General features: G+C 44.1%; 2 protein-coding genes across 2 annotated transcripts; both read left to right on the top strand.

Annotated features, from left to right (window-relative positions):
• Nucleotides 1–10,390: 10,390 nt before the first annotated feature.
• LOC121005795 (gastrula zinc finger protein XlCGF26.1-like) lies at nt 10,391–13,015 on the top strand. Its single transcript, XM_040438559.1, has 2 exons — nt 10,391–10,397; nt 10,502–13,015. The coding sequence occupies exons 1-2, from the start codon at nt 10,391–10,393 to the stop codon at nt 12,466–12,468; spliced, it is 1,974 nt and encodes a 657-aa protein (XP_040294493.1). The 3' UTR covers nt 12,469–13,015.
• A 20,833-nt stretch (nt 13,016–33,848) lies between these two features.
• LOC121005794 (zinc finger protein 260-like) lies at nt 33,849–67,984 on the top strand. The gene is made up of 3 exons (XM_040438558.1): nt 33,849–33,961; nt 42,729–42,781; nt 65,809–67,984. Exons 1-3 carry the CDS (start codon nt 33,849–33,851, stop codon nt 67,689–67,691), a joined length of 2,049 nt encoding a protein of 682 aa, XP_040294492.1. The 3' UTR covers nt 67,692–67,984.
• Nucleotides 67,985–72,089: the final 4,105 nt, after the last annotated feature.

Below are 72,089 nucleotides of genomic sequence, written 5' to 3'. Positions count from 1 at the left end.
GCTAAGGTGACACTAATACTATTATACACTGCGTGCAGAATTATTAGGCAAATGAGTATTTTGACCACATCATCCTCTTTATGCATGTTGTCTTACTCCAAGCTGTATAGGCTCGAAAGCCTACTACCAATTAAGCATATTAGGTGATGTGCATCTCTGTAATGAGAAGGGGTGTGGTCTAATGACATCAACACCCTATATCAGGTGTGCATAATTATTAGGCAACTTCCTTTCCTTTGGCAAAATGGGTCAAAAGAAGGACTTGACAGGCTCAGAAAAGTCAAAAATAGTGAGATATCTTGCAGAGGGATGCAGCACTCTTAAAATTGCAAAGCTTCTGAAGCGTGATCATCGAACAATCAAGCGTTTCATTCAAAATAGTCAACAGGGTCGCAAGAAGCGTGTGGAAAAACCAAGGCGCAAAATAACTGCCCATGAACTGAGAAAAGTCAAGCGTGCAGCTGCCAAGATGCCACTTGCCACCAGTTTGGCCATATTTCAGAGCTGCAACATCACTGGAGTGCCCAAAAGCACAAGGTGTGCAATACTCAGAGACATGGCCAAGGTAAGAAAGGCTGAAAGACGACCACCACTGAACAAGACACACAAGCTGAAACGTCACGACTGGGCCAAGAAATATTTCAAGACTGATTTTTCTAAGGTTTTATGGACTGATGAAATGAGAGTGAGTCTTGATGGGCCAGATGGATGGGCCCGTGGCTGGATTGGTAAAGGGCAGAGAGCTCCAGTCCGACTCAGACGCCAGCAAGGTGGAGGTGGAGTACTGGTTTGGGCTGGTATCATCAAAGATGAGCTTGTGGGGCCTTTTCGGGTTGAGAATGGAGTCAAGCTCAACTCCCAGTCCTACTGCCAGTTTCTGGAAGACACCTTCTTCAAGCAGTGGTACAGGAAGAAGTCTGCATCCTTCAAGAAAAACATGATTTTCATGCAGGACAATGCTCCATCACACGCGTCCAAGTACTCCACAGCGTGGCTGGCAAGAAAGGGTATAAAAGAAGAAAATCTAATGACATGGCCTCCTTGTTCACCTGATCTGAACCCCATTGAGAACCTGTGGTCCATTATCAAATGTGAGATTTACAAGGAGGGAAAACAGTACACCTCTCTGAACAGTGTCTGGGAGGCTGTGGTTGCTGCTGCACGCAATGTTGATGGTGAACAGATCAAAACACTGACAGAATCCATGGATGGCAGGCTTTTGAGTGTCCTTGCAAAGAAAGGTGGCTATATTGGTCACTGATTTGTTTTTGTTTTGTTTTTGAATGTCAGAAATGTATATTTGTGAATGTTGAGATGTTATATTGGTTTCACTGGTAAAAATAAATAATTGAAATGGGTATATATTTGTTTTTTGTTAAGTTGCCTAATAATTATGCACAGTAATAGTCACCTGCACACACAGATATCCCCCTAAAATAGCTAAAACTAAAAACAAACGAAAAACTACTTCCAAAAATATTCAGCTTTGATATTAATGAGTTTTTTGGGTTCATTGAGAACATGGTTGTTGTTCAATAATAAAATTAATCCTCAAAAATACAACTTGCCTAATAATTCTGCACTCCCTGTAGATCTGACTGTGATCAGTTCTGATCACTTACAGATACTATAAAAGTACAAATGCTGATTAGCGATACGCTAATCAGCGAATAAGTGACTACGGTGCGGTGGGCTGGGCACTAACTACCTAACCAAGGGACCTAAACTATCCTAAAACTATCAGTCAATACAAGTGAAAAAAAAAAAGTGACAGTTTACACTGATCACTTTTTTCCCTTTCACTAGGTGATTGACAGGGGGCGATCAAGGGGTTAATGGGGGTGATGGAGGGTGATCTGGGGGCTAAGTGTGGTGTTGGTGGGTACTCACAGTGATGTCTGCTCCTCTGCTGGAACCAACCGACCAAAAGGACCAGCAGAGAAGCCATTTAACACCTTATATTTATAAATATAAGGTGTTAGATGGCTTCTGATTCGATTTTTTAAAAATCAGCAACCTGCCAGCGACGATCATCTGACCGAAATCTCGCGTCTCGCGAGAGGTCGCGTATATGCGTCCAGGAGGAATGAATCGACCACCTCCAGGACGCGTCGGTGCGTTCGGCGGTCCGGAGGCGGTTAACAAAAGGGCAAGCAAAAATAAAATGAACACTTTTCCCACAGTAGTACCATAGTTTATGCAATTTCCTAAAGTCTCTACTACCAGAACAGAAAGAAACCTGACCCAGCTGCATGGGTTCCTCCCCTACCCCAGAGTTACCTGTAACATCACCCTGGGAAGCAGTAGAGACGAAACCACTCACAGAAGGGATCCCTTGCGCGGAGGGAGCCCTACACCTCTCTCTAATATGTATATCTAACCGTACTGCCAAAGACATTGCATTCTCCAAAGAATCTGGGTACTCATGAAAAGCAAGGGCATCTTTCAATCTCATAACCCCTGACAAAACTGACTACGTAACACGGGGTCATTCCACTCTGACTCGGTAGCCCATCTCCTAAACTCAACGCAGTAAGCCTCTGCAGTATGTTCACCCTGTAATAAATTACGTAATTTCGATTCCGCCATCGAGACCCGATCTGGGTCATAGTAGATTAATCCCAGGGCCTCAAAAAATTCCTCCACTGACCGGAGGGCCCGAGAACCGGGCGACAGAGAAAAGGCCCAGGATAGCGCGTCCCTTTTAAGCAGAGAAATGATTATACCTATCCTCTGACTTTCATCACCTGACGACGAAGGACGCAGCCGAAAATACAATTTGCATGACTCTCTTAAACGGATAAAGTCATCCTTTCCCCCTGCAAATCTATCAGGAAGAGTGACTTTAGGCTCCCCACAAATTTGACCTGCACCTGATGCCAGAGCATTCTGACACCGTGTGACCGAATTACGCAGATCCGCAACCTCTAGGGATAATCCCTGCATGCGGTCATCTAACGCATCAATTGACGCCATCACAAAACCGCTGAGTAATGACAGTCAAAGTATTGGCGGGTTATAATGTCACGGCGGACAGAATCTCAGATACACAGATAAACCAAGCAATAAGTTTCTAGGCGAGAAGCTGGGGAAAGGTCACCTCCTAGCGAATCCCTGACATCTCTCCCTACACTGCTAAGCCCACATTCAGACCCTTAAGGTGGGAATAATGTGTCCTCGTGCCTGGGCTGAAAATACCCTAGAATCCCTCAGATGGTGAAAGGGGAATAGGGGCAGCCTGCTCCCTCAGAACCTGGAGGGGACAGACGTAACACAAACAGCCTAGACAGCAAACAACTAAAACAGAAACCAAACTTATCTTATCTGAGCCGGAACAGACAATCCTTCCTTCCTTGCTTCCAAGGCCAGACTGATTTCAATAACCTGCACGAAACACTGGGATTAAGTATGATTTAAACCAAAGACCCCACCGAGTGCACCTGAAGGGAGGCGGATCTAGCACGACTCCAAAACAAAACAAAAAACTAAACATGTGCTGCTATTCTGGCCGACCTCCGCACATAGTCAGAGCAGGGCATGACATTACCCTGACCTAGAGTTAAAGGTGTTAGAGGCTCAGGGAGATGCACCGGATTCTTGTCCCTCTGGGAAACTGCTTGTGCCATCGGAATTGCATCACAAGGTGTTTGAGGAACATCACTGTATGGTTCTTATGGGACACCCTGGGGGTAGATCCACTGCCGACCTCATTTCTCATAGATTCTGGTGGCCAGGGTTGCGTAAATGTGTTGAGGACTATGTGTCTGTAGTACCTGGAGCACGTGCTAAGGTGACACATACTCTGCCTTCCGGATCTCTACTTCCGTTGCCCATACCGTCCAGACCATGGACTCACTTATCCATGGATTTTATCACTGATCTACCTAATTCTTCAGGAAAGACAGTTATTCTGGTGGTAGTTGATCGCTTTAGTAAAATGGTGCACTTTATAGCGTTGCCGGGCCTACTTAATGCTAAAACACTTGCACAAGTGTTTGTTGACAACATCGTGAAACTCCATGGCATTCCCTCTGATGTGGTCTCAGATCGTGGGACTCAGTTTGTGTCCAGATTCTGGAAAGCGTTCTGTACTCGACTGGGGGTACAACTGTCCTTTTTTTTGGCTTTTCATCCTCAGTCGAACTGACAGATGGACACACTAATCAAAGTCTGAAGACTTACTTGAGATGTTTTGTCTCTGAGAACCAGGAGGAATGGCCTTCGTTTTTGTCTTTGGCAGAGTTTGCCATAAACAATCGTAGACAGGAGTCCACTGGTAAGTCGCAGTTTTTTGGGGCATATGGGTTTCACTCGCAGTTTGGCACATTTTCTGGTTCTGAAACTTCTGGTATCCCTGAGGAGGAATGTTTTTCGTCATCATTGTCATCTATATGGCGGAAAATTCAAAATAACTTGATGAATATGGGCAACAAGTATAAACGTGAGGCTGACAGGAAACGTATGAATGGTCCGGACCGAAGAGTGGGTGATTGTGTGGCTGTCCACAAGAAACATTACGTTGAAGGTACCTTCTTGGAAGTTGGGTCCAAGGTTTATTGGTCCATATAAGATCACTGCTATTATTAATCCTGTAGCTTTTCGTCTTGAACTTCCTCAGGTCCTGAAAATTTATAATGTGTTTCATAAATCTTTGTTGAAGAGATATGTTGAACCTTTGGAGTAGGGATCGACCGATTATCGGAGTTACCGATATTATTGGCTGATATTCAAAGTTATCGGCATCTAACCTTGCCGATAATGCGTCCAGCGCGCTATCGCAGAACATGAGCGCGCTGCTGTCAGCGTGCTCATGTTCCCTCAGCAGCTCAGGGGAGAAGGAGTCACTCTCTCCCTCCCCCTGTGCCGCGCTGCCAATGAGGAGAGACTGGAGGAGGAGGGGCGGGCACACTGCGCCACCAATGATAATTAACATCTAATACAAATACAGGAGGCGGTGCCAAGCCTATATGACAGGAAACTGCAATCAGCGGCAGTTAACCCCTCAGGTGCCATCATGCCTAGTGCCTACTGTACAAGCCTGTGGGGGCAGTGCTATAATCTGGGGTTGCTGCAGTTGGTCAGGTCTAGGTTCAGCTACAGTATGTGCTCCAAAAATGAGGTCAGCTGACTACCTGAACATACTGAATGACCAGGTTATTCCATCAATGGATTTGTTCTTCCCTGATTGCACGGGCATATTCCATGATGACAATGCCAGGATTCATCGGGCTCAAATTGTGAAAGAGTGGTTCAGGGAGCATGGGACATCATTTTCACACATGGATTGGCCACCACAGTGTCCAGACCTTAACCCCATTGAGAATCTTTGGGATGTGCTGGAGAAGGCTTTGTGCAGCAGTCAGACTCTATCATCATCAATGCAAGATCTTGGTGACAAATTAATGCAACACTGGATGGAAATAAATCTTGTGACATTGCAGAAGCTTATCGAAACAATGCCACAGCGAACGCGTGCCGTAATCAAAGCTAAAGGCTTTTGTTTGGTGGCGACTTTTTTTTTGGACAGGCAGTGTATTTTACCTTTATTTATGAAAAATCCCAAATTTACCAAAAATTTTGAAAAATTCCCAATTTTAAAAATTTCTATTTCTCTGCTTTTAAAACAGAAAGTGATACCTCATAAAATATTTATTACTTAACATTTCTCATATGTCTACTTTATGTTTGCATCATTTTGTAAATGTCATTTTATTTTTTGGGGACGTTTAGAAGGCTTAGAATTTTAGAAGCAATTCTAAAAAAATTTAAGAAAATTTCCCAAACCCACTTTTTAAGGACCAGTTCAGGTCTGAAGTCACTTTGTGGGGCTTACATATTAGAAACCCCCCATAAATGACCCCATAGTAGAAACTACACCCCTGAAGTTACTCAAAACTGATTTTACAAACTTTGTTAACCCTTTAGGCGTTCCACAAGAATTAAAGAAAAATGGATATAAAATGTCTAAATTTCGCTTTTTTGGCAGATTTTCCATTTTAATCCATTTTTGTTCTCTAAAACATCGAGGGTTAACAGCCAAACTAAACTCAACATTTATTACCCTGATTCTGAGGTTTACATAAACACTCCACATGTGGTCGTAAACTGATGTAAGGGCGCATGGCAGGGCGCAGAAGAAAAGGAGCGCCGCATGGTTTTTGAAAGGCAGATTTTGCTGGACTGGTTTTTAGACACCATGTCCCATTTGAAGCCCCTCTAATGCACCCCTAACAGTAGAAACTCCCAAAAGTGACCCCATTTTGTAAACTTGGGGATAAGGTGACAGTTTTATTGGTACTATTTTGATATCTTCTGATATGATTTTTAATCGCTCTATATTAAGTTTTTTGTGAGGCAAGGTAACAAAAAAATAACTGTTTTGGCACTGTTTTTTATTTTTTGTTTTTTACAACGTTCATCTGACAGGTTAGATCATGTGCTATTTTTATAGAGCAGGTTGTTAAGGACGCGGTGATATCAAATATGTCTACTTTCATGTTAGGTGACAAAAAATAGCTTTTTGGCACTGTTTTTATTTTAGTTTTTTTACAGTGTTCACCTAAGGGCTTTGGACATGTGATGTTTTCATAGAGTTGGTTGTTACGGACGGGGCGATACCTAATATGTATACTTATTTTTTTTATTTCACTTTACCACAATAATAGCATTTTTGAAACAAAAAAAATCATGTTTTAGTGTCTCCAGAGTCTGGGAGCTATAGTTTTTTATTTTTTGGGCAATTGTCTTAGGTAGGGGCTAATATTTTGCGGGATGAGGTGACAGTTTTATTGTTACCGTTTTGGGAGGCATACACCTTTTTGATCGCACTTTTTGTGATGTAAGGTGCCAAAAATGGCTTTTTTTGACCGTTTTTTTTTTTTACGGTGGGTATCGGATGGGCTGGATCATGTGATATATTTATAGAGCCGGTCGTTACAGACACGGCGACACCTAATGGGTGCGCTTTTTCCTTTTTTTTCTACAGTTTTTTCTATTAGTAATACACTAACAGGTTGCCTAGGAGACCGGGCCTGGGACTGGATCTCCTCGGCCTCCATAAAAGGCAGGTCCCGATGCCATGCAAGGCATCGGGCTGGCTTCTCACCCATCGGGTCCCTGCCACAGCAGAGTGGGGACACGATGGGCTCACTCGCCGCAAGCAACTTCTATGTTGCAGTCAGCACTGACCGCAGCATAGAAGGGGTTAATCCGCCGGCATCAGCTTTTACACCGATGCCGGCAGATACAGCAAGGGCCTGGTAATGGTACCTAAAAATGCATCAAGTCACTTGCCGCCATGATGTACTTTTATGTCATGTGTCGGGAAGGGGTTAACACACACTTTTTTAACTCAATATAAAATACAATTTTCTGGAGCTTCATACACAAACTTAGTACCTCGCACACATTGCCTTTGGTATCTCTTAATATTATTATTATTTATTATTAAAGCGCCATTCATTCCATTGCGCTGTACATATGAGAAGAGGTATACATACATAATACAGACAATTGCACTAATCATAAACCAGACGAGTTACAAACTGGTACAGAAGGAGAGAGGGCCTGCAATCTACATGGTATGGGAGAAGGACACAGTAGGTGCGGGTAAAGTTGGTCATGGCGGTATAGAGGCAGCAGGGTCACTGATTGTAGGCTTGTCTGAAGAGGTGGGTTTTCAGGTTTATTTTGAAGGATTCCACTGTAGGTGAGACTCTGATATGTTGGGGTAGCGAGTTCCAGAATATGGTGGATGCACGGGAGAAATCTTGGAGTCGATTGTGGGAAGAGGCGATAAGAGGAGAGGAGAGAAGGAGGTCTTGTGAGGATCAGAGAGTGCATATGGGGATGTATCGGAAAAGTAGCTCAGAGATGTAGGGAGAGGACAGGTTATGGACGGCCTTGTATGTATTTGTAAGTACTTTGAAGTGAATTCGCTGGGCAATGGGGAGCCAGTGAAGGGATTGGCAGAGGAGTAATAGGGTGAGAGGTGGATTAGTCGGGCAGCAGAGTTGAGGATAGATTGGAGGGGTGCGAGAGTGCTAGATGGAAGGCCACAGAGGAGAGTGTTGCAGTAGTCTAGGCGGGAGATGATGAGGGCATGTGCAAGCATTTTCACAGATTCAAAGTTAAGGAAAGCGTGGATGCGGGAGATGTTTTTGAGTTGGAGGCGCAGGTGGTGTAAAGGGCTTGGATGTGCGGTCGGAAGGAAAGGGCAGAATCCAAGGTCACTCCAAGGCAGCGGACTTGGTTGACCGGGGAGAGTGTGCAGCCATTGATCGTGATAGATATGTCTGTTGGGGGGTTGAGCAAGATGGGGGAAAGATTATGAATTCTGTTTTATCCATGTTAAGTTTTAGAAACCGAAAGGCGAAGAAGGATGATATAGAAGATAGACATTGTGGGATTCTTGATAGTAAGGTGGTGATGTCTGGACAAGAGAGGTAGATTTTTGTGTCGTCAGCATAAGAGTGATACTGAAAGCCATGGGACTCTATGAGCTGTCCCAGGCCAAAAGTGTAGATAGAGCCTTGCGGGACACCAACAGAGAGGGAATGAGACGAGGAGGTGGTGCGGGAGTGGGAGACGCTAAACGTCCGGTCTGTGAGGTATGATGTGATCCAGGAGAGGGCCAGGTCAGTGATGCCAAGAGATTAGAGCGTTTGCAACAGAAGAGAGTGGTCAACAGTGTTGAAGGCAGAGGACAGGTCAAGGAGAAGGAGGACAGAGTATTGTTTCTTGGTTTTGGCTGTTAGTAGGTCATTGGCGACTTTGTTAAGGGCAGTCTCAGTTGAGTGGTGGGGTCGGAAGCCAGATTGTAGGCGGTCAAAAAGGGAGCAGGAGAGGTGAGAGGACAGTTCAGAATGGACCTGTTGTTCAAGTAGCTTTGAGGCATACGGAAGAAGTGATAAGGGGCGATAACTGGACAAAGAAGATGGGTCAAGTGAAGGCTTTTTGAGGATGGGTGTAATGGTAACATGTTTAAAAGCAGAGGGGAAGACACCAGAGGTTAGTGAGAGGTTGAAGAGATGAGTTAGGGCTGGGATAAACACTGTAGTGAGGTTAGGGATGAGGTGGGATGCGATTGGGTCAAGTGCACAGGTGGTCAGATGAGATCTGGAGAGTAGAGTGGAGAGTTTTTTTTCTGTAATGGTGGAGAAGCGGGTTTTGGGAGAAGAGGACCGAGCAGTTGTGTAGAGGGTCTGTGGGGACTGTGTAGTGAAGTTTTCTCTGAGGTTAACTATCTTTTGTTTGAAGTATTTGGCAAAGTCCTCAGCTGAGAAGACAGAAGAGGGTGGGGGCGCTGGGGGGTGGAGAAGGGAGTTAAAAGTGTTAAAAAGTTGTTTGGGGCTGTGGGACAGGGAAGACATGAGAGATGAGAAGTAGGCCTGTTTTGCATCAGCGAGTGAGGATTTGAATATGAGGAGGGATTGCTTGTATGCAGTGAAATGATCTTTAGAATGGTATTTATTCCATCGCCGCTCAGCAGCCCTGGAAGCTTGTCTGAGTTTTTTGGTCAGGTTGGTGTGCCAGGGTTGTCTGTTAATTTTTGCGGGTTTTGTTGTGTGTGAGGGGGGCAACATTGTCCAGAGCTGTACTTATTGTGGTGTTATATAGGGTGGTGGCGGCATCTGGGTCTTGGAGGGAACAGATGGTAGAGAGTGGGAGAAGAGAGTCAGAAAGCAAGCGAAAGTCGAGATATTTAAGGTTCCTGCGGTGGTGTGCTAGTGTGCAGACATTGTACTCGCTATTAGACATTCCTATGTCGTGACGTCACTCCACTCACAGCTGCGGTCCCCGCTGTCTCCCTTCATACAAGTACCCAGCTTTCCATATTATGTAGCTGCTTGTTCTCTCTCTCAGCAAACAGAGTTCCTACGGGTTCTGCCACAGTAATTCTTGCATGTACATTACAAACACCTTAAACTTCCGCAAAACATTTTCTCCCGAGAGAAAGGGACTGTCTGATAACCTATTCTCTCTTTCTGGAAAGGGACTTCAGACACTTTAATAACAGCCTAAGAAATGGCTAATTCTCATCATTGCTTACACCATTGGCACGTCATCAAACTCTTTCTCTCTTTTCCTTTTATTCTTGAGGCTTTGTTACATCAATACAAATTCCATCTACTAATATGACCATGTAGGTCAATATTAATAGGAACGCCATCTATTTAACGTGACGGGGACTCTTACCTGTCATCAATCACTGGTGGTAAAACCATCTATTCAACGAGACCGGGACTCCTATATGTCGTCAGTCTTTGATAGGAATACTCTATTTTATCTCTATTTTATCCCTATTCGGAAGTCCCTTATTTACCCACAGACAGTCAATAGCATCTGTTTTTATCACTATTTTAGTCAATTAAAACTTGAATTCTTCTCCATGACTGGTAAGTTCTTTAGACTTTGTTTTATATAGAAATGTTATAAAATATCAATAGTACTTTATGGTTATATTATTCATGAATAATAAAATGTCTTGTGTTCTTGGCAGATGACTGTACCAGGAACTCAGAGGAACATCTGATATCTTCTGATTTTAAAGTAGAGGTTTGTGGTATCACACAAGATACATATAAAGAACATGCGAATATCCAAGATATATCCTCATCTATTCACAAGAAAAATGTATCATCTGATCCTTTTAAACAGGTCCAATCTTCTAAATCGTCACAGACTATAACACAAAATAAAAGTCACATAAAAATCACAAAGTCACAAAGTAGTGAAAGTCAAACAGCTCACTTAAGAGAGAAGCCATTTTTATGTGTAGAATGTGGAAAATGTTATAGTTATGAATTGGAACTTGTTACACATCAGAGAATTCACACAGGGGAGAAGCCATATTCATGTTCAGAATGTGGGAAATGTTTCGCTAGAAAACCGAATCTTGTTAAACATAAGAGAGTTCACACAGGGGAGAAGCCATATTCATGTTCAGAATGTGGAAAATGCTTTGCTGAAAAACAACATCTGGTTAGACATCAAATAACTCATACAGGGGAGAAGCCATTTTCATGTTCAGAATGTGGGAGATATTATAGATATAAACAGGAACTTGTTAGACATCAAAGAATGCACACAGGGGAGAAGCCATTCTCATGTTCAGAATGTGGGAAATGTTTTGCTTTAAAAAAATATCTTATTACACATCAAAGAAATCACAAAGGGGAGAAGCCATTTTCATGTTCAGAATGTGGAAAATGCTTTGCTGGAAAACAATATCTGACTAGACATCAAATAACTCATACAGGGGAGAAGCCATTTTCATGTTCAGAATGTGGGAGATATTATAGATATGAACGGGAACTTGTTAGACATCAAAGAATGCACACAGGGGAGAAGCCATTCTCATGTTCAGAATGTGGGAAATGTTTTGCTTTAAAAAAATATCTTGTTGCACATCAAAAAATTCACACAGGGGAGAAGCCATTTTCATGTTCAGAATGTGAAAAATGCTTTGCTGGAAAGCAACATCTGGTTAGACATCAAAGAACTCATACAGGGGAGAAGCCATTTTCATGTTCAGAATGTGGGAGATATTATAGATATGAACAGGAACTTGTTAGACATCAAAGAATGCACACAGGGGAGAAGCCATTTTCATGTTCAGAATGTGGGAAATGTTTTAGTGATAAATCCGCTCTTGTTACACATCAGAGAAGTCACACAGGGGAGAAGCCGTTTTCATGTTTAGAATGTGGAAAATCTTTTCGTGACAAATCATCTCTTGTTACTCATCGGAGAATTCACACAGGGGAGAAGCCATTTTCATGTTCAGAATGTGGGAAATGCTTTAGTGATAAATCAGCTCTTGTTACACATCAGAGAATTCACACAGGGGAGAAGCCATTTTCATGTTCAGAATGTGGAAAATGTTTTAGTGATAGAACAGCTTTCTTTATACATCAGAGAATTCACACAGGGGAGAAGCCATTTTTATGTTCAGAATGTGGGAAATGTTTTAGTGATAAATCCGCTCTTGTTACACATCAGAGAATTCACACAGGGGAGAAGGCGTTTTCATGTTCAGAATGTGGAAAATCTTTTCGTGAGAAATCATCTCTTGTTACTCATCGGAGAATTCACACAGGGGAGAAGCCATTTTCATGTTCAGAATGTGGGAAATGCTTTAGTGATAAATCAGCTCTTGTTGTACATCAGAGAATTCACACAGGGGAGAAGCCATTTTCATGTTCAGAATGTGGGAAATGTTTTCAGCAAAAATCATCTCTTGTTAAACATCAGAGAATTCACACAGGGGAAAAGCCATTTTCATGTTCAGAATGTGGGAAATGTTTTCAGCAAAAATCATCTCTTGTTAAACATCAGAGAATTCACACAGGGGAAAAGCCATTTTCATGTTCAGAATGTGGGAAATGTTTTCAGCAAAAATCATCTCTTGTTACACATCAGAAAACTCACATAGGAGAGAAGCCATCTTCATGTTCAGCCCGTTAGTGACTTTCCATACATGTTTTTACAGCAGTCAATAACTGGCTTTAATCTAACAGAATACTCCTTTTGACATTGCTGCATCAGAATGAAATAGCACTGATGGGCAGTAAAATGGGACCTTGCTTTCAGCTACCAAATGTATATGGGTGCATAGAGCAATGATCTCCTGTATTGAATGAGTGCCGGTGATCAACAATAAAATATGGGTAAAGGTGTCCTTTTTTTTTCTAAATCTTAAAAATCTTTAATCACCTTTATCTCCTATTTATGTCTTGAGGAGATAAAGAATCAGAAGAGAAGGCCTCCTAATAGTCTTCTCTATAGGAGCAGTACTGAGAGGCTATAAGACAATCACAAATTGAAATATTGTGTACTGGAAATAAATACAGATGGGAGTATATAGCAGCATGTGATAGTATATTTCATTAATTGGAAATCAGTTTTTTAGATAAACCCTTGTAACAAACATGAGGATCAGATGAGGAAATGTCTCTTCTCTGTTTTCGTGTCTCATAACTTGTTACCAATGACTACTAAAGTTTTTCTTTTATAATGTATGTCCTTGTGTTTGGGCCTCTTTCTTCATTCTTTAGATCCCACCATGGATCCCAGACTTTGTGGAATTTGTTAGATGTCCTTTTATAGGTGATCATTGTACTAACTCTATAAAGGAGTTGTGTACTTTGGCCTTTTTTTTTGGCAAACCCCCTTCCATGTGAAGGGAAGTTTTTTTTACCTGCTTCCTGGCTCCGGCTCCCTGCTCCTTCTCTCACTGGCCTCGGCTGCGTTGCTGCTCCCCTTGCATCATATGAAGTGGTCAAGCTTTTAACCCTCTTCATCTGCAGCGACAACAAAAGATATTGATGCAAACTGAGGTCCTGCACCTCCCGCCTTCAAGACTCCACTGAGCAAGGCTAGGAGAAGTCATTTACATGTTCAGAATGTGGGAAATCTTGTTAGACATCAGAGAAGTCACACAGGGGAGAAGCTAAATTCATTCATACATTCTTGAAAAACGATTGTACAATTGTATGTGTTTACCACCTAAATTAAGTACAATATATGATGAAAAACTCATACAAAGAAGAAGACACAAATGCAATGGCACTCTGCAACCAGCATTCTGCCCTGCCTCTATGCTGGATGAGGCATTGGTGTACATTTTGGCCAAAGTGTAATAAGCCACTCACCACGTCAAGGTCGCCTCTATGGAGTGGTCCCTAACACTAGTTCCTACCTGTTTGTGGGCCATGACAGCCACACAAAGTCCAGGGAATGCAGGTGCAGCATGTACGCCAAGCACACTCTGCTTTTAACCCCGTCCGGTGCCATTACAGCTTTCATCGGATCCAGGGATGCAAGTACCAACATACATGCTGAGCCCACTATATACTTCTCCTGGAGCCAAATGGCTACTGGTAGGTGCTATGCAGACTCAGTTTTATACTGACTTTAAAACCAGCCTACAGGACAGATTGACTGGTCAGGTGTGCATGACTGCATGGAGATTGCCACGCCTCCAATATATACTACAAAGAAAAAATGTGGGGGATTCAATCAGCACAACCCTATATGTAGGTGCACATTGCTATGGCGAAATACATATACAAAGAAGAAGACACAAATGCAATGGCACTCTGCAACCAGCATTCTGCCCTGCCTCTATGCTGGATGAGGCATTGGTGTACATTTTGGCCAAAGTGTAATAAGCCACTCACCACGTCAAGGTCGCCTCTATGGAGTGGTCCCTAACACTAGTTCCTACCTGTTTGTGGGCCATGACAGCCACACAAAGTCCAGGGAATGCAGGTGCAGCATGTACGCCAAGCACACTCTGCTTTTAACCCCGTCCGGTGCCATTACAGCTTTCATCGGATCAAGGGATGCAAGTACCAACATACATGCTGAGCCCACTATATACTTCTCCTGGAGCCAAATGGCTACTGGTAGGTGCTATGCAGACTCGGTTTTATACTGACTTTAAAACCAGCCTACAGGACAGATTGACTGGTCAGGTGTACATGACTGCATGGAGATCGCCATGCCTCCAATATATACTACAAAGAAAAAATGTGGGGGATTCAATCAGCACAACCCTATATGTAGGTGCACATTGCTATGGCGAAATACATATACAAAGAAGAAGACACAAATGCAATGGCACTCTGCAACCAGCATTCTGCCCTGCCTCTATGCTGGATGAGGCATTGGTGTACATTTTGGCCAAAGTGTAATAAGCCACTCACCACGTCAAGGTCGCCTCTATGGAGTGGTCCCTAACACTAGTTCCTACCTGTTTGTGGGCCATGACAGCCACACAAAGTCCAGGGAATGCAGGTGCAGCATGTACGCCAAGCACACTCTGCTTTTAACCCCGTCCGGTGCCATTACAGCTTTCATCGGATCCAGGGATGCAAGTACCAACATACATGCTGAGCCCACTATATACTTCTCCTGGAGCCAAATGGCTACTGGTAGGTGCTATGCAGACTCAGTTTTATACTGACTTTAAAACCAGCCTACAGGACAGATAGACTGGTCAGGTGTGCATGACTGCATGGAGATCGCCACGCCTCCAAAATATACTACAAAGAAAAAATGTGGGGGATTCAATCAGCACAACCCTATATGTAGGTGCACATTGCTATGGCGAAATACATGCTGCACCTGCATTCCCTGGACTTTGTGTGGCTGTCATGGCCCACAAACAGGTAGGAACTAGTGTTAGGGACCACTCCATAGAGGCGACCTTGACGTGATGAGTGGCTTATTACACTTTGGCCAAAATGTACACCAATGCCTCATCCAGCATAGAGGCAGGGCAGAATGCTGGTTGCAGAGTGCCATTGCATTTGTGTCTTCTTCTTTGTATATGTGTTTCGCCATAGCAATGTGCACCTACATATAGGGTTGTGCTGATTGAATCCCCCATATGATGAAAAACATTGTCAGAATTACTTGGATGTGCAAAACCATTACAGATTTGTTATTCTCTGCTAAAGTGACCAAAAAGGCTTGGTCACTAAGGGGTTAGAATGTGGGAATGTTTTACAGATAAATCATACCTCATTCATCAGAGAATTCACATAGGGGAGAAGCCATTCTCATGTTCGGAATGTGGGAAATGTTTTATCCAGAGATCAGATCTTTTTAGACATCAAATAAATCACGCTGGGAAGAAACCATTTACTCAGATGTTGACATTACAGAATTCACACAGAGGAGAAGCCATGTTCCTGTTCAGGATGAGGGAAATGTTTTACTCAGAAGTCATCTTGTTGACCATCATAATACATGGTGGGAAAAGCTATTTTCATTTTTTTGCTATTGTGAAATAGAACAATTAAAGATAGAAAAATACATGCAAAGTAAAGCCACATGTCATACAAGAGAGAGAGAAAGCAAGATAGAGCACAGATTGATAATTACACCTGATAGAGTACAGATAACACCAAGTATCAATCACTTCAATACAATATTTAATGTAAAATTTTATAAGTACATCTTAATAACATGATAAATTAGATAATGAGCATTTAGGTCAATCAGTGAACATAATTTTGTGTTGATGAAACTAAATAGTATTACATTGGGCCTCAGATTAAATGGCTGCCTCAAGGAAGTCTGTTTGTCACGGTGGGGAGTGGAGAAAAACCCCCACCGTATAATATCAGGTATAAAGGGGAAGCAGCTAGGCCAGGACGCCGGAATCAGGGAGCAGGTCACCTCCTGAAGCATCCCTAACTCCTCACCATATGAGCGGACCTGGATGGTAGGACGGCTCATACCAGGATACCTTTGGTCCTGAGTCTGATAATCGCTCACAAAGGAGCAGCAAATAAAAAACAAAGTGTAGCAGCACAGCAAGAAAGCGATAAATACCGTCCCTTGATGGGCTGGTGCCAGCCGTGTTGGAAGTCAGTCCTGAACTCCCCCAGTTATAGATGCATTTGTACAGAAAACCGCAGCACTCTCCAGCCTTGTATTTCCAAAGGTTTATTCACCAGCAAAAGTGTGACGTTTCGACCTGTGTGGTCTTTTTCAAGGCTTGAAAAAGACCACACAGGTCGAAACGTCGCACTTTTGCTGGTGAATAAACCTTTGGAAATACAAGGCTGGAGAGTGCTGCGGTTTTCTGTACAAATGCATCACAACGGAGCAGGGGAGAGACGACCTGTTCTTCCCAGACACGATGAACAGGAGTCTCAAATGGCCTAGCAGCAGGGAAAGAAAAAGACCATATGCAGCAACAGAGTCGGCAGGTAAGAACACCAGAAACACACTTACCTGCCACAGCCACCAAGACTGGAAACTGTGCATAAGTACAGGTGCCCACACACCAAATAGGATTCCATACAAACAACTCCACACACAGGTATCCAGCACTCCTGATACTGCCTGGGCCCCATACAGCAAAGTGCACGGCAGCCCCAGGCAGCACTGCATACAGACTTATGGTTCACCCCTCCGGGAAACCAACCCCCTTCCGGAGGGAAAACACACACAGGGAAACATCTTGCACACATGTAGGGACAAACACCAACAACATCCCAGACATGTAACAACAAACAAGATGTAAAACAAACCCTGAACATAAACCCACACCAAACAACAAGTGAGATTGGGTACATAGAGGATACAAGGGAGACAAAGGAATGACATTGCAGATGACATTGATGTCCTACAAGGTGGCCCTCAAGTACTGGGCAGATAGAACACCCTGGACTGGAGCAGAGCTCTAGCACCAATGACAGCTGAAGTACAACTGACTCCAGCTAGGAAGCCACAAGAGATAAAAGCCAAGTGACCACACCCAGTCAGGGAGTTAACCCTTACAGCACCAGACAGAGGGGGGCTACAACTTAAAGGGGAAGTGCACACACCAGCCAACACGTTGCCAACGGCAACTGCAAGTGTGGCAAAAGTGTCACGGCGCACACAGCAAAGGCCGTGACACTGCTTTACGTTTATCACCAGAAAAGTATATATAGGCAGTGATGATCATGTCAAGGATCTCCGAGGACAGAAACTGCATATGTTTTCTGAAACTTGTAGTGTGGTGTTTTTGTCCCACCCAAACCCCCATATATGTGCACATCCACATTAGAACATAGAGCACAGTCATCACTAACCCTTTATGTTCCTCTCTAGAAAGACAGATAGTACACCTAAGATACAAATGTCAGATTGCTGAAAAACTCGCCCTGCAGTTATGTTTAGGACAGATATGTAAATGATTACAGATGAGATGATTACACACTGGGTCTGAGGGTTAAGAGGGTGAAGAGGTGCTTCTGCTCTATAAAAAAGCTCTCAGTGGTCACTTTTGAGTAGTGTACCTCTTTATGACCGATCATTGACAATTAGTCCTGCCTCTACAATGCGCTCTAAGATATTTTACTAATTTCTAAGATTTTCAGAGGGGGGGCATCATTGGAATGAGAGAAGCAGGATGTTCATTTCAACAAATTGCCTGCCAGCTAGTCTGGTCTGGCCTCGCTGTTAGGTGGTATTGTAAGCACACACACATATGGAGAACAGGCTCCGGAGGCCCACAAATTCCACCAGTAGAGAGAATCGTTTAGGCCTCATGCACACGACCGTGCCTTCTGCAATTTGTCCCATTGTAGAAATGCCTATTTTTGTCCGCAAAACAGACAAGAATAGGACATGCTATATTTTTTTAGCGGGGCCACGGAACGGTGCAACGGATGCGGACAGCACACGGAGTGCTGTGTCCGTATCTTTTGCGGCCCCATTGAAGTTAATGGGTCCGCAAAAAAAATGCAGCTCGGATGCGGACCACAAAAAATGAGGCCTTAGTCTGCCAACAAGCACGAGTAGCTCCCACAGCATTGTTCTTTACCATCCAGACATAGGCATCCCCTTCATTACACACCCATGTCTCTGCCAGGACATTTCTAGAAGCCTAGCAGAAGAAAATTTGCTGTCATGGTGCCCATTACATATCCTGCTATTGACAGTCAGCCACCATCGCCTTCCTTTGCAGTGATGACATGAAAGGGAATCCTGGATTGCTATGACCTGGAACCGTATTAACTTTAGCAACAAATTAACATTCTGTTTGGGATCCTATGACGGTCAGGTTCGAGTATGGAGGACTGGTGGTGAGTGCCACATCCGATTTATAGTGATTCGCGACATATTAATTCGTAATTAATCAGATTACTTGGCTAACTTTGGCGAAGTTGCTGAATCAAATTTTGCAAAACTTCGCTCTCTAGTTTTAAGCTATTAGCAGCCCCTGAATATCATTTTCTTAAACAAAACCTTGTAATAAACCTGAGGAGCAGATAGGGGAACGGCCTGTTCACTGTGTCTCAAAACTTGTTATAAATCATTAATTAACATTTTCTTTTATAATGTATATCCATTCTTTAGCTGTCACAATAATGCCTTAGAACCATGAAGCCACCATGGATTCCTGACTATATGGAATTTGTCAGAACACGTTCTGTTTTTAAAAATAGGTTTATAGGTGATAATTGTTTAAATATATTAAGCCACTGAGCAAGGCTCGGAAGTCTCCAGTCCATCCATCTCATCACTATCGTTCTATATGCTAGGAAAGGAATCTCACATAGCCATATACATATACATAACAGGCACACCCAGGGGCATAGCTAAAGGCTCATGGGCCCTGGTGCAAGAGTTCAGCTTGGGCCCCAACCCAACGCAGGTGCACCTAGCTTTTCTGCTGCCCAAGGCAAATATTGAAATCCCCCCCCTTCCCTCCAGTCCTACTGTTAAAGGGGTTTTCCTCTTTTCACTACTGATGACCTATCCTCAGGATAGGTCATCAATATCATATCAGCCAGGGTCCTCCGGCACCCCAGACGATCAGCTATTTGAAGAGATGGTAGCGCTCATATGAGAGCTACTTTTTCTGTTCTGTTCACCTGCTCGCCGTAGCATTTGCAGTAATGAGCATGTAAACAGAGCAGAGAAGGCAGCACTCATACTAAAAAAAAACTGGACAACCCTTTTAACTCCTTAAGGACCCGGCTCATTTTCACCTTCAGGACCAGGCCATCTTTTGCAAATCTGACCAGTGTCACTTTATGTGGTGATAACTTTAAAACGCTTTGACTTATCCAGGCCATTCTGAGATTGTTTTTTCGTCACATATTGTACTTCATGACACTGGTAAAATGGAGTCCAAAAAATTCATTTTTATTTATTAAAAAAAAACAAATTTGCCAAAAATTTGCAAATTTCCAAGTTTCAATTTCTCTACTTCCATAATACATATTAATAAATTTTTTCGTCACATATTGTACTTCATGACACTGGTAAAATGGAGTCTAAAAAAATTATTTTTATTTATAAAAAAAAACAAATTAATGGTAAATAGATATACAATTTAAAAATTTCACATTCAAATTTTTTTTTCCAGTTACAAAGCAAGGGTTAACAGCCAAACAAAACTCATTATTTATGGCCCTGATTCTGTAGTTTAAGGAAACCCCCCATATGTGGTTGTAAACTACTGTACGGGCACACAGCAGGGCGCAGAAGAAAAAGAATGCCATACGGTTTTGGAAGGCAGATTTTGCTGGACTGTTTTTTTTTTACACCATGTCCCATTTGAAGTCCCCCTGATGCACCCCTAGAGTAGAAATTCCATAAAAGTGACCCCCATCTAAGAAACTACACCCCTCAAGGTATTCAAAACTGATTTTACAAATGTCGTTAACCCTTTAGGTGTTCCACAAGAATTAATGGAAAATAGAGATACAATTTCAAAATTTCACTTTTTTGGCAGATTTTCCATTTAATATTTTTTTTCCAGTTACAAAGCAAGGGTTAATAGCCAAACAAAACTCAATATTTATGGCCCTAATTCTGTAGTTTACAGAAACACCCCATATGTGGTCGTAAACTGCTGTACGGGCACGCGGCAGGGCGCAGAAGGAAAGGGATGCCATATGGTTTTTGGAAGGCAGATTTTGCTGGACTGTTTTTTTTTGACACCATGTCCCATTTGAAGCCCCCCTGATGCACCCCTAGAGTAGAAACTCCATAAAAGTGACCCCATCTAAGAAACTACACCCCTTAAGGTATTCAAAACAGATTTTACAAACGTCGTTAACCCTTTAGGTGTTCCACAAGAATTAATGGTAAATAGAGATACAATTTCAAAATTTCACTTTTTTGGCAGATTTTCCACTTTAATATTTATTTTCCAGTTACAAAGCAAGGGTTAACAGCCAAACAAAACTCAATATTTATGACCCTGATTCTGTAGTTTAAAGAAACACCCCATATGTGGTCGTAAACTGCTGTACGGGCACACGGCAAGGCGCAGAAGGAAAAGAATGCCATACGGTTTTGGAAGGCAGATTTTTGCTGGACTGTTTTTTTTTTACATTAGCCCCCCTGATGCGCCCCTAGAGTAGAAAATCCAAAAAATTGACCCCATTTTAGAAACTACTGGATAGGGTGGCAGTATTGTTGGTACTAGTTTAGGGTACATATGATTTTTGGTTGCTCTATATTACACTTTTTGTGAGGCAAGGTAACAAGAAATAGCTGTTTTGGCACCATTTTTTGTTGTTGTTGTTTACAACTCAGAATATGGAGACACTAAAATATAATTTTTTTTGTTTTAAAAAAGCTGTTATTGTGTAAAACTTACATAAATAAAAAAAAGTATACATATTAGGTATCGCCGCGTCTGTATCGACCGGCTCTATAAAAATATCACATGACCTAACCCCTCAGATGAACATCGTAAAAAAGAAAAAAGAAAAACTGTGCTAAATAAACCATTTTTTGTCACCTTACATCACAAAAAGTGTAATAGCAAGCGATCAAAAAGTCACATGCACCCCAAAATAGTGCAAATAAAACTGTCATCTCATCCCGCAAAAATCATACCCTACCTAAGGTAATCACCCAAAAACTGAAAAAATTACGGCTCTCAGACTATGGAAACACTAAAACATGATTTTTTTTGCTTCAAAAATAAAATCATTGTGTAAAACTTACATAAATAAAAAATAGTATACATATTAGGTATCGCCGTGTCCGTATCAACCGGCTCTATAAAATATCACATGACCTAACCCCTTAGATGAACACCGTAAAAAATTTAAAATAAAAAACTGTGCTAAATAAACAATTTTTTGTCACCTTACATCACAAAAAGTGTAATAGCAAGCGATCAAAAAGTCACACGCACCCCAAAATAGTGCCAATAAAACCGTCATCTCATCCCGCAAAAATGATACCCTACCCAAGGTAATCGCCCAAAAACTGAAAAAATTATGGCTCTCAGACTATGGTAACACAAAAAAAAAATTTTTTTGCTTAAAAAAAGAAATCATTGTGTAAAACTTACATAAATAAAAAAATTAGGTATCGCCGCATCCGTGACAACCTGGTCTATAAAAATATCACATGATCTAACCTGTCAGATGAATGTTGTAAATAACAAAAAATATAAACGGTGCCAAAACAGCTATTTCTTGTTATCTTGAAAATCATATGTTATCTATAAAAATCATATGTATCCTAAACTAGCACCAACAATACTGCCACCCTATCGTGTAGATTCTGAAATGGGGCCACTTTTTTGGAGTTTCTACTTTAGGGTTGCATCAGGGGGCTTCAAATGGGACATGGTGTCAAAAAAACCAGTCCAGCAAAATCTGCCTTCCAAAAACCGTATGGCATTCCTTTTCTTCTGCGCCCTGCCGTGTGCCCGTACAGTAGTTTACGACCACATATGGGGTGTTTCTGTAAACTACAGAATCAGGGCCATAAATATTGAGTTTTGTTTGGCTGTTAACCCTTGCTTTGTAAAAGTAAAAAAAAATATTAAAATGGAAAATCTGCCAAAAAAGTGAAATTTTTTAATTGTATCTCAATTTTCCATTAATTCTTGTGGAACACCTAAAGGGTTAACGACGTTTGTAAAATCAGTTTTGAATACCTTGAGGGGTGTAGTTTCTTACATGGGGTCACTTTTATGGAGTTTCTACTCTAGGGGTGCATCAGGGGGGCTTCAAATGGGACATGGTGTCAAAAAACCAGTCCAGCAAAATCTGCCTTCCAAAAACCGTATGGCATTCCTCTCCTTCTGGGCCCTGCCGCGTGCCCGTACAGCAGTTTACGACCACATATGGGGTGTTTCTGTAAACTACAGAATTAGGGCCATAAATATTGAGTTTTGTTTGGCTGTTAACCCTTGCTTTGTAACTGAAAAAAAATTATTAAAATGGAAAATATGCCAAAAAAGTGAAATTTTGAAATTGTATCTCTATTTTCCATTAATTCTTGTGGAACACCTAAAGGGTTAAAAAAAGTTTAGAAAATCAGTTTTGAATACCTTGAGGGCTGTAGTTTATAGAATGGGGTCATTTTTCGGTGGTTTCTATTATGTAAGCCTCGCAAAGTGACTTCAGACCTGAACTGGTCCCTAAAAATTGGGTTTTTGAAAATTTCTGAAAAATTTCAAGATTTGCTTCTAAACTTCTAAGCCTTGTAACATCCCCAAAAAATAAAATATCATTCCAAAAATGATCCAAACATGAAGTAGACATATGGGGAATGTAAAGTAATAACTATTTTTGGAGGTATTACTATGTATTATAGAAGTAGAGAAATTGAAACTTGGAAATTTGCAATGTTTTACAAATCTTTGGTAAATTTGATATTTTTGTATAAATAAAAATTATTTTTTTTAACTTTACATTTTACCAGTGTCATGAAGTACAATATGTGACGAAAAAACAATCTCAGAATGGCCTGGATAAGTCAAAGCGTTTTAAAGTTATCAGCACTTAAAGTGACACTGGTCAGATTTGCAAAAAATGGCCAAGTCTAGAAGGTGAAATAGGGCCGAGTCCTTAAGGGGTTAAGGACTCGGCAAACATGGCGTACCGGTACGTCCTCAGTCCTTAAGGAGTTAATTGATGCGCGCCACCTCCTTTCATTCAATGCTTAAACTTTAAAAAGTTGTCCCACATTTACGCTTTAATACTTTGTCCCATATTTCCGCTCTATCATTTTTAATTTGAAACAATTAATCCTCCCTTGGATGTGGTCTCCCTTTCTCACGCTCCCTCTCCGGCGTGGAACCCTGATTCGCCGATAACCGTGATCATCATGGTAGGCTCAGAAAAGAACATCGAAAGTTGATAGAGAAGATATCCAAATGGATGGTGGACGTCACAGGGACGTGCGATCAGGCAGAAGTTAGCTAGAGTCAGCAAAGCGGCAGCAGGGCCTCTCCTGGCTAACGTTTACAAATCAAAAATACCCCAGTGACATTCCCTATAATTTTTTATTAATCATTCCAATAAAAGGGCATCTTAAGAGTCCTGTATTGTTATTTATCGTCACTACCTCCCCGAGTCGGGAGTGGTTAATTGCCGCGCGCCCCCTCCTTAACTTGGAAGCTTATGCTTCAATACTTTGTCCCACATTTCTGCTCGATTACATTTAATTTCATCCATTGACCTCCCTTGCATGTGGTATTCTTTTCTCAGGCTCCCTCTCCCGCCTGGAACCCTGATTCCCCGCCACCCGGGATCACCATATTAGGCGCATAAAAGAACATCGAAAGTTGATAGAGCAGATATCAAATTGGATCGTGAAGATCACAGGGACGTGCGACATGGTGGTGCAGTAAGTGTGCCCACGCCTAAAACGAACTGACTGACAGGGGTCAGCCCCTGCAACTTCTGGGTCTCCAAATTGGGCACATGGCCTGAGCTTGCCCTTTACCCCTTGGAGGTGCTGGCCTGCCCTGCAGCCAGTGTATTGTCTTAACGTGTGTTTAGCACGACTGGAGGGGGTTATCACAGGTAATATTTCACAATGTTTTGGGGTGTACACTAATTTAAAAAAATATAAAAAAATGTAAAACCAAAAAGCAGTATAAGCTAACTCCTCCTCCTCCTCCTCCACATCCACCGCTTTCTCAACCTCCTACTCCATATAGACCTCATCCTCCTAGATCAAGATTATTATTTTTTATTTTTACATATTTTATGTTATTTAAAGTCATTTCTCTATCCACATTTGTTTGAAGAGCACTTGCCATGCTCTTAACCACATTTTGATGCCATTTGCAGCCCTCTAGCCCTTTCCATGACATTTTTACAGCCATTTTAGTGCTCAAAAGTTCGGGACCCCATTGACTTCAATGGGGTTCGGGTTCGGGTCAAGTTCGGGTCCCGAATTTGAACTTTTTTGTGAAGTTCGGCCAAACCCGTCGAACCTGAACATCCAGGTGTCCGCTCAACTCTACTCAGGAGCTATGTGCGATTCAGCATATTTTATAATACTAAGCCAAGCCTCTAACTCCGCCTAATGCACATCCATAGATGTCCAATCCCACCCCACCCCTTTAGTGTCCCCACACAGTAGAAATGCCGAAACTGTTCCATGGTCCCGGGACTGAGTCGCCGGATCTGGGACGGTTGGGAGCGATGTTATCTATTATATGCTCATAAGAAAACATAGTCACATGGTCATGACATCATCACAGGTCCTTTACCTGCTCCAGCAGTACAGCCTGGAGCCTGACTCCTCCCACACATGATCACATGGCGATGACATCATGAAAAGGCCTTTAGCACACTAGTTTCTTTCCTCCCCGATACATGCAGTGTCCAGCGGTGCAGGTGGAGATATGTGTACAGTCACCGCCATTGTCTTTGAGGATTACTGGGGCAAAGGGGTCATTAACCCTTTCACTCCTAGGAGGTTAAAGTAAGTGATGGGATGGCAGCTGGATACTGGATGCTGTTACTGGAAGGACTTTTCTCCTGCTCTGCAGCCATTATTTATCTGCTGTATAGTAGAAGGACTCTATCCTGTGTGATGGAATCATAGAAGTGGCTCCTGCTCTTGTCCTGCCTCCTCCACTATCATAGAAGGGGCCCCTGCTCCTGTCCTGCCTCCTCCACCATCATAGAAGGGGCCCCTGCTCCTGTCTCCTCCACCTTCATAGTGCTGGTCTCCGACCTCCTGTGTCCTGTCTCCTCCACCATCATAGTGCTGGTCCCGACCTCCTGTGTCCTGTCTCCACCATCATAGTGCTGGTCCCCGACCTCCTGTGTCCTGTCTCCTGCACCATCATAGTGCTGGTCCCCGGCCTCCTGTGTCCTGTCTCCTCCACCATCATAGTGCTGATCCCCGACATCCTGTGTTCTGTCTCCTTCACCATCATAGTGCTGATCCCCGACTCCTGTGTCCTGTCTCCTCCACCATCATAGTGGTGATCCCCGACCTCATGTGTCCTGTCTCCTTTACCATCATAGTGCTGGACCTCGACCTCCTGTGTCCTGTCTCCTCCACCATCATAGGGCTGGTCCCCAGCCTCCTGTGTTCTGTCTCCTCCACCATCATAGTTCTGGTCCCCAGCTCCTGTACTGTCTCTTCCACCATCATAATGCTGGTCCCTGACCTCCTGTGTCCTGTCTCCTCCACCATCATAGTGCTGGTCCCGACATCCTGTGTCCTGTCTCCTCCACCATCATAGTGCTAATCCCCGACCTCCTGTGTCCTGTCTCCTCCACCATCATAGTGCTGGTCCCCAGCCTCCTGTGTTCTGTCTCCTCCAGCATTATAGTGCTGGTCCCCGACCTCATGTGTTCTGTCTCCTCCACCATCATAGTGCTGGTCCCCAGCCTCCTGTGCCCTGTCTCCTCCACCATCATAGTGCTAGTCCCCGGCCTCCTGTGTCCTGTCTCCTCCACCATCATAGTGCTGGTCCCTGACCTCCTGTGTTCTGTCTCCTCCACCATCATAGTGCTGGTCCCCGACCTCCTGTGTCCTGTCTCCTCCACCATCATAGTGCTGTTCCCCAGCCTCCTGTGTCCTGCCTCCTCCACTATCATAGTGCAGGTCCCCAGCCTCCTGTATCCTGTTTCATCATAGTGCTCATTTCCGGCTCCTGTCCTGTCTTCTCCATTATCATAGTGCTGGTTCCTGGCCTCCTGTCCTGTCTTCTCCACCATTATAGTGCTGGTCCCCGTCTTCCTGTGTCCTGTCTACTCCACCATAATAGTGCTGGTCCCCGACTTCTGTGTCTTGCCTCCACTATCATAGTGCTGGTCCCTAGCCTCCTGTCTTCTCTACCATCATAGTGCTGGTCCCAGGCCTCCTGTGTCCTGTCTTCTCCACTATTATGGTGTTAATCTCTTGCCTCTTGTGTCCTGTCTCCTCCACCATCATAGTGCTGGTCCCTGGCCATTTGTATCTAGGATTGCCACATTTACCAACAAAAAATACCGGCCAAGTTAAGCCAGACCCCAAAGTAGGTGTGGTTGTGGTAGCGTGGCTTAACACTGGGTGTTAAGTCACTATGTCATAATGTGGCTCCCAGAATTAATAATGCCCCCATTGGTGCCCCTCAATAATATTAATACCCCCAGTAGTGCCCTCCATTAATAATAATGCCTCAATTAGGACCCCCAGAATTAATAATGCCCCAATTAGTGCCCCCAAAATTAATAATGCCCCCAGTAGCACCCCCCAGAATTAATAGTATCCCCAGTAATAGCAATGCCCTCATTAGTGTCCCTTAATAATATTAATGCCCTTTTAAGTGCCTCTTGTGTTCTTTCTCCTCCACCATCATAATGCTTGTCTCCAGCCTCTTGTGTTATGTCTCCTCCACCATCATAGTGCTGGTCCCCGACCTCCTGTGTCCTCCACCATCATAGTGCTGGTCCCCGGCCTCCTATGTCCTGCCTCCTCCACCAACATAGTGCAGGTCCCGACATCTTGTGTCCTGTCTCCTCCTCTATCATAGTGCTGGTCCTTGGCTCCTGTACTGCCTCCTCCACCATCATATTGCTAGTCCCCAGCCTCCTGTGTCCCGTCTCCTCCACCATCATAGTGCAGGTCCCAGGCCTCTTGTGTCCTGTATTCTCCACCATCATAGTGCCGGTCCCTGGCTCCTGTCCTGTCTCTTCCATCATCATAGTGCTGGTCCCCTGCTCCTCCCCTTCCTTCTCCACCATCATAGCACTGGTCCTGGCCTCCTATATCCTGCGTCCTTCACCATCATAGTGCTGTTCCCGACCTCCTGTGTCCTGTCTCCTCCACCATCATAGTGCTTGTCCCCGGATCCTGTCCTGCCTCCTCCACCATCATAGTGCTGATCCCCAGACTCCTGTGTCCTGCCTCCTCCACCATCATAGTGCTGGTCCCCAGACTCCTGTGTCCTGTCTCCTCCACCATCATAGTGCTGATCCCCAAACTCCTGTGTCCTGCCTCCTCCACCATCATAGTGCTGGTCCCCAGACTCCTGTGTCCTGTCTCCTCCACCATCATAGTGCTGATCCCCAGACTCCTGTGTCCTGCCTCCTCCACCATCATAGTGCTGGTCCCCGACTCATGTCCTTTCTCCTGCACCATTATAGTGCTGGTTCCTGGCCTCTTGTCGTGTCTCCTCCACCATCATAGTGCTAGTTCCTGGCCTCCTTTCCTGTCTCCTCCACTATCATAGTGCTGGTCCACTCCCTTCTGTGTCTTGTCTCCACTATCTTAGTGTTGTTCCCTAGCCTCCTGTGTCCTGTTTCCTCTACTATCATAGTGTTGGTCCTCAGATCCTGTCCTGTCTTCTCCACCATCATAGTGCTGGTCCCTGGCTCCTGTTTCCTCCACCATCATAGTGCTGCTCCCGGGTCTTGTGTGTCTTGTCTCCTCCACCATCATAGTGCTGGTCCCCGGCCTCCTGTGTCCTGCCTCCTCCACCAACATAGTGCAGGTCCCCGACATCTTGTGTCCTGTCTCCTCCTCTATCATAGTGCTGGTCCCTGGCTCCTGTGTCCTGTATCCTCCACCATCATATTGCTAGTCCCCAGCCTCCTGTGTCTTGTCTCCTCCACCATCATAGTGCAGGTCCCAGGCCTCTTGTGTCCTGTATCCTCCACCATCATAGTGCCGGTCCCTGGCTCCTGTCCTGTCTCTTCCATCATCATAGTGCTGGTCCCCTGCTCCTCACCTTCCTTCTCCACCATCATAGCACTGGTCCTGGCCTCCTATATCCTGCGTCCTTCACCATCATAGTGCTGTTCCCGACCTCCTGTGTCCTGTCTCCTCCACTATCATAGTGCTGGTCCCCGGCCTCCTGTGTCCTGTCTCCTCCACCATCATAGTGCTGGTCCCCGGCATCCTGTGTCCTGTCTCTTCCACCATCATAGTGCTGGTCCCCGACCTCCTGTGTCCTGTCTCCTCCACTATCATAGTGCTGGTCCCCGGCCTCCTGTGTCCTATCTCCTCCACTATCATAGTGCTGGTCCCCGGCCTCCTGTGTCCTATCTCCTCCACCATCATAGTGCTGGTCCCCGGCCTCCTGTGTCCTATCTCCTCCACCATCATAGTCCTGGTCCCTGACCTCCTGTGTCCTGTCTCCTCCACCATCATAGTGCCGGTCCCCTGCTCCTGTCCTGCCTCCTCCACTATCATAGTGCTAGTACCCGGCCTCCTGTGTCCTGTTTCCTCTATTATCATAGTGCTGGACCTCAGATCCTGTCCTGTCTTCTCCACCATCATAGTGCTGGTCCCTGGCTCCTGTTTCCTCCACCATCATAGTGCTGATCCCTGACCTCCTGTGTCCTGTCTCCTCCACCATCATAGTGCTGGTCCCCAGCCTCCTGTGTCCTGCCTCCTCCACCATCATAGTGCTGGTCCCCAGCCTCCTGTGTCCTGTCTCCTCCACCATCATAGTGCTGGTCCTGGCCTCCTGTGTCCTGCCTCCTCCACCATCATCGTGTGTCCTGCCTCCTCCACTATCATCATGCTGGTCCCAGGCTCCTGTCCTGTCTCCTCCATCATTATAGTGCTGCTCCCCGGCCTCCTGTTTCCTGTCTCCTCCACAATCATAGTGCTGGTCCCTGGCCTCCTGTGTCCTCCTCTGTCATAGTGCTGATCCCCTGCTCCTCCCCTGTCTACGAACAAGAATAGGATATGTTTTATTTTTTGCGGGGCCACGGAACAGAAGTGCGGATGCGGACAGCACACTGTGTGCTGTCCGCATCTTTTGCGGCCACATTGAAAATGAATGGGTCCACACCAGTACCGCAAAATTGCGGAAAGGATGCAGACCCATTTTGTGGACATGTGAATGGACCCTTATCGAACATATTTTTAAAACCAGGTGGACGATGCTTACGATTTTCACACCGTGTGATCCCATTTATTCTCCTCATTTTTGTGGTAGGCGGAGATCTAGGACCTCGTACCCCAACGTTCAATACCTTTTATATATCACGATGACATCTCAAAAGCTTTGGTGACATACAGATACACATTAAATGCCCGTCATCTTCTGATTCACATAGGGGGATATTAAAGTACCACTCTGACTCACTACTATCTGCAGCCTCTGTATGAATTTCAAATCCCCACAACCAGTTTATGAAGAAGCTTTGGGATGTAAACCCTAATTACAGAGGAATGGAGGAGCTATGTGCGCCTCAGCATATTCTATAATACTAAGCCAAGCCTCTAACTGCGCCCAGTGCCCATCTACACATGTCCGGTCCCACCCCTTTAGTGCCCCCCACACAGTAGACTGAGTCCCCGGATCTGGGACGGCTGGGAGCGGGTTATCTATTATATACTCCTAGAAAACAGACTGGAGCCTGGCTCCTCCCAGAAATGGTCACATGGTCATGACATCATCACAGGTCCTTTACATCGCCCAGCCACACAACCTGAAGCCTGACTCCTCCCACACAGAATCACATGGTCATGACATCATGAAAGGTCCTTTAGCCTACTAGTATCTCCCCTCCCAGATACATGCAGTGTCCAGAGGTATGTGTACAGTCACCATTGTCTGTCAGGATTAGTGGGGCAGAGGGGTCATTAACCCTTTCACACCTAGGAGTTATGGTAAGTGATGGAACGGCAGCTGCACCCTGGATACTGTTACTGGAAGGACTTTTCTACTTATTTATCTGCTGTATAGTAGAAGGACTTCTATGTGATGGAATTATAGACGGGCCCCTGCTCCTGTCCTGCCTCCTCCACCATCATAGACGGGGCCCCTGCTCCTGTCCTACCTCCTCCACCATAATAGAAGGGGCCCCTGCTCCTGTCCTGCCTCCTCCACCATAATAGAAGGGGCCCCTGCTCCTGCCTCCTCCACCATAATAGAAGGGGCCCCTGCTCCTGCCTCCTCCACCATAATAGAAGGGGCCCCTGTCCTGTCCTGCCTCCTCCACCATCATAGAAGGGGCCCCTGCTCCTGTCCTGCCTTCTCCACCATCATAGACGGGCCCCTGCTCCTGCCTCCTCCACCATAATAGAAGGGGCCCCTGTCCTGCCTCCTCCACCATCATAGAAGGGGCCCCTGCTCCTGTCCTGTCTCCTCCACCATCATAGAAGGGGCCCCTGCTCCTGGCCTGTCTCCTCCACCATCATAGAAGGGGCCCCTGCTCCTGTGTCCTGTCTCCTCCACCATCATAGTGCTGGATCCCGGCTATAAACAAGAGAACACAACATCTACACTTTATTATCTCCTCCGATGTCTCCTCTTATTGTCTCCAGTAATTGTATTTTACATGGGATTTTGTAGGATTTTCCATCGTCTCATCTTCTCTCCATTCAGGTTCCTACAATATAGGATCCGCTCAGTGGATATCTTCTATAGAAGATCCTTCTCCTGATTGACCCATCAAGGATGGAGAGGGACAGGGACAAGATGGCTGAGAGTATTATAAATCTCACCCTAGAGATCCTCTTCCGGCTTACTGGAGAGGTGAGAGGTTCTGATGATGTCACATTACATCATCTTATCTATGTTACTAACAGATGGACATGACTGGAGAGGTGAGGGACTCTGGAGATGTATGGAGTGATATTTATTACTGTGTCTCTCCATAACCAGGACTACACAGTAGTGAAGAAGACCTCTAGTGAGCGCTGTCAGGACCCTGTGTCTGAAGGATGGGGAAGAACCCTGAGCCCAATAATGGGGCCTCCACCTCACCCCCTGATACATGAGGAAGTCAATAGAGAGAAGATCTTAGAACTCACCAACAAGATGATTGAGCTGCTGACTGGAGAGGTGACACTGCTGGGAATGCTGGGACATTATACAGGAACGCTATGAAGGGATCGGGGTGATGACTGTATCATTGTGTTGTCAGGTTCCTATAAGGTGTCAGGACGTCACCATCTATTTCTCCATGGAGGAGTGGGAGTATTTAGAAGGACACAGAGATCTGTACAAGGACATCATGATGGAGGATCACCGGCCCCTCACATCACCAGGTAATAAACATGACTAAATACACACGTCCTCTCATTATCTGTATGTAAGGAATGAATTCAGTCACTGGATGTGTTTACTACAGTAAAGGAAGAGAGAAGAACACCAGAGAGATGTCCCAGTCCTCTTCTTCCACAGGATGGTTCAGAAGAACATGTCCCACAGGATGATCAGGTAGATGGAGATAAGGTCTCATGAAATGTCCCCTATGATCTGTAGAAGGCTGTGAAGATCTTGTATTATCCATCAGTAATATACACTGCCTGTCCAAAAAAAAGTCACCACCTGGTTTTTCCTAAGCAAATAGTTCTGAGCCTCCTATTGGATAATTACTGCATGGGGGCGATTATCTTTCAGCTGCAACAAGTTATTTAACCCCGCCTGGTGCAATGAGTTGCTTCTCATTTCTTAAACAACCATGTCGAAAGACACATCTCGTGGTCGTGGAAAAGATGTTAGTCTGTTTGAGAAGGGTCAAATTATTGGCATGCATCAAGCAGAGAAAACATCTAAGGAGATTGCAGAAACTACTAAAATTGGGTTAAGAACTGTCCAACGCATTATTAAAAACTGGAAGGATAGTGGGGACCCATCGTATTCGAGGAAGAAATGTGGCGGGAAAAAATCCTGAATGATGGTGATCGGCGATCACTTAAACGTTGGGTGAAATCAAATCGAAGAAGAACAACCGTAGAACTCAGGGCTATGTTTAATAGTGAAAGTAAGAGCATTTCCACACGCACAATGCGAAGGAAACTCAAGGGATTGAGACTGAACAGCTGTGTAGCCGTAAGAAAACCACTAATCAGTGAGGAAACCAGAAAAAAAGGCTTCAATTTGCTCGGGAGCATAAAGATTGGACTCTGGAGCAATGGAAGAAGGTGATGTGGTCTGATGAGTCCAGATTTACCCTGTTCCAGAGTGATGGGTGCATCAGGGTAAGAAGAGAGGCAGGTGAAGTGATGCCCCCATCATGCCCAGTGCCTACTGTACCAGCCTGTGGGGGCAGTGCTATCATCTGGGGTTGCTGCAGAGCGGTTCAGGGAGCAGGAGACGTCATTGTCACACATGGATCGGCCACCACAGAGTCCAGACCTTAACCCCATGGAGAATCTTTGGGATGTGCTGGAGAAGGTTTTGCGCAGCGGTCAGACTCTACCATCATCAATGCAAGATCTTGGTGAAAAATTACTGCAACACTGGATGGAAATAAATCTTGTGACATTGCAGAAGCTTATCGAAAAAATGCCACAGCGAATGCGTGCCGTAATCAAAGCTAAAGGCGGTCCGACGAAATATTAGAGTGTGTGACCTTTTTTTTTGGACAGGCAGTGTATGTTTTATCCTTGTATAATGAGAACGGTGGAGATGGCAGGATTACAGCTGACCATAGACATTAAATGTCTGGATCTCATCACAATCTTCTGGCTATGGAGACTTTTAAGATGGCCTCCTGAATCAACGGCCAGGACAATGCCATACCACAACTGGTCAGCCAGCATTGAGTTGTGCCCAGATTGTCGGCTTTTGCCTATCCTGCAATGTATCTATAGGTCTCTAGGAGACTACTCTCTTCCATATCCTGCTCCACCTGGGAATTTGACATAGGGTTTCACCATTCACTGAGAAGGGATGCTACTATGCACATTCATGGTTCTGTGTGGCCCATACTACACATCCTTCCATGACTTTCCTTACTCCCCACAGCTATAAGCATGCAGTGCTCATATCACACAATAGTGTACATTACAGTATGGTCCTAAGACAGCAATTTATACCACATATTCCATTCTAGCACATCTACAATGGGGAATATGTCCATAATTTGTATCGCAGGTACACTTCAACTGTGAGAGACAGAATCTAAAAATATAAAAAATCTGGAAAATCACATTGTATGATTTTTAAATAATTAATTTACATTTTATTGCATGAAATAAGTATTTGATCACCTACCAACCAGCTAGAATTCTGGCTCTAACAGACCTGTTAGTTTCTCTTTAAGAAGTCCTCCTAGTCTGCACTCAGTACCTGTATTAATTGCACCTGTTTGAACTCGTTACCTGTATAAAAGACACCTGTCCACACACTCAATCAATCACACTCCAACCTCTCTACTATGGCGAAGACCAAAGAGCTGTCTAAGGACACCAGGGACAAAACTGTAGACCTACACAAGGGTGGGATGGGCTGCAGGACAATAAGCCAGCAGCTTGGTGGAAGGCAGCAACTGTTGGTGCAATTATTAGAAAATGGAAGAAGCACATGATGACTGTCAATGTTCCTCGGTCTGGGGCTCCATGCAAGATCTCGCCTCGTGGGGTAAAGATGATTTTGAGAGAGGTCAGGAATCGGCCCGGACTACATGGGAGGACCTAGCCAATGACCTGAAGAGAGCTGGGACCACAGTCTCAAAGATTACCGTTAGTAACACACTACGCCGTCATGGATTAAAATCCTGCAGGGCACCCAAGGACCTGTCACGGCGGACGTGCACAGTTAACAGATAACACACCAACCAGGCTCTGGACGAGAGACAGGGAAAGGGTCACCTCCTAATTTATCCCTGACCTCTTTCCCTACAATGCTCAGCCCACAGACAAATCTTGATGGTATATTTGCTGTGTCCACCACCCTATACTAACAGAACCCTGAACTCCCTGAGATGGTGAAGTGGGGAGAAAGGAGCTGCCAGCTCGCACAGAACCTGGACGGGTAAGATGACATAAACAACCAAACAAGAAAAGACACTTATCTGCTGAGAGCAGGAACAAACAGCCAATCCTCCTTCCTAGCTTCCAAGACCACAATGATGAGTATAATCCGCTTAGAGCACTTTAGCTGGAGACTATTTAAACTAATGACTCCACCCAGTGCACCTGATGCGAGGCGGATCCAGCACAGCATCAAAACAAATACTAGACTCGTGCTGCAATCCTGGCTGACCTCCGCACATCGTCAGAGTGGGGCATGACAGTACCCCCCCTTCTACGGGTGACCTCCGCGGACACCCTGGACCAACCTTATCCGGATGGGACCTATGAAAGGCCCTCACCAGACGGCTGGCGTTGACATCTGATGCCGGAACCCACATCCTCTCCTCAGGACCGTACCCCCTCCAGTGAACCAGGTACTGGGGGGAACCCCGCAGAACTCTCGAGTCGAGAATCCTGGAGATCTCGAACTCCAAGTTTCCCTCGACCAGAACAGGAGGAGGAGGCAATGGCGATGGTACCACCGGTTTAACATTTTTTTTAGTAAAGACTTGTGGAAGACATCGTGGATCCTCCAAGTCTGCGGCAGATCAAGTCGAAATGCCACAGGATTGATCACAGCAGAAATCTTATATGGACCAACAAATCTTGGACCCAGTTTCCAAGATGGCATTCTCAACTTGATATTCCTAGTGGACAACCACACCAAATCACCCACACACAGGTCCGGACCAGTCACACGTCTCCTGTCAGCCATTCATTTATACCTCTCACCCATCCTCTCCAAATTCCCTTGAATCCCCCGCCAGATAGAGGATAAGGCAGAAGAGAATCTCTCCTCCTCTGGCATCCCAGAGGAACCAGACCCAGAAAAGGTACCAAACTGAGGATGGAAACCGTATTCGCCAAAAAATGGCGACTTACCCGTGGACTCCTGCCTACGGTTATTCAATGCAAATTCTGCTAAGGGCAAGAATGAGGACCAGTCCTCCTGATTCTCAGCCACAAAGCACCTCAAGTAGGTCTCCAGGTTTTGATTGGTACGCTCCGTCTGACCATTCGACTGTGGATGAAAAACCGACGAGAAAGAAAGTTGAATGCCAAGTCGAGAGCAGAACGCCATCCAAAACCTGGAGACAAACTGCGTGCCCCTATCAGAGACCATATCCGAAGGAATACCGTGCAATTTAACAATATTATCCACAAAAATCTGCGCAAGAGTCTTAGCGTTAGGCAGACTTGTTAGTGGTATAAAGTGAGCCATTTTACTGAAACGGTCAACTACCACCAAAATCACTGTTCTCCCGGAGGAACTCGGTAGGTCCGTAATAAAGTCCATGGACAAATGTGTCCAAGGACGAGATGGAATAGACAATGGAAGAAGTGAACCAGGCGGTCGAGTATGAGCAACCTTAGACCGATCGCAGGTTTCACAAGCTGCCACGTAATTCTCAATACACTTGGCCACCAGAACCTCCGGGACACCAGGTCACAGATGGACTTACCACCAGGATGTCCAGCAAGGACAGTATCGTGATGTTCCTTGAATACCTTGTATCGCAGACCTTCAGGAACAAACAACCTCCCTGGGGGACAAGAACCAGGAGCCCCCCTCCTGGGCTCCCAACACCTCCATCTCCAATTCGGGGTACAGAGCGGAGACCACCACCCCATCAGCCAAAATCGGAGCAGGATCCTCTGAATCACCTCCCCTAGAAAAGCTGCGAGACAAGGCATCTGCCTTAAATTCTTAACCCCCGGGCGAAAGGTAACCACAAAATTGAACCTGGTAAAAAACAGTGACCATCTGGCCTGTCTAGGGTTCAGACGCTTGGCAGATTGCAGGTAAGCCAAATTCTTATGGTCTGTATACACAGTAACGGGGTGAGAAGCCCCCTCTAACCAGTGACGCCATTCTTCAAAGGCCAATTTGATCGCCAACAACTCCCTATCTCCAACATCATAATTCCTCTCAGCGACCGAGAGCTTCCTGGAGAAGAAGGCACACGGGACCCACTTGCCAGGAGAAGCACCGCCCCAACCCCCACCTCTGATGCATCGACCTCGACCACGAATGGCTGAGATACATCCGGCTGCACCAGAATGGGAGCAGACGCAAAATGCTCCTTAATAGCCGAAAAGGCCTGCAATGCCTCATCCGACCAGACAGAGACATCAGCGCCCTTCTTGGTCATATCAGTAAGAGGTTTGACTAGCGTGGAATAATTCAAAATAAATTTTCTATAATAATTCGTAAACCCCAAAAATCGCATCAAAGCTTTCTGATTCTCCGGTCGGTCCCACTCCAGAACCGCCCGGACCTTTTCGGGGTCCATACGAAAACCAGAATCAGAAAGCATGTATCCCAAAAATGGAAGCTCTTGCACCGCAAATAAACATTTCTCCAATTTGGCGTATAACTTATTCTCCCGCAGGATCGTCAAAACCTGTCTCACATGATGGGTCTTTAGATCAGGAGAATAAATTAAAATGTCATCAAGGTAGACTACTACGAACCTCCCCACCAAATGATGAAAAATATCATTGACGAATCGCTGAAATACCGCTGGCGCATTCGTCAACCCAAAAGGCATTACCAGGTTCTCAAAATGACCCTCGTGCGTATTGAAGGCCGTTTTCCACTCATCCCCCTCCTTGATCCTGATCAGATTGTATGCTCCTCTCAAATCCAACTTGGAGAACACCTTGGCTCCAACAATCTGATCAAAAAGATCAGAGATCAAAGGCAGGGGATATGGATCCCGGACTGTAATACGATTCAGCTCCCGGAAATCCAAACACGGTCTCAGTGATCCATCTTTCTTCTTCACGAAGAACAAACCTACAGCCACTGGAGACTTAGATGGTCTAATATGACCCTTTGCCAAACTCTCGGCGACATACTTTCGCATGACCTCTCTCTCGGGTTGAGAGAGGTTGTAGAGCCGAGACTTAGGCAACTTAGCCCCCGGAATGAGATTCACAGGACAATCATAGTCACGATGAGGGGGCAATTCCTGAGCCCCACCCTCCGCAAACACGTCCGAAAAATCTGAGAGATACTGAGGCAAGGCCGTAACGGACACTTCAGAAATAGATGTGACAAGACAATTATCCAAACAAAACTCGCTCCAACCAATGATTTGTCTCGCCTGCCAGTCTATAGTTGGGTTATGTTTAGACAACCATGGCAACCCCAAAACTGGAGCTGGCAAATCCTTCATGACGAAACAGGAAATAATCTCAGCATGTGAATCACCCACCCTTAAATGAATATCATGAACAACGTGAGTAAGGCTCCCTTGAGAAAGAGGGGAAGAATCAATGGCAAAAACACGAATCTCGTTCTCTAACGTGCAAATACTTAGTCCCAAACCCTCAAGAAACAGAAAGTCAATTTAATTTACCCCAGCACCACAATCAAGAAAAAAATCAACAAACACATTTCGAGGCTCTAGCGCCACCATAGCTGAAAGGAGAAAATGGGAACTGCAGGGAACTTGCATACCAGTCTGCTCTACCACACCATTCATACTACCAAGTGTGAGGGAGGTTTTGTTTTTCTTTTTCTTTTTTCTTTATCACTCTCCCCTGTGGTTCAACATACGGACAAGAAAAAACAAAATGACCCCTCTTTCCACAAAAGAAACATAAATTGTGCGCTTTACGAAAGTCTCTATTATCCGAATGGAAAGATATCTGACCTAACTGCATGGGTTCCTCTCCTAGGCCAGAATAACAAGCAATATCTCCCTGGGCAGCTGGTGGAACAAAACTACACGCGGGAGGAATCCCCTGCACAGAGTGACCCTTACCCCTCTCTCTGATATGTCTATCCAAACGTATCGCCAAAGACATTGCATTTTCCAAAGTATCAGGGTATTCATGAAAAGCCAGAGCATCCTTCAACCTTTCAGATAACCCCTGACAAAACTGACTACGTAACGCGGGGACGTTCCACCCCGACTCAGTAGCCCACCTCCTAAACTCTGTGCAGTAAACCTCAGCAGTATGTTTACCCTGTAGTAAGTTACGTAATTTTGACTCTGCCATTGAAACTCGATCTGGGTCATAGTAAATCAATCCCAGGGCTTTAAAAAATTCCTCCACCGACCGGAGAGCCAGAGAACCGGGCGGCAGAGAAAAGGCCCAGGATTGCGCGTCCCCTTTCAGCAAAGACATGACAATACCCACCCTCTGATCCTCATTACCTGATGAAAATGGGCACAAACGAAAGTACAACTTACATGATTCCTTGAAACGGAAAAAATCATCAGTACCCCCTGCAAATTTCTCCGGAAGAGCGACTTTAGGCTCCCCAACAATTTGACTTGTACCTGAAGCCAACACCCTCTGACACTGTGTGACCGTACTACGTAGATCCGCAACCTCCAGGGACAAACCCTGCATGCGGTCAACCAGTGCATCAATTGACGCCATCACATAAACGCTGAGCAATGGCAGTCACAGTATGGCGGATTATAATGTCACGGCGGACGTGCACAGTTAACAGATAACACACCAACCAGGCTCTGGACGAGAGACAGGGAAAGGGTCACCTCCTAATTTATCCCTGACCTCTTTCCCTACAATGCTCAGCCCACAGACAAATCTTGATGGTAGATTTGCTGTGTCCACCAGCCTATACTAACAGAACCCTGAACTCCCTGAGATGGTGAAGTGGGGAGAAAGGAGCTGCCAGCTCGCACAGAACCTGGATGGGATAGATGACATAAACAACCAAACAAGAAAAGACACTTATCTGCTGAGAGCAGGAACAAACAGCCAATCCTCCTTCCTAGCTTCCAAGACCACAATGATGAGTATAATCCGCTTAGAGCACTTTAGCTGGAGACTATTTAAACTAATGACTCCACCCAGTGCACCTGATGCGAGGCGGATCCAGCACAGCATCAAAACAAATACTAGACTCGTGCTGCAATCCTGGCTGACCTCCGCACATCGTCAGAGTGGGGCATGACAGGACCCCTGCTCAAGGCCTGGTTGAAGTTCACCAATGACTATCTGGATGATCCAGAGGAGGGATGGGAGAAGGTCATGTGGCAGATGAGATCGAAATATAACTTTTTGGTATCAATTCCACTCTCCGTTTTTGAAGGAAAAAGAAGGATGGGTACAACCCCAGAATACCGTCCCAACCATGAAGCATGGAAATATACTTTGGGAGTGCAAGGGGAACAGAACGAGTGCACTGTATTGAAGTGAGGTTGGATGGGGTCATGTATAGCGAGATTTTAGCCAACAATCTTCATCCCTCAGTAAGAACATTAAAGGGGTTCTCTGGCCCATCCTAAAAAATAAGGCCAGAATCTAACCTGTGGAGAGATTAGTAAAGCCATACTTACCCCAGCAGCAGCGTTTCCACAATCCTCTTTACTGTCACTTAACCGCTCCTCCAGCGATTCCACATCATCTTCTTTTCTGCTGTGAATGCAGGACGCTGACGTTAACACCTCCTACTGGTCTTCCTTGGTCCCAACGCCTGCAGTACTGTGCATGCGCCAGGACCTCTTACAGACTTCTGTGTGAAGCCTGTACTGACCCATGCACAACGCGATGTAAGCATAGCAATCAGCGACAGAGGTGGATGGCACTGGGGGTACTGGGGACAGAAATCGGTTCACTGTGGATGGCATTTGGGGGCACTGTAGATAAAGTCTCCTTATTGAGCAGATGCCGAACTTGCAGACCGCAAAACGGATATGGTCATGTGCATGAAGAGCTTTATACACAGCTCAGGCAGTATCATACAAGATAGGATTAGATACACAGCTCAGCAGGCAGAATCATACAATATAGGATTAGATACACAGCTCAGCAGGCAGAATCATACAATATAGGATTAGATACACAGCTCAGCAGGCAGAATCATACAATATAGGATTAGATACACAGCTCAGCAGGCAGAATCATACAATATAGGATTAGATACACAGCTCAGCAGGCAGAATCATACAATATAGGATTAGATACACAGCTCAGCAGGCAGAATCATACAATATAGGATTAGATACAAAGTTCAGCAGACAGGAGCATACAATATAGTATTAGATACACAGCTCAGCAGGCAGGAGCATACAATATAGTATTAGATACACAGCTCAGAAGGCAGGAGCATACAATATAGTATTAGATACACAGCTCAGAAGGCAGGAGCATACAGGGCAGGATTAGATACACAGCTCAGCAGGCAGGATCATACAATATAGTATTAGATACACAGCTCAGCAGGCAGAATCATACAATATAGGATTAGATACACAGCTCAGAAGGCAGGAGCATACAGGGCAGGATTAGATACACAGCTCAGCAGGCAGGATCATACAATATAGTATTAGATACACAGCTCAGCAGACAGGAGCATACAAGATAGGATTAGATACACAGCTCAGAAGGCAGGAGCATACAGGGCAGGATTAGATACACAGCTCAGCAGGCAGAATCATACAATATAGGATTAGATACAAAGTTCAGCAGACAGGAGCATACAAGATAGGATTAGATACACAGCTCAGCAGGCAGGAGCATACAATATAGTATTAGATACACAGCTCAGAAGGCAGGAGCATACAGGGCAGGATTAGATACACAGCTCAGCAGGCAGGATCATACAATATAGGCTTAAAGGGAGTCTGTCACCAGATTGTGACCTTATAGACCGCTTACATAGCGCTCTAGCATAGCAGTCTATGATTCTAATGGTACCTTTGATGTTTGCTTGTGAAGTTCCCCCAAGGCAAAAACGGACTTTTATTCATATGTAAATTAGGGCTCGCAAGTGCCCAGGGCGGCGTTCACCTCGTTGGTGCCCAGGCTGTTCTGCCTCTTTTCGTCATATCCCCGCCCCAGCCTCTTCCTCTGCCCGCCCCGCTCTTCCTTTGCGTCCTCCTTCTCTGCAGCGAGATCCCGCGCCTGCGCTATCCATTGCTTGGCCGGGCAGGCGCACTGCGATGCCCATTGTGGGCATCGCAGTAGCTGCTACGCATGCGCCGGCCAACGGCGAGAAACAGCGGCGAGGAGGCGGACCAGAGACACCCACAATGGATAGCGCAGGCGCGGGATCTCGCTGCAGAGAGGGAGGACGCAAAGGAAGAGCGGGGCGGGCAGAGGAAGAGGCTGGGGCGCTATGCTAGAGCGCTATGTAAGCGGTCTATAAGGTCAAAATCTGGTGACAGACTCCCTTTAAATACAAAGCTCAGCAGGCAGGATCATACAATATAGGATTAGATACACGTCTGGCTGGAGTAACGTGGCCACATGTAGTGGGCGGAGCTTCTGCAGACTGAACAGTGGGGACGGGGCCAGCCTTTGATTCATCACTCTGCAGTGCAGCCAGGCCTTATCAATAAAGTTACCTATTCAACAAAACAGGAAACTAGGAAAGTAAACAGATCTGCCAGAATAATCTGATGCCCAGACAGGAGGAAGGAAAGCTCAGACATGAAATACAGATATCGGAGGGCGTATATATGCATGTTAGGAGCACATAAAAGGACTGGACAACCTCTTTAACAGGGTTATCCAACCCCTGTATTATCCCCCCTAATGCCCGGGCCCCTCATATAGTTTATATTTAACCCACTCCCCGGCACCCACGTCACTCCTGATCCCGGCATGGCCGCCGCGGCATCTCCCCATTGCATGGATCAAAACATCCATTGATGTGGGGGGAGGGGTTCAGCCAATAGCAGGTCATGACAGGGACGAGCCTCCCATTGAGGATCTGCAACCTCCACTGATCTGTAGAACAAGAGGAGGAAAGAAGCACGTGTATAGCGTCATCTTTCTCCTCACTGCACGAGACGGGCTCCATAGAAATCTTCTGACCTGTCTCAATTCTGTCCTCTATATTGAGGAGGGAGAGCACGCTATCTCCACACTTTTCTCTCCTCGTTCTAGGAATCATTGGGGGTGTCAGTGCTCAGATCCCCCCACAAATCAGAACTTTTAATATGGCTCTACAACATATTCATTTTTTGCAAAAAGTTAATGACCCTTTAAAGTTACGTATGGAATCTAATAAGGTCTACTACTCCCCGGAATAAAGAAGCAATCAGATTGGATTGATACAGGAGACCTGCAGATATTTGGGTCAGATGCCTCCTGCTGTCCGGTCATTTTGGTTATTCTAATTACTGATCTTTTTTGATAATGTAAAACCTTCCACACGACTTCTCCAACCGTCTGATGACTTCTACAATATTTCTTTCACAGCTTGTGAATCCGGGTGAAGATCTGAACAATATTAATCCTACAGAGACATATGTGAGGGGTGATGAGCAGAGTACAGGGGACATTCCTACAGATAACCGTCCAGGTGAGTAGTGACCACTAAGTAACGCAGAGAAGACCCACAGATTCTACTCCTTCACTGGATACTACAATTTTATGTCTTTTGTCAGGTTTTTCAGCGTTACATTAACCGATTTAGCTAAAACTCAAATTAAATTAAACAAAGATTACATACAGAGTAAAGTAAGTAACAGCCACCCGAAGACGTCAACAAATGAGTGAGCTCCACATCGACCAATCCCCATGACTCTCAGCCGATGCCCATACAATAGAAAGAGAGGTGATGGAAGCAAGACACATCTTACCCTGATGATGTCTTCAATGTAGCTGAGCTCTCTGTTACATGGCTAGTGTTTTCTAGTCTCTGGGCTCCTCCTAGCCCCAACTAAAGTCTTCAGTGTGCAGTGTGCATGTACAGTTACTTCTGGACTGCCAGGTATCAGACACCAATAATCAACTACATTACAAGGAATTAAAGTGGAGAGGACCACTAAAATAGCTTGCTATATTCTGTAGATTCAAAAAGTATACCCGGATTATGGACATGAAATAGACCTATGTGAAGAAAGCCGATTTCTTTGAGGGAAAAGTCTCCGCCCAGTTTTGGGATTGATGAATCTTTAGCTCAAATTAGAGTCATATCAAGTTACTCTGTCCCGACAATGCAGAAAATAGAGACATGCACCCAAATAAAAGAAGATTCTTCATAGGCTGTGAGGTAATAGCTATGATTGCCTGGAATGATGGTCAATTGCTCTCCGCCAACTATGAAGCATAGTCAGCAACAATGGCAGGAGCATTGTGACTATGCTGCATTTGGTAGAATTAAAGGGGTTATCCGAGTTAAATAAATGTATTCTAATTGCTCTTATTGTAGTTCAGTGAAAGTTTCTTCAAATCACTTTCATCACCTATCTATCACTATTTGGCCAGTTCAATTCAGGGTCATGTGACCCCTGACGTCAGCCAGCCGGCTCTGGTGATGACGTTTCGTTTACAGGCTTCTCCCTGCTTGAGGGAGTGGCCAGGCTCTGTAAACGAAACGTCAGAGCCTCTGGTGCCCGCCCCTCTCCAGCTCTTCTAACACTGCCTCGGCTCTGGTATGCGATCGCTCATGCGCAGTACATACCAGAGGTGATAGGCAGCAGCAGTGGCGTACCTACCATATAGGCAGACCACGCAGCTGCTATGGGGCCCGTGAGAAAGAGGGGCCCGAAGTGGAGGAGAGGCCCCGCCCCCTAATTGCTACTGTTTATCTTTCTAAAGCTAAAGGACCTTTGATGATGTCATCAGAGGTCCTGTAAGGGAACTGCACAGTGTAAAGTGTAGTTCCCAGGTTAGAACAGTGCATCTGCCAGGACCTGTGATGACATCATCTTCAACATCACAGGTCCTGCAGAATCTAGCAAAGGAACTGCAGCAGAAATGGTGTAGTTCCTAGGTTTCAAAGGTATATCTGCCAGGACCTGTGATGACATCATCACAGGTCCTTCAACCCCTAACAGCAAGTATTAGAAGTTCTCAAGCAGCTATGCATTGACCATACAGACTGGAATGGAGAGGTAAGAGGAGGTCCTCCACTTTTCATCATTTACCCCCCCCCCCCCCCCTCCATGCCCTGTTTTTACTGATTGCACACTCATGTATAATACTTCAGACAGGTACAGTGACCACAACCTCATGTACCTCACACACACAGTGACCATAATGTATAACTGACCACATATTTCTGTAAACACTGCATCTACAGTATTATACCTTCTATGTCTCACATCAATACACTGCTCTGTATATATATATATATATATATATATACACACACATACATGCACACACACTGCATATATTACACAGTATTATACATGCAATATGTACAGATATATAGTATATACCGCAGTGTACTGATATGTGAGGTACGAGGTATAATAGATGCAGTGTGTACAGATATATAGTATATACAGCAGTGTACTGATATGTGAGGTACGAGGTATAATAGATGCAGTGTGTACAGATATATAGTATATACAGCAGTGTACTGATATGTGAGGTACGAGGTATAATAGATGCAGTGTGTACAGATATATAGTATATACAGCAGTGTACTGATATGTGAGGTACGAGGTATAATAGATGCAGTGTGTACAGATATATAGTATATACAGCAGTGTACTGATATGTGAGGTATGAGGTATAATAGATGCAGTGTACAGATATATAGTGTATACAGCAGTGTACTGATATGTGAGGTACGAGGTATAATAGATGCAGTGTACAGATATATAGCATATACAGCAGTGTACTGATATGTGAGGTACGAGGTATAATAGATGCAGTGTGTACAGATATATAGTATATACAGCAGTGTACTGATATGTGAGGTATGAGGTATAATAGATGCAGTGTGTACAGATATATAGTATATACAGCAGTGTACTGATATGTGAGGTACGGGGTATAATATATGCAGTGTACAGATATATAGTATATACAGCAGTGTACTGATATGTGAGGTACGAGGTATAATAGATGCAGTGTGTACAGATATATAGTATATACAGCAGTGTACTGATATGTGAGGTACGAGGTATAATAGATGCAGTGTACAGATATATAGTATATACAGCAGTGTACTGATATGTGAGGTATGAGGTATAATAGATATAGTATGTACAGGTATATAGTATATACAGCAGTGTACTGATATGTGAGGTATGAGGTATAATAGATGCAGTGTACAGATATATAGTATATACAGCAGTGTACTGATATGTGAGGTACGAGGTATAATAGATGCAGTGTGTACAGATATATAGTATATACAGCAGTGTACTGATATGTGAGGTATGAGGTATAATAGATGCAGTGTACAGATATATAGTATATACAGCAGTGTACTGATATGTGAGGTACGAGGTATAATAGATGCAGTGTGTACAGATATATAGTATATACAGCAGTGTACTGATATGTGAGGTATGAGGTGTCAATACACTGCTGTATTTACTATATACCTGTACACACTGCATCTATTATACCTCACATATCAGTACACTGCTGTATATACTATATATCTGTACACACTGCATCTATTATACCTCGTACCTCACATATCAGTACACTGCTGTATATACTATATATCTGTACACACTGCATCTATTATACCTCATACCTCACATATCAGTACACTGCTGTATATACTATATATCTGTACACACTGCATCTATTATACCTCATACCTCACATATCAGTACACTGCTGTATATACTATATATCTGTACACACTGCATCTATTATACCTCGTACCTCACATATCAGTACACTGCTGTATATACTATATATCTGTACACACTGCATCTATTATACCTCGTACCTCACATATCAGTACACTGCTGTATATACTATATATCTGTACACACTGCATCTATTATACCTCGTACCTCACATATCAGTACACTGCTGTATATACTATATATCTGTACACACTGCATCTATTATACCTCATACCTCACATATCAGTACACTGCTGTATATACTATATATCTGTACACACTGCATCTATTATACCTCGTACCTCACATATCAGTACACTGCTGTATATACTATATATCTGTACACTGCATCTATTATACCTCGTACCTCACATATCAGTACACTGCTGTATATACTATATATCTGTACACACTGCATCTATTATACCTCATACCTCACATATCAGTACACTGCTGTATTTACTATATACCTGTACACACTGCATCTATTATACCTCGTACCTCACATATTACACTACTGTATACACTGCATATATTATACCCTGTACCTCACATATCAGTACACTGCTGTATATACTATATATCTGTACACACTGCATATATTATACCCCGTACCTCACATATCAGTACACTGCTGTATATATTATATATCTGTACACTGCATATATTATACTCCATACCTCACATATCAGTACACTGCTGTATATACTATATACCTGTACACACTGCATCTATTATACCCTGTACTGCACATATCAGAACACTGCTGTATATACTATATACCTGTACACACTGCATCTATTATACCTCTTTTGTGTGCCAGGGCTGTTTTCTAATCCCATTCCGGACCTGATGGCATAAATTATAAAACGCAGCAGCAAGAATAGTTCATGGAACAAAAGGAGGGGCTATAAAAGGGGAATGGGGGCCCAATTTAGATTCCTATGGGGCCCAGTGATTTTTATGTACGCCCCTGGGCAGCAGGGTATGTTTATAGCTCCTGCACACGCTGGGGCTAGAGATGCCAGTTTTTACCCGTTCCCCTCTGCATCTGGGGATCGTTAGTTCAGCCCTGTCCCCCCCCCCCCAGTACACATTCCACATTGAACACCCCCTGGGAAAAATAAATGAATAATTGGCCATCATTTTATTTGATTCAGCTATATATAATCCATATCTGCCACAAATATATGTATTTATCTAAGCAATATCCATATTGAATATATATTCGAATAATATAGATATTGCTTAGATACAGATAATGCTAATGGTACTTTCACACTAGCGAAAGGGTATTTTCACACTAGCGGCAGGACGTATCCGACAGGCTGTTCAACCTGTCGGATCCGCCCTGCCGCTATTTGGCCGTGCTGCTGGACTGCCGCTCCGTCCCCATTGACTATAATGGGGACGGGGGCGGAGCTCCGGCGCAGTACGGCGAGAGGTCGCAGGACTAAGTCTACTTTCACACTTGCAGCATAGTGATCTGGCGAGCAGTTCAGACAACGGAACTGCCTGCCTGATCCGGCATTGCAAACCAACTGAAGGACGGATCCGTCCTTCCGGTCTGCGCATGCACAAACCGGGAAAACTGTGAAAAAGACTGACAGAGGGATCCGTCCATCCGCATGACAAGCGGATAGACGGATCCGTTACTGCAATGCATTTCTAGACGGATCCGCACCCGGATCCGTCTACAAATGCTGTCAGTTGTCACACTGAGGCTACTTTCACACTTGCGTTCAGAGCGGGTCTGTCTGGTGTCTGCACAGACGGATCCGCTCCTATAATGCAGACGTTGGGATCCGTTCAGAACGGATCCGTCTGCATTATAGTTCAGAAAAAATTCTAAGTGTGAAAGTTAGTCAGACGGATCCGTCCAGACTTTACATTGAAAGTCAATGGGGGACGGATCCGTTTGAAATTGCACCATATTGTGTCAACGTCAAATGTATCCGTCCCCATTGACTTACATTGTAAGTCTGGACGGATCCGCTTGCCTCCGCACGGCCAGGCGGACACCAAAACACTGCAAGCTGCGTTCGGGTGTCCGCCTGCTGAGCGGAACGGAGGCCAAGCGGAGCCATCCTGATGCATTCTGAGCGAATCCGCATCCACTCAGAATGCATTAGGGCTCTACGGATACGTTCGGGGCCGCTTGTGAGAGCCTTCAAACGGACACTCGCAAGCGGAACCCGAACGCAAGTGTGAAAGTAGCCTGATCGGATCCGTCCTTCCGGTCTGCGCATGCACAAACCGGGAATACTGGGAAAAAGACTGACAGAGGGATCCGTCCATCGCATGACAAGTGTGTATTTATTTATTTTTTTGCAAAGTGCAGAGCAGGGGGCGGGGAAGGTCAGGTTGTTCACGCCCAGAAATATTCATGAGGCAGAGCTCAGGCTTTGTTGGTACACGCCCCCTCAGCATGTACTTCAGCATGTAAACACAGCAATGACAGAACCATGAAAAGGTGGACATATGGGTTTTAACTTGATGAAATCTAGCTTAACCAAATGATATGTATATCCTGATGGATTTTAAGTTTTTTTGTTTTTTTTTATTAACTCGGATAACCCCTTTAACACATTCCTGCATTGCGCATGTGATAAATTTAATGGTGCAATGCTTTTTTTTTTAAAGTTTTGTGGCTTGCAGAAGGTGCTGTTAATGTCCGGGAGTGTGTGTGTATTTCAGACATTCTTATTTGGCTAAAAGGGCACTCCTCGGCTTATGGCAGCAGAATGGTCTGCTTTTGCACTGCTTGATCGGAGACGTTCCAATTCGTTGGAATGACACCTTGCACATTCAATGTGTCTGTCTGTAAAGCAGTTAATGATTACATCATGCATGAGAGCTTCACAGCAGGGAACATGTGTTATTCCCCCCCCCCCCCCCACCATATTTATATCCTGAAAACAAGTCATCACACACCAATACATACTCATCCCTCTTTTTGACATCCACTAGTCCCTTTCCTCCTTACAATCTAAATGTAATAATCTGATGGGCCCAGTGCGGGGGAGCACAAAAGTGCCAGTTTTAGGGCATAAAAGGCATCTACCACATCATCTGTAAGGTGGAAGGGACTAAAAGACAAACAGTCATAAAGAGGATGCATCAAACTTGCGTATCCAAGGTCTGCAATAAGAAACAAGGCCCAAAAATGTCCTCAGTGCATTCATGTTTCTGGGCAAAGGGATGTCCTCCACAGCCTTCTTACATTCAGGGGTGAGCTGTTTCACTCTAGGAATATAAAATGAATGGAGCAAAACTGAATCCCCCCCCCCCCCCAACCTTTCAGCCATAGGAGTAACATGGCAGTATACATACTGGCCTAGTTCTGGGCCCAAAGTACCACAGAGGTATACTGTTTACCCTCATGTGTGAAGGCAAACAAATACCAACTGTCTGGATGTAGTGGTACTGGAAAAAAAAACATTTGCCAAATCAATCACAGTGAAGTGGGTAGAGGTAGCGGGAATCCGAGCCAACAAGGTGTGTGGATTGGGCACAATGGGGGTGTTAACAACGGTGGCAGCACATAGGTCATGTACCATACGGTACTGGGTGGGTTTTGCCCTTCTCACTTCTTTTTCACTTGGTACCAAGGAGTGTTACAAGGGGATACAATCTCCTTGATAACCCCCTTTTTTTTCAAAAAGGCTCTGTGTCACGGACATTCCCGTGACAGGTGGCAGGAGATCGGTGAGACTGGCAACACGTGGTTTGATCTGACAGGTTTTCCTTGTGGATCAATAGTTGTCTGTGTTGTTTCTGATAATGGCCACCCCCCTTGCCTCAGGTTTTACTTATGTGGTCATTTAACCTTTCTTATTTATTGTTGCTTCTCCCACAATGCTGTGCGGTTCATAGCTTCAGTTTCAGTTGTGGATTGCTGGTGTGTGTGGATCTCGGCGGAGTTCCAGGTGCTTCCATAGCCCCTTTGAAGTTAAGTCTTTCCTTTTCATTTTTGTATTTTTTTTGGGTTCTGTGTGTTGCATTTCCCTATTGTTTGTATTAGGCCTGAAGTAGACTCTTATTTGTCCTTCCTTTTGGAGGCCTCGTCCCTGCTATTAGTACCAGGGTCCTATAGGGCTTGATAGGATTCTAGGTATTCCTGCATATGAACTCGCCTACCTTTGGGGTCTGTTCATAGTGGTAGTCAGTCAGGATTTTGGTTAGGATTTTCACTAGGAGGTGTCCATCTTCCTTCCCTAGTTCTCAGGCCTGATGGGGATTGAAGTGTTTATCGACAGCGGGGCTGGGGTGAACCTGATTGATGCTCAGTTTGTCCGTATGCACGGGTTGTCACCGAGTGCATTAGAAAAAAAACTTTATGTTTTTGCTATTGATTCTGCACCTCTAAAGCAGCCAATGACGCCGTGCGCTCCTGCAATGCCAGTCCGGTATCTCACGGACCGTGTTTCACGGACGTCTGCATGAGGCTTGACTCAGAAGTGTTTATCTCAGATGGTGCATGATATCAGATTAAGAGTAGGTGACATTCATCAAGAATTTATCTCGTGTTTTGTGTTGGAGAGGCTCCCTGCAGCGGTGGTTCTGGGTTTACCGTGGTTAAGCAAGCACAATCCAACCATCGATTGGCAAGCTAGACAGATTCTGGATTGGGGTGATTATTGGATTGACAATTGTCTGAATACATCTTTTTCTGTTTTAACCACTAAAACATTACCCTCTTTTATATCTGATTTTGAAAACGTGTTTTCTGAGAGTGGATGCCAGGATTTACCTCCACATTAGGAATATGATTATCCTAACAACCTTATTCCCGGAGCTAAATTGCCAAAATCTAGGTTGTATAACCTTTCTGAACCTGAAAGACAGGCCATGAGAGAGAGAGTATATTACCAAGAGTTTGGCTAAAGGACACATAAGACCTTCCAAGACTACAGTGGCAGCAGGGTTCTTTTTTGTTAAAAATTTCCAAGTGAACTCATTCGGATTACTGTCCGTAATCCTTACCCTCTTCCTTTGATTCCCGATTTATTTAACCAGAATATTGGTGCCTAGGGGGCAAGTAATCTGGTTAGGATCAAGGAAGGGGATGAATGGAAGATGGCTTTTAAAACCCCAGCGGGTCACTTTATGAACCTAGTCATGCCTTTCGGGTTGATCAATGCTCCTGTGGTTTTCCGACATTTTTCATCACCTGTGGGGAGGTTTGTAGAATTTATTCTCCAGACGTGGAAACACATCAAGATCACGTTAGACGGGTGACGCAAAATTAGAGAATTGTGTTTTTGCTGTACACTAGGTGCAGTTTTTGGCTACCTGCTGTCAGCTTCAGGTTTTCAAATGGATCCAGAGAAAGTCTGTGCTGTATTGGACTGGGATCGACCCGGTTTTTGGGTTTCACCAACTGTTACCGAAAATGTATTCAGAATTATTCCACAATAGTAAAACCCTTAACGGACATGACTAAGAAAGGGACAGATGTCTCAGTGTGGTCTGATTCTGCGTTGCGAGCCTTTTCTGCGATTAAGGAATGCTTCTTTTCTGCCCCTATATTGGTGCAGCCGGATGTATCACAACCTTTCATTGTGGAAGTGGACGCGTCTGAAGTGGGGGTAGGAGCATCTTTATCGCAGGGCCTGTCACCTGGTAAATGGCGTCCATGTGCCTTTTTCTCTAAAAAACTATCTTCTGCAGAGAGAAATTATGATGTGGGTCACAGAGAGTTACTGGCCATAAAGTTGGCTTTTGAGGAATGGCATCATTGGTTGGAAGGGGCGATTCATACGATCACAGTGTTCACAGATCACAAAAACCTGACTTACCTGGAGTCGGCTAAATGACTGAACCCAAGACAGGCCAGATGGTCTTTGTTTTTCACCAGATTCAATGTCATTGTCACCTATCGTCCTGGGGGTAAGAACGTCAAGCAGATGCCTTGTCCCGTAGTTTTCCTGGAGGTGGTGATTTTGAAAATCCGAGTCCTATACTGTCGGAAGGGGTGGTGAATAACCACTCTTTACCTGTCTCGGCGGACAGAATCTCAGATACACAGATAAACCAACCAATAAGTTTCTAGGCGAGAAGCTGGGGAAAGGTCACCTCCTAGCGAATCCCTGACATCTCTCCCTACACTGCTAAGCCCACATTCAGACCCTTAAGGTGGGAATAATGTGTCCTCGTGCCTGGGCTGAAAATACCCTAGAATCCCTGAGATGGTGAAAGGGGAATAGGGGCAGCCTGCTCCCTCAGAACCTGGAGGGGACAGACGTAACAAAAACAGAAACCAAACTTATCTTATCTGAGCCGGGAACAGACAATCCTTCCTTCCTTGCTTCCAAGGCCAGACGGATTTCTATAACCCCACACGGAACACTGGGATTGAGTGTGATTTAAACCATGACCCCACTCAGTGCACCTGAAGGGAGGCGGATCTAGCACGACTCCAAAAAAAACCAAAAAACTAAACACGTGCTGCTAATCTGGCTGACCTCTGCACATAGTCAGAGCAGGGCATGACATTACCCTGACCTAGAGTTGAAGGTGTTAGAGGCTCAGGGAGATGCACCGGATTCTTGTCCCTCTGGGAAACTGCTTGTGCCATCGGAATTGCATCACAAGGTGTTTGAGGAACATCACTGTATGGTTCTTACGGGACACCCTGGGGATAGATCCACTGCCGACCTCATTTTTCATAGATTCTGGTGGCCAGGGTTGCGTAAATGTGTTGAGGACTATGTGTCTGTAGTACCTGTGCACGTGCTAAGGTGACACATACTCGGCCTTCCGGATCTCTACTTCCGTTGCCCATACCGTCCAGACCATGGACTCACTTATCCTTGGATTTTATCAATGATCTACCTAATTCTTCAGGAAAGACAGTTATTCTGGTGGTAGTTGATCGCTTTAGTAAAATGGTGCACTTTATAGCGTTGCCGGGCTTACTTAATGCTAAAACACTTGCACAAGTGTTTGTTGACAACATCGTGAAACTCCATGGCATTCCCTCTGATGTGGTCTCAGATCGTGGGACTCAGTTTGTGTCCAGATTCTGGAAAGCGTTCTGTACTCGACTAGGGGTACAACTGTCCTTTTCTTCGGCTTTTCATCCTCAGTCGAACGGACAGATGGACGCACTAATCAAAGTCTGAAGACTTACTTGAGATGTTTTGTCTCTGAGAACCAGGAGGAATGGTCTTCGTTTTTGTCTTTGGCAGAGTTTGCCATAAACAATCGTAGACAGGAGTCCACTGGTAAGTCGCAGTTTTTTGGGGCATATGGTTTCACTCGCAGTTTGGCACATTTTCTGGTTCTGAAACTTCTGGTATCCATGAGGAGGAATGTTTTTCGTCAACATTGTCATCTATATGGCGGAAGATTCAAAATAACTTGACCGATTATCGGAGTTACCGATATTATTGGCTGATATTCATGATTTTCAAAGTTATCGGCATCTAACCTTGCCGATAATGCGTCCAGCGCGCTATCGCAGAACATGAGCGCGCTGCTGTCAGCGTGCTCATGTTCCCTCAGCAGCACAGGGGAGAAGGAGTCACTCTCTCCCTCCCCCTGTGCCGCGCTGCCAATGAGGAGAGACTGGAGGAGGAGGGGCGGGCACACTGCGCCACCAATGATAATTAGCATCTAATACAAATACAGGAGGCGGTGCCAAGCTTATATGACAGGAAACTGCAATTAGCGGCAGTTAACCCCTCAGGTGCCATCATGCCTAGTGCCTACTGTACAAGCCTGTGGGGGCAGTGCTATCATCTGGGGTTGCTGCAGTTGGTCAGGTCTAGGTTCAGCTACAGTATGTGCTCCAAGAATGAGGTCAGCTGACTACCTGAACATACTGAATGACTAGGTTATTCCATCAATGGATTTGTTCTTCCCTGATGGCACGGGCATATTCCAAGATGACAATGCCAGGATTCATCGGGCTCAAATTGTGAAAGAGTGGTTCAGGGAGCATGAGACATCATTTTCACACATGGATTGGCCACCACAGAGTCCAGACCTTAACCCCATTGAGAATCTTTGGAATGTGCTGGAGAAGGCTTTGCGCAGCGGTCAGACTCTCTACCATCATCCATGCAAGATTGGATGGAAACACTGAATGGAAATAAATCTTGTGACATTGCAGAAGCTTATCGAAACAATGCCGCAGCGAATGCGTGCCGTAATCAAAGCTAAAGGCTTTTGTTTGGTGGCGACTTTTTTTTTGGACAGGCAGTGTATTTCACCCTTATTTATGAAAAAATCCCAAATTTACCAAAAATTTGAAAAATTCCCAATTTTAAAAATTTCAATTTCTCTGCTTTTGAAACAGAAAGTGATACCTCATTAAATATTTATTACTTAACATTTCTCATATGTCTACTTTATGTTTGCATCATTTTGTAAATGTCATTTTATTTTTTGGGGATGATAGAAGGCTTAGAATTTTTGAAGCAATTCTAAAAAAAATTAAGAAAATTTCCCAAACCCACTTTTTAAGGACCAGTTCAGGTATGAGGTCACTTTGTGGGGCTTACATATTAGAAACCCCCCCATACATGATCCCATTGTAGAAACTACACCCCTCAAGTTACTCAAAACTGATTTTACGAACTTTGTTACCCTTTAGGCGTTCCACAAGAATTAAAGGAAAATGGATATAAAATGTCTAAATTTCGCTTTTTTGGCAGATTTTCCATTTTAATCCATTTTTTTTCTTTAAAACATCGAGGTTTAACAGCCAAACTAAACTCAACATTTATTACCCTGATTCTGAGGTTTACATAAACACCCCACATGTGGTCGTAAACTGATGTAAGGCGCAGAAGAAAAGGAGTGCCGCATGGTTTTTGAAAGGCAGATTTTGCTGGACTGGTTTTTAGACACCATGTCCCATTTGAAGCCCCTCTAATGCACCCCTACAGTAGAAACTCCCAAAAATGACCCCATTTTTTAAACTTGGGGATAAGGTAACAGTTTTATTGGTACTATTTTGATATCTTCTGATATGATTTTTAATCGCTCTATATTATGTTTTTTGTGAGGCAAGGTAACAAAAAAATAACAGTTTTGGCACTGTTTTTTATTTTTATTTTTTTACAACGTTCATCTGACAGGTTAGATCATGTGCTATTTTTTATAGAGCAGGTTGTTAAGGACGCGGTGATAGCAAATATGTCTACTTTCATGTTAGGTGACAAAAAATTGCTTTTTGGCACTGTTTTTATTTTTATTTTTTTACAGTGTTCATCTGAGGGGTTTGGACATGTAATGTTTTCATAGAGTTGGTTGTTACGGACGGGGCGATACCTAATATGTATACTTATTTTTTTTATTTTACTTTACCACAATTATAGCATTTTCGAAACAAAAAAATTCATGTTTTAGTGTCTCCAGAGTCTGGGAGCTATAGTTTTTTATTTTTTGGGCAATTGTCTTAGGTAGGGGCTAATATTTTGCGGGATGAGGTGACAGTTTTATTGTTACCCTTTTTGGAGGCATACACCTTTTTGATCGCACTTTTTGTGATGTAAGGTGACAAAAAAGGCTTTTTTTTGACAGTTTATATTTTTTTTTACAGTGGGTATCGGATGGGCTGGATCATGTGATATATTTATAGAGCCGGTCGTTACAGATGCGGCGACACCTAATGGGTGCGCTTTTTCCTTTTTTTTCTACAGTTTTTTCTATTAGTAATACACTAACAGGTTGCCTAGGAGACCGGGTCTGGGACTGGATCTCCTCGGCCTCCATAGAAGGCAGGTCCCGATGCCCTGTGGGGACACGATGGGCTCACTCGCCGCAAGCAACTTCTATGTCGCGGTCAGCACTGACCGCCACATAGAAGGGGTTAATCCGCCGACATCAGCTTTTACACCGATCCCGGCAGATACAGCAAGGGCCTGGTAATGGTACCTAAAAATGCATCAAGTCACTTGCCGCCATGATGTACTTTTATGTCATGTGTCGGGAAGGGGTTAACACACACTTTTTTAACTCAATAAAAAATACCATTTTCTGGAGCTTCATACACAAACTTAGTACCTCGCACACATTGCCTTGTTATCTCTTAATATTATTATTATTATTTATTATTAAAGTGCCATTCATTCCATAGCGCTGTACATATGAGAAGAGGTATACATACATAATACAGACAATTGCACTAATCATAAACCAGACGAGTTACAAACTGGTACAGAAAGAGAGAGGGCCCTGCTCGTGAGGGCTTGCAATCTACATGGTATGGGAGAAAGACACAGTAGGTGCGGGTGAAGTTGGTCATGGCGGTATAGAGGCAGCAGGGTCACTGATTGTAGGCTTGTCTGAAGAGGTGGGTTTTCAGGTTTATTTTAAAGGATTCCACTGTAGGTGAGAGTCTGATATGTTGGGGTAGCGAGTTCCAGAGTATGGTGGATGCACGGGAGAAATCTTGGAGTCGATTGTGGGAAGAGGCGATAAGAGGAGAGGAGAGAAGGAGGTCTTGTGAGGATCGGAGAGTGCGTATGGGGATGTATCGGGAAAGTAGCTCAGAGATGTAGGGAGAGGACAGGTTATGGACAGCCTTGTATGTATTTGTTAGTACTTTGAAGTGAATTCGCTGGGCAATAGGGAGCCAGTGAAGGGATTGGCAGAGGAGTAATAGGGTGAGAGGTGGATTAGTCGGGCAGCAGAGTTGAGGATAGATTGGAGGGGTGCGAGAGTGCTAGATGGAAGGCCACAGAGGAGAGTGTTGCAGTAGTCTAGGTGGGAGATGAGGGCATGTGCAAGCATTTTCAAAGATTCAAAGTTAAGGAAAGCGTGGATACAGGAGATGTTTCTGAGTTGGAGGCGACAGGTGGTGTAAAGGGCTTGGATGTGCGGTCGGAAGGAAAGGGCAGAATCCAAGGTCACTCCAAGGCAGCGGACTTGGTTGATCGGGAGAGTGTGCAGCCATTGATTGTGATAGATATGTCTGTTGGGGGGTTGAGCAAGATGGGGGAGAGATTATGAATTCTGTTTTATCCATGTTATTTTCAGAAAGCGAAAGGCGAAGAAGGATGATATAGAAGATAGACATTGTGGGATTTTTGATAGTAAGGTGGTGATACAAAATAAAACAGAAAGTCAGTCCTGCGTCTCAACACGGACTGTTACTTGCGCTGCTGCTGGTCCCGGGTTCGTGTGGTAGGGTTTCACACTGGCAAAGTCAAGTTCATAGGTTTTGGAACCGCGCTGCTGGGAGCTATGTATTCCGGTCACAGGTGGATGATACAAGGGTGTCAGCCCCTCTCCTCGACAACCAAAGGATATGGTCCTCCCAGACCTCCTCCTCTACAGGGTTTAAGGGGATAGGCAAGATAGTGAAGCACCCTTGAGAAAGTTGTTCTAAAAGGTTTTATTCTACTTACAACAGGTCAGTAGACAAAAGGCATAAAAATACAAGATGATCGTCACGTTCCTGCCCGACCCGGGTTTCGCTACCTCGCTTCTTCAAGGGCGATGACTGAGCATGCTCACAAACGAGCCCTATAAATAGCCCAGCCCTCTCATTATTATTCAAGCGGGTGTGGTTCCCATCCGTATAGGACATTTTCAAAATAACAGTTTTACAACATATAACATAAAATCACACTGATGCAATCATTTTTAAAATACAGACATAAGAATATAAAATTATACACGGGAGTGGATTGTTACTCCCTATTGCCAATTTGTATAAAGACCCTTTCGGGTTACCGCTGTTCTCAATAGTCAATATATACATTCACAGCCTCTTAATAAGAATCTATCCCCACTTAATCCTCTCTTGTCCTAGGTGTATCCCAACTCAATTTATTATAGTAGTTCTATCCTCATATACATTCCATCCACTCCTCGGATATTATACCGGTATTCTCCACCTACTCCCGGAGCGTCATTCAGCTAATTTCCACTCCTCCTGGAACATCCCTCCACAGGACGCCATCCGATTCTGGGACGTCACACAGGTAATCTCCGCCCACTCTTAGAACGTCACTCAGGAGGGCGCCACCCACTCCGGTAGCGTCATTCAGGTGTTCTCGACCCGCCTCCACCCCTGATGTTCCCATCACAAGGCATCATTATCCAATGGAGCAGCCAGGAAACCTGACGTCATCCAAAGGTCTTAGGAGGCCAGGTAGAGAACAGCCGAACGTCGCCACCCGGTGGGTCATTTTACAGTAAACATGGTTAAGGTCAAATTCCAATGTTAAGCCCTCTGGGTTGTAGGGTTCCTAGCTGGTAAATCCACTCCACTTCCTTCTATTGATTTGTGCCAGCGAGTCCCCCCCACGCCAGTGTGGCTTAACAGTTTCAACTCCAGCGATTTTAACCCTTGTGGGTTTTTTCCATGTGATAATTTAAAGTGTGCTGATACGCTATGGGTCATTAGGCCTTTTTGATGTTCCGTAGATGCGCTTGTATCCTATCTTTCAGCTTCCTAATTGTCCGTCCCACGTACTGGAGCCCACATGGGCATTCCAGTACGTAGATGATGCCCTCATTTTCGCACGAACAATTGTTCTTTATACGGAATTCAGCCCCATTCTTTTTAGACACTATCTGTTTAATATTCACCTGTCGATCTCTGGAGTTCCGATTTTTACAGCCTGCACCAAAGCCACACCAGGTAAATTTTCCTTCTTTTTCTCCTTCACATTAACTGGGGGTATGGGCACTACGTACGAGTGTCTCTCTAATGTTGGTCGCTTTTTTAAAAATAAAAGAGGGATTTGCAGGGTATTATTTTTCCTATTGTAGGGTCGTTTTTTAAAACTCCCGTTCTTTTTCACCATTTTCTTAATGTTATCTGACATGGAGCAAAATTTGGTCACAAATGAAAATCTGTAGTCCCTATTTTCTTTTATCACTATTCTTTTTGTATGTTCCTTTTTTCCTTTGTTTCCCATCTCTACTTTCTGTATGCATTCATCTAATTGGCCTCATCATATCCTCTCTCCACAAACCTATTTTTTAACACCCCACATTGCGTCTATATTCATCCACCTCTGTACAATTACGGGCCATCCTCTTGAACTGTCCTTTTCGGAATGTTCCTGAGCCATGGGCCGTAATGACAGCTCTTCATATCAATAAAGGAGTTCACGTCTGTTTCTTTAAAATAGGAGCTAGTAAGGAACGCCCATTTTCAACCCGAATGCATAGGTCAAGAAAATTAACGCTTGGGTTGCTGATTTCCCCCACAAAACGTAGATTCCAACTATTGTGGTTCAATGGGAGATAAAGGACTCGATTCCTCCTTTCCTCCTTCCCACACCAGGAGACAGTCTTCAATATACCTCCTCCAGAAGGTCAATTTGCCTCCCGGAGTGTCCGCTCCTAGTGTGGGAAGGAGAATTCTCCTCCAGGCCCCCATAAATATTTTGCGAAGCTGGGGGCGAATTTCGCCCCCTTCGCAGTGCCAATGCACTGTACGTAAATGTGAGTCTTTGAACCAAAATAGTTGTAATCGAGACAATACTGAGGCATTCCCAAATAATATGCCCTTGCTGATTCCCAATTTTCTGCATCATTTTGATTCTTTTTTCCACCGCTTCCATTCCCAATTTCTTTGGGTTAACTGTGTACAAGGAGCCACATCAATTGTGGCCATCCATGTGTTCACCAGTAGGGGGGGTTTAAGGTCTTTGATGAGCTCCAGCACAGACCCAGTATCTTTCAATTGGGAGGAGGTTTATGCAGAACATACCCTTGTAAATAAAAATCAATATATTCCGTGACTCTGCACGTCCAATGAGTTGAGCCCCGAAATTATCGGTCTTCCCGGGGGGTCTACTGGATTTTTGTGGACTTTGGGCAGATGGTATATCACCGGCACCAAGGGGAACGGGATGGTAAGATAATTAAACTCTTTTTTATTTAGTATTCCTTTTTTGAGGCCCCCTGTTAGTATACCATCAAGAATCCGTTTTGTATTCCTGGGTAGGGTTATTCCTCAATTTTTTGTAATTTGTTGTGTCGGACACTAATCTTGCCATCTCGGCCTCATATTTTTCTTTATTCATTATGGACCACCCCTCCCCCTTTATCCGCCGGCTTTACAATTATACCTGAGTTTTTTCCATACCAAGGGGGAGGGTACAGAGGAAAACCGAAATGGAGACCACAGGATAATTATAAAAATGGTTATAATTTTAATGACAACTATGACTCTAATTATTCTGACAAAGGAGCTTATTATGGAGGTAGTAGTTAACGAGAAGAACTGAAAGGGGATAATTGTGAGGAAGCAGACCAAATCCAAAACAACAAGGGGAACAAAATTTTCCCCATCAGTACATAAAGGTGTTACAGAGGGAAGGAGAAATAAAAGAACAGATAATGAGGACTCCACAAAAAAGAAGTCTGGTAGAGGAAAACGGGGAAAAGGGAAAAATAAGCCCCAAACTAAAAAGGAGCAAGGAGATGTAAAGGGATTTTCAACTTGAGCAGCCATATTTTAACAGTAGGGGAAACGAGTGTTCTAAACAAGGGCCTAAAATACGCACCCAGTCAGAAAATCAACAAGTTTGAGGCATTTCTGGATATACATAAATTTATCCGGAAAATAATCATGGCCAAATATTGGATTAATAACCCTGCACCGCAGAATGCAAACCCTGAGGTGGGGATTACTAAGTCAGACGATTATAATGAAGTGATTCTGCATACTCCAATGAAAGAAAAATCTAAGTTTTTTCCGAAAAAACTCAAATAATGTATGTGTGGAGGCTTTTAAGATGGATTGTTAAAAGAGCTGGAAGCGATGGATATGGAGAAGGTGACATACAATCTCACCTATAAAGAGAGAAAAGCTCTCAAAGATCTGGAAAAAAAACTCAGGTATAATTGTAAAGCCGGCGGATAAAGGGGGAGGGGTGGTCATAATGAATAAAGAAAATATGAGGCCGAGATGCAAGATTAGTGTCCGACACAACAACTTACAAAAAATTGAGGAATACCCTACCAGGAATACAAACGGATTCTTGTTGGTATATACTAACAGGGGGCCTTCAAAAAAGGAATACTAATAAAAAAGAGTTTAATTTTCTTACCATCCCGTTCACCTTGGTGCCGGTGATATACATCTGCCCAAAGTCCACAAAAATCCAGTAGACCCCCCGGGAAGACCGATAATTTCGGGGCTCAACTCATTGACGTGCAGAGTCACGGAATATATTGATTTTTATTTACAAGGGTATGTTCTGCAAAACCCCTCCCATTTGAAAGATACTGGGTCTGTGCTGGAGCTCATCAAAGACCTTAACCCCCCCACTGTGAACACATGGATGGCCACAATTGATGTGGCATCCTTGTACACAGTTATCCCAAAGAAATTGGGAATGGAAGCGGTGGAAAATAGAATCAGAAATGATGCGAAAATGGGGAATCAGCAGGGCAATTTTATTTTGGAATGCCTCAGTTATTGTCTCGATTACAACTATTTTTGGTTCAAAGACTCACATTACGTACAGTGCATTGGCACTGCGATGGGGGCGAAATTCGCCCCCAGCTTCGCAAATATTTTTATGGGGGCCTGGGAGGAGAATTTCATCCTTCCCACACTAGGAGCGGACACTCCGGGAGGCAAATTGACCTTCTGGAGGAGGTATATTGATGACTGTCTCCTGGCTGTGGGAAGGAGGAAAGGAGGGACTCGAGTCCTTTATCTCCCAATTGAACCACAATAGTTGGAATCTACGTTTTGTGGGGGAAATCAGCAACACATGCGTAATTTTCTTGACCTATGCATTCGGGTTGAAAATGGGCGTTTCCTTACTAGCTCCTATTTTAAAGAAACAGACGTGAACTCCTTTATTGATATGAAGAGCTGTCATTACGGCCATGGCTCAGGAACATCCGAAAGGACAGTTCAAGAGGATGGCCCGTAATGTACAGAGGTGGTTGAATATAGAACGCAATGTGGGGTGTTAAAAAATAGGTTGTGGAGAGAGGATATGATGAGGCCAATTTAGATGTAGGCATACAGAAAGTAGAGATGGAAACAAAAGGAAAAAAGGAACATACAAAAAGATTAGTGATAAAAGAAAATAGGGACTACAGATTTTCATTTGTGACCAAATTTTGCTCCATGTCAGATAACATTAAGAAAATGGTGAAAAAGAACTGGGGAGTTTTAAAAAACGACCCTACAATAGGAAAAATAATTACCTGCAAATCCCTCTTTTATTTTTAAAAAAGCGACCAACATTAGAGAGAAACTCGTACGTAGTGCCATACCCCCAGTTAATGTGAAGGAGAAAAAAAGAAGGAAAATTTACCTGGTGTGGCTTTTGTGCAGGCTGTAAAAATCGGAACTCCAGAGATCGACAGGTGAATATTAAACAGATAGTGTCTAAAAAGAATGGGGCTGAATTCCGTATAAAGAACAATTGTTCGTGCGAAAATGAGGGCATCATCTACGTTACTGAATGCCCTTGTGGGCTCAGTACGTGGGACGGACAATTAGGAAGCTGAAAGTTAGGATACTAGAGCATCTACGGAACATCAAAAAAGGCCTAATGACCCATAGCGTATTAGCACACTTTAAATTATCACATGGAAAAAACCCACAAGGGTTAAAATTCGCTGGAGTTGAAACTGTTAAGCCACACTGGCGTGGGGGGGACTCGCTGGCACAAATCAATAGAAAGGAAGTGGAGTGGATTTACCAGCTAGGAACCCTACAACCCAGAGGGCTTAACATTGAATTTGACCTTAAACCATGTTTACTGTAAAATGACCCACCGGTGGCGACGTTCGGCTGTTCTCTACCTGGCCTCCTAAGGACCTTTGGATGACGTCAGGTTTCCTGGCTGCTCCATTGGATAATGATGCCTTGTGATGGGAACATCAGGGGTGGAGGCGGGGTCGAGAACACCTGAATGACGCTACCGGAGTGGGTGGCGCCCTCCTGAGTGACGTTCTAAGAGTGGGCGGAGATTACCTGTGTGACGTCCCAGAATCGGATGGCGTCCTGTGGAGGGATGTTCCAGGAGGAGTGGAAATTAGCTGAATGACGCTCCGGGAGTAGGTGGAGAATACCGGTATAATATCCGAGGAGTGGATGGAATGTATATGAGGATAGAACTACTATAATAAATTGAGTTGGGATACACCTAGGACAAGAGAGGATTAAGTGGGGGATAGATTCTTATTAAGAGGCTGAATGTATATATTGACTATTGAGAACAGCGGTAACCCGAAAGGGTCTTTATACAAATTGGCAATAGGGAGTAACAATCCACTCCCGTGTATAATTTTATATTCTTATGTCTGTATTTTAAAAATGATTGCATCAGTGTGATTTTATGTTATATGTTGTAAAACTGTTATTTTGAAAATGTCCTATACGGATGGGAACCACACCCGCTTGAATAATAATGAGAGGGCTGTGCTATTTATAGGGCTCGTTTGTGAGCATGCTCAGTCATCGCCCTTGAAGAAGCGAGGTAGCGAAACCCGGGTCGGGCAGGAACGTGACGATCATCTTGTATTTTTATGCCTTTTGTCTACTGACCTGTTGTAAGTAGAATAAAACCTTTTAGAACAACTTTCTCAAGGGTGCTTCACTATCTTGCCTATCCCCTTAAACCCTGTAGAGGAGGAGGTCTGGGAGGACCATATCCTTTGGTTGTCGAGGAGAGGGGCTGACACCCTTGTATCATCCACCTGTGACCGGAATACATAGCTCCCAGCAGCGCGGTTCCAAAACCTATGAACTTGAGTAAGGTGGTGATGTCTGGACCAGAGAGGTAGATTTTTGTGTCGTCAGCATAAGAGTGATACTGAAAGCTATGGGACTCTATGAGCTGTCCTAGGCCAAAAGTGTAGATAGAGAAGAGCGTTGCGGGACACCAACAGAGAGGGAATGAGACGAGGAGGTGGTGCGGGAGAGGGAGACGCTAAATGTCCCGTCTGTGAGGTATGATGTGATCCTGGAGAGGGCCAGGTCAGTGATGCCAAGAGATTAGAGCGTTTGCAACCGAAGGGAGTGGTCAAAAGTTTTGAAGGACAGGTCAAGGAGAAGGAGGACAGAGTATTGTTTCTTGGTTTTGGCTGTTAGTAGGTCATTGGCGACTTTGGTAAGGGCAGTCTCAGTCGAGTGGTGGGGTCGGAAGCCAGATTGTAGGTGGTCAAAGAGGGAGCAGAAGAGGTGAGAGGACAGTTAAGAATGCACATGTTGTTCAAGTAGCTTTGAGGCATACGGAAGAAATGATAAGGGGCGATAACTGGACAAAGAAGATGGGTCAAGTGAAGGCTTTTTGAGTATGGGTGTAATGGTAGCATGTTTAAAAGCAGAGGGGAAGACACCAGAGGTTAGTGAGAGGTTGAAGAGATGAGTTAGGGCTGGGATAAACACTGTAGTGAGGTTAGGGATGAGGTGGGATGGGATTGGGTCAAGTGCACAGGTGGTCAGATGAGATCTGGAGAGTAGAGTGGAGAGTTTTTTTTCTGTAATGGTGGAGAAGCGGGTTTTGGGAGAAGAGGACCGAGCAGTTGTGTAGAGGGTCTGTGGGGACTGTGTAGTGAAGTTTTCTCTGAGGTTAACTATCTTTTGTTTGAAGTATTTGGCAAAGTCCTCAGCTGAGAAGACAGAAGAGGGTGGGGGCGCTGGGGGATGGAGAAGGGAGTTAAAAGTGTTAAAAAGTTGTTTGGGGCTGTGGGACAGGGAAGACATGAGAGATGAGAAGTAGGCCTGTTTTGCATCAGCGAGTGAGGATTTGAATATGAGGAGGGATTGCTAGTATGCAGTGAAATGATCTTTAGAATGGTATTTCTACCATCGCCGCTCAGCAGCCCTGGAAGCTTGTCTGAGTTTTTTGATCAGGTTGGTGTGCCAGGGTTGTCTGTTAATTTTTCGGGGTTTGTTGTGTGTTAGGGGGCAACATTGTCCAGAGCTGTACTTATTGTGGTGTTATATAGGGTGGTGGCGGCATCTGGGTCTTGGAGGGAACAGATGGTTGAGAGTGGGAGAAGAGAGCCAGAAAGCAAGCGAAAGTCGAGATGTTTAAGGTTCCTGCGGTGGTGTGCTAGTGTGCAGACATTGTACTCGCTATTACACATTCCTATGTCGTGACGTCACTCCACTCACAGCTGCGGCCCCCGCTGTCTCCCTTCATACAAGTACCCTGCTTTCCATATTATGTAGCTGCTTGTTCTCTCTCTCAGCAAACAGAGTTCCTACGGGTTCTGCCACAGTAATTCTTGCATGTACATTACAAACACCTTAAACTCCCTCAAAGCATTTTCTCCTGAGAGAAAGGGACTGTCTGATAACCTATTCTCTCTTTCTGGAAAGGGACTTCAGACACTTTAATGACAGCCTAAGAAATGGCTAATTCTAATCATTGCTTACACCATTGGCACGTCATCAAACTCTTTCTCTCTTTTCCTTTTATTCTTGAGGCTTTGTTACATCAATACAAATTCCATCTACTAATATGACCCTGTAGGTCAATATTAATAGGAACATCATCTATTTAACGTGACGGGGACTCTTACCTGTCATCAATCACTGGTGGTAAAACCATCTATTCAACGAGACAGGGACTCCTACATGTCGTCAGTATTTGATAGGAATACTCTATTTTATCTTTATTTTATCCCTATTCTGAAGTCCCTTATTTACCCACAGACAGTCAATAGCATCTGTTTTTATCACTATTTTAGTCAATTAAAACTTAAATTCCTCTCCATGACTGGTAAGTTCTTTAGACTTTGTTTTATATAGAAATGTTATAAAATATCAATAGTACTTTATGGTTATATTATTCATGAATAATAAAATGTCTTGTGTTCTTGGCAGATGACTGTACCAGGAACTCAGAGGAACATCTGATATCTTCTGATTTTAAAGTAGAGGTTTGTTGTATCACACAAGATACATATGAAGAACATGCCTATATCCAAGATATATCCTCATCTATTCACAAGAAAAATGTATCATCTGATCCTTTTAAACAGGTCCAATCTTCTAAATCGTCACAGACTATAACACAAAATAAAAGTCACATAAAAATCACAAAGTCACAAAGTAGTGAAAGTCAAACAGCTCACTTAAGAGAGAAGCCATTTTTATGTGTAGAATGTGGAAAATGTTATAGTTATGAATTGGAACTTGTTACACATCAGAGAATTCACACAGGGGAGAAGCCATATTCATGTTCAGAATGTGGGAAATGTTGTTATCGTAAATCAGACCTTGTTAAACATGAGAGAATTCACACAGGGGAAAAGCCATATTCATGTTCAGAATGTGGGAAATGTTTCGCTAGAAAACCGAATCTTGTTAAACATAAGAGAGTTCACACAGGGGAGAAGCCATATTCATGTTCAGAATGTGGAAAATGCTTTGCTGAAAAACAACATCTGGTTAGACATCAAATAACTCATACAGGGGAGAAGCCATTTTCATGCTCAGAATGTGGGAGATATTATAGATATAAACAGGAACTTGTTAGACATCAAAGAATGCACACAGGGGAGAAGCCATTCTCATGTTCAGAATGTGGGAAATGTTTTGCTTCAAAAGAATATCTTATTACACATCAAAGAAATCACAAAGGGGAGAAGCCATTTTCATGTTCAGAATGTGGAAAATGCTTTGCTGGAAAACAATATCTGGTTAGACATCAAATAACTCATACAGGGGAGAAGCCATTTTCATGTTCAGAATGTGGGAGATATTATAGATATGAACGGGAACTTGTTAGACATCAAAGAATGCACACAGGGGAGAAGCCATTTTCATGTTCAGAATGTGGGAAATGTTTTGCTTTAAAAAAATATCTTGTTACACATCAAAAAATTCACACAAGGGAGAAGCCATTTTCATGTTCAGAATGTGAAAAATACTTTTCTGGAAAGCAAGATCTGGTTAGACATCAAAGAACTCATACAGGGGAGAAGCCATTTTCATGTTCAGAATGTGGGAGATATTATAGATATGAACAGGAACTTGTTAGACATCAAAGAATGCACACAGGGGAGAAGCCATATTCATGTTCAGAATGTGGGAAATGTTTTGCAATAAAAAAATATCTTGTTACACATCAGAGAAGTCACACAGGGGAGAAGCAACATTCATGTTCAGAATGTGGAAAATGTTTTAGTGATAGAGCAGCTTTCTTTATACATCAGAGAATTCACACAGGGGAGAAGCCATTTTTATGTTCAGAATGTGGGAAATGTTTTAGTGATAAATCCGTTCTTGTTATACATCAGAGAATTCACACAGGGGAGAAGCCGTTTTCATGTTCAGAATGTGGAAAATCTTTTCGTGAGAAATCATCTCTTGTTACTCATCGGCGAATTCACACAGGGGTAAAGCCATTTTCATGTTCAGAATGTGGGAAATGCTTTAGTGATAAATCAGTTCTTGTTGTACATCAGAGAATTCACACAGGGGAGAAGCCATTTTCATGTTCAGAATGTGGGAAATGTTTTCAGCAAAAATCATCTCTTGTTAAACATCAGAGAATTCACACAGGGGAAAAGCCATTTTCATGTTCAGAATGTGGGAAATGTTTTCAGCAAAAATCATCTCTTGTTACACATCAGAAAATTCACACAGGGGAGAAGCCATATTCATGTTCAGAATGTGGGAAATGTTTTTATCATAAACCACATCTTGTTAAACATAAAAAAACTCACATAGGAGAGAAGCCATCTTCATGTTCAGCCCGTTAGTGACTTTCCATACATGTTTTTACAGCAGTCAATAACTGGCTTTAATCTAACAGAATACGCCTTTTGACATTGCTGCATCAGAATGAAATAGCACTGATGGGCAGTAAAATGGGACCTTGCTTTCAGCTACCAAATGTATATGGGTGCATAGAGCAATGATCTCCTGTATTGAATGAGTGCCGGTGATCAACAATAAAATATTGGTAAAGATGTCTTTTTTTTTTCTAAATCTTAAAAATCTTTAATCACCTTTATCTCCTATTTATGTCTTGAGGAGATAAATATTCAGAAGAGAAGGCCTCCTAATAGTCTTCTCTATAGGAGCAGTACTGAGAGGCTATAAGACAATAACAAATTGAAATATTGTGTACTGGAAATAAATACAGATGGGAGTATATAGCAGCATGTGATAGTATATTTCATTAATTGGAAATCAGTTTTTTAGATAAACCCTTGTAACAAACATGAGGATCAGATGAGGAAATGTCTCTTCTCTGTTCTCGTGTCTCATAACTTGTTGTTACCAATGATTACTAAAGTTTTTCTTTTATAATGTATGTCCTTGTGTTTGGGCCTCTTTCTTCATTCTTTAGATCCCACCATGGATCCCAGACTTTGTGGAATTTGTTAGGAGATGTCCTTTTATAGGTGATCATTGTACTAACTCTATAAAGGAGTTGTGTACTTTGGCCTTTTTTTTTTGGCAAACCCCCTTCCATGGACAGAACTGTGAAGGGAAGTTTTTTTTTTTACCTGCTTCCTGGCTCTGGCTCCCTGCTCCTTGTCTCACTGGCCTCGGCTGCGTTGCTGCTCCCCTTACATCATGTGAAGTGGTCAAGCTTTTAACCCTATTCATTTGCAGAGACAACAAAAGATATTGATGCAAACTGAGGTCCTGCATTTCCCGCCTACAAGACTCCACTGAGCAAGGCTAGGAGAAGTCATTTTCATGTTCAGAATGTGGGAAATGTTTTGCTATGAATAGATATCTTGTTAGACATCAGAGAAGTCACACAGGGGAGAAGCTAAATTCATTCATACATTCTTGAAAAACTATTGTACAATTGTATGTGTTTACCACCTAAATTAAGTACAATATATGATGAAAAACATTGTCAGAATTACTTGGATGTGCAAAACCATTACAGATTTGTTATTCTCTGCTATAAGTGACCAAAAAGGCTTGGTCACTAAGGGGTTAGAATGTGGGAATGTTTTACAGATAAATCATACCTCATTCATCAGAGAATTCACATAGGGTAGAAGCCATTCTCATGTTCGGAATGTGGGAAATGTTTAATCCAGAGATCAGATCTTTTTAGACATCAAATAAATCACGCTGGGAAGAAACCATTTACTCAGATGTTGACATCACAGAATTCACACAGAGGAGAAGCCATGTTCCTCTTCAGGATGAGGGAAATGTTTTACTCAGAAGTCATCTTGTTGACCATCATAATACATGGTGGGAAAAGCTATTTTCATTTTTTTGCTATTGTGAAATAGAACAATTAAAGATAGAAAAATACATGCAAAGTAAAGCCACATGTCATACAAGAGAGAGAGAGTAAGCAAGATAGAGCACAGATTGATAATTACGCCTGATAGAGTACAGATAACACCAAGTATCATTCACTTCAATACAATATTTAATGTTAAATTTTATAAGTACATCTTAATAACATGATAAATTAGATAATGAGCATTTAGGTCAAGCAGTAAACATAATTTTGTGTTGATGAAACTAAATAGTATTACATTGGGCCTCAGATTAAATGGCTGCCTCAAAGAAGTCTGCTTGTCACGGTGGGGAGTGGAGAAAAACCCCCACCGTATAATATCCGGTCTAAAGGGGAAGCAGCTAGGCCAGGACGCCGGAATCAGGAAGCAGGTCACCTCCTGAAGTGTCCCTAACTCCTCACCGTATGAGCGGACCTGGATGGTAGGTCGGCTCATACCAGGATACCTTTGGCCCTGAGTCGCACTGATAATCCCTCACAAAGGAGCAGCAAATAAAAAACAAAGTGTAGCAGCACAGCAAGAAAGCGATAAATACCGTCCCTTGATGGGGTGGTGCCAGCCGTGTTGGGAGTCAGTCCTGAACTCCCCCAGTTATAGATGCATTTGTACAGAAAACCGCAGCACTCTCCAGCCTTGTATTTCCAAAGGTTTATTCACCAGCAAAAGTGCAACGTTTCGACCTGTGTGGTCTTTTTCAAGCCTTTAAAAAGACCGCACAGGTCGAAATGTCGCACTTTTGCTGGTGAATAAACCTTTGGAAATACAAGGCTGGAGAGTGCTGCGGTTTTCTGTACAAATGCATCACAAAGGAGCAGGGGAGAGACGACCTGTTCTTCCCAGACACGGATGAACAGGAGTCTCAAATGGCCTAGCAGCAGGGAAAGAAAAAGACCATATGCAGCAACAGAGTCGGCAGGTAAGAACACCAGAACCACACTTGCCTGCCGCAGCCACCAAGACTGGAACCTGTGCATAAGTACAGGTGCCCACACCAAATAGGATACCATACAAACAACTCCACACACAGGTATCCAGCACTCCTGATACTGGGCCCCATACAGAAAAGTGCATGGCAGCCCCAGGCAGCACTGCATACAGACTTATGGTTCACCCCTCTGGGAAACCAACCCCCTTCCGGAGGGAAAACACACACAGGGAAACATCTTGCACACATGTAGGGACAAACACCAACAACATCCCAGACATGTAACAACAAACAAGATGTAAAACAAGCCCTGAACATAAACCCACACCAAACAACAAGTGAGGTTGGGTACATAGAGGATACAAGGGAGACAAAGGAACGACATCGCAGATGACATTGATGTCCTACAAGGTGGCCCTCAAGTACTGGGCAGATAGAACACCCTGGACTGGAGCAGAGCTCTAGCACCAATGACCACCGGAGATAAAAGCCAAGTGACCACACCCAGTCAGGGAGTTAACCCTTACAGCACCAGACAGAGGGGGTCTACAACTTAAAGGGGAAGTGCACACACCAGCCAACACGTTGGCAACTGCAAGTGTGGCAAAAGTGTCACGGCGCACACAGCAAAGGCCGTGACACTGCTTTACGTCTATCGCCAGAAAAGTATATATAGACAGTGATGATCATGTCAAGGATCTCCGAGGACAGAAACTGCATATGTTTTCTGAAACTTGTAGTGTGGGTTTTTGTCCCACCCAAACCACGATACATGTGCACATCCACATTAGAACATAGAGCACAGTCATCACTAACCCTTTATGTTCCTCTCTAGAAAGACAGATAGTACACCTAAGATACAAATGTCAGATTGCTGAAAAACTCGCCCTGCAGTTATGTTTAGGGCAGATATGTAAATGATTACAGATGAGGTGATTACACACTGGGTCTGAGGGTGAAGAGGTGCTTCTGCTCTATAAAAAAGCTCTCAGTGGTCACTTTTGAGTAGTGTACCTCTTTATGACAGATCATTGACAATTAGTCATGCCTCTACAATGCGCTCTAAGATATTTTACTAATTTCTAAGATTTTCAGAGGGGGGGCATCATTGGAATGAGAGAAGCAGGATGTTCATTTCAACAAATTCCTGCCAGCTAGTCTGGTCTGGCCTCTCTGTTAGGTGGTATTGTAAGCACACACACATATGGAGAACAGGCTCCGGAGGGCCCACAAATTCCACCAGTAGAGAGAATCGTTTAGGCCTCATGCACACGACCGTGCCTTCCGCAATTCGTTCCCTTGTAGAAATGCCTATTTTTGTCCGCAAAACAGACAAGAATAGGACATGCTATATTTTTTTTGCGGGGCCACGGAACGGTGCAACGGATGCGGACAGCACACGGAGTGCCGTCCGTATCTTTTGCGGCCCCATTGAAGTTAATGGGTTTGCAAAAAATGCAGCTCGGATGCATACCACAAAAACGGTCGTGTGCATGAGGCCTTAGTCTGCCAACAAGCACGAGTAGCTCCCACAGCATTGTTCTTTACCATCCAGACATAGGCATCCCCTTCATTACACACCCATGTCTCTGCCAGGACATTTCCAGAATCCTAGCAGAAGAAAATTTGCTGTCATGGTGCCCATTACATATCCTGCTATTGACAGTCAGCCACCATCGCCTTCCTTTGCAGTGATGACATGAAGGGGAATCCTGGATTGCTATGACCTGGAACCGTATAAACTTTAGCAACAAATTAACATTCTGTTTGGGATCCTATGACGGTCAGGTTCGAGTATGGAGGACTGGTGGTGAGTGCCACATCCGATTTATAGTGATTCGCGACATATTAATTTGTAATTAATCAAATTACTTGGCTAACTTTGGCGAAGTTGCTGAATCAAATTTTGCAAAACTTCGCTCTCTAGTTTTAAGCTATTAGCAGCCCCTGAA

The sequence above is a fragment of the Bufo bufo genome, chromosome 6 (assembly GCF_905171765.1).
Source record: "Bufo bufo chromosome 6, aBufBuf1.1, whole genome shotgun sequence".
Lineage (NCBI taxonomy): Eukaryota > Metazoa > Chordata > Amphibia > Anura > Bufonidae > Bufo > Bufo bufo.
The sequence above is the reverse complement of the archived record's forward strand: the minus strand, read 5'-3'. Positions and strand labels throughout refer to the sequence as shown.

Coding starts and splice junctions, on each gene's coding strand:
- LOC121005794 (XM_040438558.1), top strand. CDS start 33,849: ATGGCGAAGACCAAAGAGCTGTCTAAGGACACCAGGGACAAAACTGTA. Junction 33,962..42,728: donor CTTGGTGGAAGGCAGCAACT/GTTGGTGCAATT, acceptor TACAGAGACATA/TGTGAGGGGTGATGAGCAGA. Junction 42,782..65,808: donor TCCTACAGATAACCGTCCAG/GTGAGTAGTGAC, acceptor TGTTCTTGGCAG/ATGACTGTACCAGGAACTCA.